Source organism: Pinus tabuliformis, chromosome X (assembly GCF_031772625.1).
Source record: "Pinus tabuliformis cultivar Carrire ecotype Pingquan chromosome X, CPIR1, whole genome shotgun sequence".
NCBI lineage: Eukaryota > Viridiplantae > Streptophyta > Pinopsida > Pinales > Pinaceae > Pinus > Pinus tabuliformis.
Window position 1 is genome coordinate 452,325,604 of NC_142308.1, and position 72,089 is coordinate 452,397,692.

General features: G+C 35.1%; 1 protein-coding gene across 2 annotated transcripts; it reads right to left on the reverse strand.

Annotated features, from left to right (window-relative positions):
* Positions 1–37,505: 37,505 nt before the first annotated feature.
* Positions 37,506–44,644, reverse strand: LOC149140543 (putative glycerol-3-phosphate transporter 1). 2 transcript variants are annotated; one of them, XM_089453183.1, is made up of 4 exons: positions 44,234–44,644; positions 42,015–43,250; positions 41,093–41,645; positions 37,506–37,957 (listed from the first exon to the last, which is right to left on the reverse strand). In XM_089453183.1, exons 2-3 carry the CDS (start codon positions 43,177–43,179, stop codon positions 41,101–41,103), a joined length of 1,710 nt encoding a protein of 569 aa, XP_089309309.1. In that variant the 5' UTR covers positions 43,180–43,250; positions 44,234–44,644; the 3' UTR covers positions 37,506–37,957; positions 41,093–41,100. The 2 variants fall into 2 exon arrangements, with proteins under 2 accessions (XP_089309309.1, XP_089309308.1); XM_089453182.1 differs by having other exon boundaries at positions 42,015–43,254.
* Positions 44,645–72,089: the final 27,445 nt, after the last annotated feature.

Consider the following 72,089-nt stretch of genomic DNA (forward strand, 5'->3'; position numbering starts at 1 on the left):
AACATCCCTAACGAATTTGTTAAAAAAAATGCTTTCAAATGGGATGACCAAACAGACAAGTGTTTTGAGAAATTAAAGGAAGTGATGTCAACCACACCAGTACTAGCAACTCCTGATTTCTCCAAACCGCTCGTGGTCGAATGTGATGCTTCTGGGTTTGGAATTGGAGCTGTATTGATGTAGGAAAACCACCCTATAGCATTTGAGAGAAGTAAACTTAATAAACAAGAAGGCTTAAAATCAACATACCAAAAGGAGATGCTCGCCATCATACACGCTTTGACGAAATGGTGCCAATATTTTCTTGGAAGTAAATTCTCAATCCAAACCGACCACAATAGTCTTCAATACTTATTTTAGCAAAAGACATTATCAACAGAACAACAAAAGTGGATGGAGAAGTTGTCAGCTTTTGATTTATAAATATTACACAAGAAGGGAGAGGAGAATGTCGTAGCTGATGCACTCTCACGTAAGGATGATGATCACACAACATGTGCTACCATGATAGTCATTTCGGAATGGTTAGACAAAATACGAGCCAAATATGCCAAGGATAAGGATTGTGATTCCATGATCAACAATATCAGTCAATATACCAACTTCGAGTGGAAAAATGACATCTTATGGTAGAAGGGGAGAATTTATTTGACACCTGCATCCAAATTTAAGGTAAAAATACTAAAGGAGTCCCACAATTCACCAACAGCGGGACATGTCGGATTCTACAAGACTTACTACAACGTTCAACAGTCATTCTATTGGAAGGGTATGAGCAAGGAAATTCAGAAATATGTTTCAAAATGTGACATTTGTCAAAGAAACAAGAGCGAAAATGTTCCAACTCTAGGGTTGCTACATCCACTACACATTCCAAATCAAAAGTGGGAAGAGATTTCGATGGATTTTATTGAAGGACTACCTGCATCTGATGGGAAGGATAAAATATTTGTAGTAGTCAACAAGCTCACTAAATATGCCCACTTTATGGCTATTAAAAAGACTAACACAACCAAACAAATCACTGATGTGTTTTGTAAAAACATTTACAAACTACACAGGTTCCCTAAGGTCATAGTTAGCGATAGAGATGTAAGGTTTAAAGGGAAATTTTGGAAAGAGTTCTGCCATCAAGTAGGAATATCACTTAATATGAGTTAGCCTATCACCCCCAAACTGATGGGTAAACTGAAATCGTTAATAACTGCTTGGAAACATATCTTCGTTGTTTCGTTACAGATAAACAAAATAGATGGACACAGTGTCTACACCTGGTCGAATGGTGGTATAATATCGCATACCATATGTCAGCTAAGATGACACCCTTCCAAGCCCTATATGGTTACGAACCACCCAAGTGGAAAGACTTTTCATTCCTTTATTCTAGGGTACCAGCTGTTAAAGACCACTTAGGAGAAAGTCAAAGAATCATCAACTTATTAAAAGAAAATCTAACCATGGCCCGTAATAGAATGAAACAACAAGCCGACCAACACCATTCTGAAAGAGATTTCAAGGAGGGAGATTGGGTCTTTATTAGACTCCAACCTTATAAGCAACTATCACTAAAACAACAAGGGAAGAATAAATTGTCATCTAAATATTATGGACCATACCAAATAATTTAAAAGATAAGTAGTGTAGCTTATGGGTTAAAGTTACTAGACAATTGTCGAATCCATAATACCTTTCACGTATCAAGTCTCAAAAAAGTATTAGGGAAAAATCAAACAGCACATACTGAAATACCAGAGACTGATGAAGAAGGAAGAATAATCCTTGAATTTGAGGGTATACTTGCTACTCGAGAAAAAGTTTTATGATATAAGACAATAAAGGAATACCTCATCAAGTGGAAGAGGTTACCAGAGGAAGATTCGTCTTGGGAATCAAAATGTTTCATGCATCAACACCCAGGCCTACCTATGCTTTGAGGACAGAGCATCTTAAGGGGAAGGCAATGTTATGAACTTAAAGTCATAACAAATTAAATAAGATATTAAAATATTAAAGTATTATTTAAATAAATAGATTATTAATTATAATCAGTTAATTAAAAAATAATTAGTTAAATGAAGAGACATCAGTCCCAAGGGACATGTCTCTCTGATCAAGCATGGCCAGTCAACTCCTATTTAAGGAGCATTGCCTCAGCCTTGTAATCATCATTCAATTTTTATCAAATATATATAAATAAATATTACATTCAGAACCATATTTGGTGTCTTGTTTACGGTTTACAACAATTTAATCATTTTATTGCTAACAAAGTCAAAACTATATAGAAAGAGATTATAATTACGGAGTTGTTGTACCCAATCCCTATGTTTAGCGCATCCTCTTAAGCATGTGGGTAACCACTAGATGCACCGTATTTCTCTCTGACTTGATTAGTGTTAGTGTCAGTGTCTTCACACTGCCATCAGTGATCAAAATTTACTCTTTTGCATTTCATACTAGGAGTCCCATTCTGATGAGTCGCATTCCATTAGGTCATGGGTCCACTGATGGTAGGGTTAATTTCAGTTTTTCCCTCATGATATATATCTGCTGACCTCATTTCATACCTTTCAGTCAATGACATAAGGTTTTAGTCTCATTAGGTCTTAGGGTTTTCACCATGGTCAAAATTCAGTGATTATTGCTAATAATGGTCAACAGACACATGAGGATGAAAATAATGATCAGAAGGCTATAATTTCTTAATTTGTAAGCTTAATAAAGTTCTCACCTCAAAGCTAGTTTTGAGGTGAAAATAGAGCATTTATATTTCATGTTTAAATTTGATGTAATTTTATTGTTCCCATATGTAATAAATGGTTCCATGCTGCTCCTGGTCACCCAATGATATTTCCAAGTACTTGCCACTGCAAAAAATCAAGTCATCATGAGCACCAATTCACCTACAAAAGCAAGAGATAAACAAGCACTAAAACCCTAAATTCCTCTCCCACTGAGCTAGGGTTGGCTATGGGATCAAAGATGTATGAGCAAAGGAGGCATAAGGGATATCAGAAGGTATGAGGCCATTTCATATCATCAAACATCAGGTCTCCATCATTTTTCGTGAAGTCATTCCAAGGAATAAGCCATTCACCACACATAAGGGACGATTTTTCTTCAAACTATGTTTCTAAGCAAGAAAAGATGAATTTGACAAAAGTGAGAGAGGTTTTTGTCCATCATTGATCCAAGAAGAAAAAATTCTTTCAGTTTTTACACAGGCTTCATGGTTTGGGAGAAATGTCGAAAACATCATTTGCCTCAGGAGGGTTGCTACACCTCTGGAGTGACCTTGGTAAAATCAATTTTTCTTCGAGATGGAATGACCAAATGACTTTCTTGATGAGTCAAATGATAAGTAGACACAAATATATTTCTAATTAGCTATCATGAGACCAATTTGGAGTTGAGGAAGACCTTCAAAAGTTGACTGCAACAACACTCTGCATTTGGGCAGCCTCATTCTGCACATTTTGACCAGTCTTGGGAGATTGGACTTTTGACAAGGAAAATGAACTCCAAATTGAAAAATTCAAGATGTTCTGGAAATTAAACTTAACAAGATTTTCAAAGAGCTACCCTGCGCCCAATTTTGACACTAGGAAGGCCTTCAAAAGTGTCCTACAAAAAGGCACTATGCACCTGGCAGGCGCTACGCACTTGGCAGACTTCCTCAGTGCAAGCCAAGCCGTCCTCACTTGGCAGGCGCTACGCACTTGGCAGACTTCCTCACACTTCTACGCACCTAACAGCCAAGCCCCAAAACGCTCCAAAATCACTCAATTTGCCTCAGAACTCTCAAGTTACCTCTTCGCAAGTAAGTACATTTATCTTTCTTGTTGAAAAGGGTTTTGCATCAAGTCTTGGTGACTCTTTCACTCATAAAATTAAAACCCTAGTTTTCATCATCCTCTCCATTGTTTACTTACCTCATCTTTTCCATTCTTCCCTAAGCCAAATCCCATTCCCCTCATACATTTTCCCCATCCCCACAGTCCCACTTACACTCTCCCCAAACCCTACAAGCCCTACTCACATCATCAAACCCTACCCACTCTCCCTAAAACCCTACTCATCCCTAAACTCTGTTCAACATACATTTTCACACTCCCTCTTTCATTCCCTCTGCCCATTTCATTCCTTCACCTTATTTCCACACTAGTGTCCATAAAACATCCATATACAACCACATTTTGCAAAACCAAAGGAAAATAATGGAAAGTGACAGTGAATATGACTATGAGGAAGAGACACTCAATGATGGTTCCATGGAGAGACATAAGCAGCAAAGAAAAGGCAAAGAGAATATGCATGAGGACGATATAGATGATGAACAAGAAAGAGAACAAACAGTTGGAGGATAAGCAAAGCCTAATGGAACTTAAAATGTTGAAACTGAAAAGGCAAAGTGACAAAAAGCATCCTGTCACTTTGACTCCCATTGAGCAAGAGATTGAACATGACCTGGAAACTTGGCTTGAGAGGGTCAACATGAATCTTGAAGGACTGATCAACAAGGCCAATAGGGACAATAGAATGCTCCGACACATGTCATATCATTATATGATTCGAAACAAAATTTTCAATATGAGAATTAGGAAGCTTAAGGCTAGGTTGAGGAAGGCCTTAAGGAGAAAAAAGGAGCAAGACAAGTTGAAGATCTTGGCTAAAGCCTCACTAGCCCATCAAAGCAACTAATGGTAGTGCCTTGTGCCAAATCTGGGCAAGTTTTGAAAAATTTTGGTCATTTTCAATTTTTGAAATTTTGTAACACGTAAATTTTCCCTCGGTGGCGCTACGCTTTTCACTGGAGGACTTTTTGAAGAAATGGCTTACATATCTAGATTCATCATGATTAGAACATCAAACCCAGAAAATCTTAGCAATTTTGGAGCAAAACTTGGTCACCAAAAGGGCAAAAAACTACCAAAAAATGACCTCTCTGCCTCTTTTTGGACACACAGAAGCAACCTTGGGAGATTTCACTTTTGAGGGGGAAAATGACCTCCAAATGAAAAAATTCAAGATGTTCCAGAAACTAGACAGGAATATCTTTCCAATGAGATATATTGGGCTCAATTTGGCTAAGGAAAAGGCCTCCAAAAGTGGCTATGAAATGGCACTATGCACCTGGCCAGTGGCGCTACACATAGAGCCAGTTTGCCCAAAAATCTAGTTTTCGCCCAGTTTCTCTACAAGTTGAATTTTTCTCTCTTCGTGGATGAATTTATTATTATAATTGATGCCATGGTGTGTAAATTTAATTGTAAAATGACCTTAGAGGGTAGATTCATCATTTTGAGGTGGTTTGGGGGTCAATGAATCAGTTTCCATGCTTATAGAGGCAAGTTGTTCCACTGCCTATATTCCTGCTCCTTGTTTGGAAATGGTTGTAACAATTCCTTATCTCTTGGATTCGACCCCTGATGGCTAGCATGGGTGGTTTTATGTCTATATTATGTATTTTTTCAGTCATTAGCAAAGGTTGGACTCTCTTGGATTCTCTGAGCTACATTATACACCTTTATCAGCAATTTGGCAAGGAAATAAACCACAATTTGTAGCTATTTTTATGGTATACTTGTGGTAAAGTGTTTTTGCATAGTTTCTTCTTCTGTTATTAGTTTTTCTCATGTGTTATGTGTGCCACAATCTGATTCATTCTTCTAGCTAAATGATATCAAGATAGATAGGTAGAATACATTGGTTACAGTGCTCTGCCTTGGGAAATCATTTAGTTTTTGATGTTTTCTACTATTTGAGAAGGATACATGATCTTTGCATGCCCTCCTCAACTCCTCACCAGTCTTAGACCTACCATCTCACTCAATTTCAAGTGCTAAAACACCTACCTACTTCGCACCATAGAACACCCTACATTCCTGACTTGATTTCCCGGACCCAAAGCTACTTGCTCCATTTGATCTGGCAACAAAACCAACAAAATCAACCAAAAAAAACCCTAGAGCCACTATACCTAGCCTAAAATCCATATTTGATCTAGTCATCTTGACTGGGAGTGACAAGGAGAGAGCCCTCTCCCGACTTGGTAGAGCTAGCTACCAGGTTAAGCTTGGTTTGTAGTTATCCTAGGATTACCTCCCTTCGGCCTAAGGTCAATCTAGGCTCTGATTCTAGGGTACCAGCCGTTAAATACCACTTACGAGAAAGTCAAAGAATCATCAACTTACTAAAAGAAAATTTAACCATGGCCCATAATAGAATTAAACAACAAGCCGACCAACACCATTCTGAAAGAGAGTTCGAGGAGGGAGATTGGGTCTTTGTTAGACTCCAACCTTATAAGAAACTATCACTAAAACAACAAGGGAAGAATAAATTGTCACCTCAATATTATGGACCATACCAAATAATTAAAAAGATAAGTAGTGTAGCTTATGGGTTAATGTTACCAGACAATTGTCGAATCCATAATACCTTTCACGTATCAAGTCTCAAAAAAGTATTAGGACAAAATCAAACATCACAAAATGAAATACCAGAGACCGATGAAGAAGGAAGAATAATCCTTGAACCTAAGGGTATACTTGCTACCCAAGAAAACGTTTTACGATATAAGACAATAAAGGAATACCTCATCAAGTGGAAGAGGTTACTAGAGGAAGATTTGTCTTGGGAATCAGAACGTTTCATGTGTCAACACCCAAGCCTACCTATGCTTTGAGGACAAAGCATCTTAAGGGGAAGGCAATGTTATGAACTTAAAGTCATAACAAATTAAATAAAATATTAAAATATTAAAGTATTATTTAAATAAATAAATTATTAATTATAATCAGTTAATTAACAAATAATTAGTTAAATGAAGAGACATCAGTCCCAAGGGACATGTCTCTCTGATCAGGCATGGCTAGTCAACTCCTATTTAAGGAGCATCGCCTCAGCCTTGTAATCATCATTCAATTTTTATCAAATATATATAAATAAATATTACATTCAAAATCATATCTGGTGTCTTGTTTACAGTTTACAGCAATTTAATCATTTTATTGCTAACAAAGTCAAAACTGTATAGAAAGAGATTATAATTACCGAGTTGTTGTACCCAATCCCTATGTTTAGCGCATCCTCTTCAGCATGTGGGTAACGACCAGATGCACCGTATTTCTCTCTGACTTGATTAGCAACCCAACTATTAGGGCATGTCATTGGCATATTTTCTTTTAAATGATCAGGATAAGGCACACTTCTACCATTCAACCATTTGAATTCTTTCCTGTCACTGTCCCATTTCCTCCTCTTCTGTTCATACAATGCAACCCACGGTTGTGTCACTTCCATATTGTAAAGAATGAATTTTTTGATGGCTTCAATTCCTGAAATCGCTGATGAAATCAAATCAACACACACACACACACATATAGTACGTATGAGATCAAAATATACATTAATATGAAGTCCAATGTGAATAGTTACTGCATAGTAATTTTACAAATGATAAGCCTACACTTACTCTTTATCATGCACCTCTTTCCATTCATTTCGAGAAGCTCCCCTTCTATTTTGTCTTCATCCCTTTTGTCATCCTAAATCGCCACACCTGGTGTGTTGTTGATCTTCTTGATGTAATCACTGGCATAATAGAAAGACTCATACAATATATACACCTCTGCCATAGAGCGCTTGGGCTTTGAATTAGAAGATGAACCTGCAATTCCATGAAACTCACCAACATTTCCTTATCAAAAATATAAACAATCTCAATTATATCTTGATGCCACTATGGAATGCTAGCCATATGAATCTCCTTTGATGTGATCCAATGTACAAATGCAGATAATTTAGATATGGCACATCATAGGTCTTGGGGGAAGTCATGGTTCACACACCCATGCACGAGTAGAGGATAATGACAGTACAAAGTAAATAGTACATTATACAAAAATTAATTATAAAATATCCCATTACATAAAAAAATTTAAAAATAATAAAATCATCTTTTTGACATACGTACTCTTAGAAGGTTCAAATGGTCATGCATTTTCAACCCCGACAAATAGTCTTCCACAATGAAGCAGTGTCATAGTGAAGACCCATATAACTTTAAAGGCACCCTCACACTCATTATAACTTCCTTTGCCAAAGAAAGATATTTAAATCCATGGGACATCACCTTCTTTGAAAGACCAAGAGGGATGAACCTCTCCTCTAGTTTCTTATCTTGGGCAATGTTTTTTTTTAGTTTTTGAAGAAACAAGATCTCTCCTAATAGTTAATGTGTCACTTTATTTTGATAATATGTGCCTCCATAAAGAAGATGAAACATTTTTAAATATATGCATGGGATCTAGTAAGTAGGCAATATTAAGATGCCCACAATATGGGAGCTCATAAAAACATAGATTTCCTTTTCGTCCCAATGGGAAATTTATCAACATAGGTGTTGAAGAATTATGGATCATCGAACATAGGCTCCCCATTTGAATCAAACATTTATGTAAACTCTTTCTCCTTCTCTCTCTCATATGATCTAAGCCATTCACTTGGTGTCATTATTGCAGGCCTTTGGGTTCTATTTGGTTTACCATTGAAAGCATATGTTGCTCTTTTGTAAGGGTTTTCTTCTTTTGGGAGGAATACCTTGGAGTCGTCACACACTGGCTTTCGTAGGTGGTAAGACCACCTAGCCTTCAGAGAAGGCCAACAACATTTACATCCATGATACACTTTTGTTACAAGACCTGTGAAATTATTGTATACAGGTTGGCACGATAGTGACCATTAATATCATAATAATTGCAACGAATTAAATTAATATGTGAAACAATATTATTACATATATAAACAAATCAATAAAAATGTAATTTACCAGAACAACTCCTAAGCCTAGATAATCATGTATGTTGTAAGCACATATTCCATACAATGTAAAACTCCTCTATGCTGTGATGGGTCTTGATACATTGTACATATGTATCCCTTCCCATAATTCCTTTAGTTCATCTACCAATATTTATAAGTATACATCCATATTCATCACTTGTATTCTACTAGGGAGTATGAGAGCCAACATAAGATGTTCATTCTTCATGGACAACCATGGAGGGATATTATTATTGATCACTACTATAGGCCAAATAGAATAGTTGGTGTTTTGGAGGGAATATGGGTTGACGCCATCCATGGCTATGCTGAGTCGTAGACTTCATACTTCATCCTTAAATTTTTAGGTCATGTATCCTCTATATGCTTCATGGCTATTGAATCTGTTGGGATTCGTATAACTCCTGACTCACTTTTGTGTGAGGCATGTCATCCCTGCAACATAGCTAATTCTTTGCAATGAAAGAGCCTTTGAATCCTTGGGATTATAAGCATGTGCCTCAATATCTTATGAGGAGGACCATGTGATTTACCCATTTTTTTTAATTACGGTACTTGTCATGCCCACATTTCAGACATATCTCTTTGTCTACATATTCTCCTCTATATATAATACAATCATTCAGACATGCATGATATGATATGTACTAAACATCTAACATTTTCAACAAATGCTTTACCTCTTCGCAGCTACCCAATAATGCATTATTACTCAAACTAACCTTATCTTTAAATAACCTACAGTTGGTGGGGAATATAATTGTACAATGTCGATATTTAACATTCGTAAAATCAACCATTTTTAATGTTAATTGTGTGACAAGATTTCTCAAAATATAAGGGACTTGACTGATCATGCAAGTGAATTACCTATATATTGCCAAGAAACATCCATTTGACATGCCAAACTTTGCTTTCAAGTTGTACAACAACATCATTGTCCCCAACCGAGTAGAGTTTGACTTGCCGTTAAGTCCAAAGAGAGGGCTGGTGGGAGAAGATTTCAGGCTTTCGAATAAGGTATCATTGATATGAGCATCATCCCCTAGCTATTTTTTTCTGGAATGCATCTAACAACATTACCTCCATGGCAGTCATATCCCATAAGTAATCATCCATAACAACCTCTATTTGATTCCTCCATTGCCAACTTGTGATGAAGAACTACTATTGTTGTAGTCATTGCTAATTGGTGAATCTGGATGTAGTGAGAATTAAATAGGTGGTTAATTCAACCATTCTTTCTATGCTTCCTCTTCAAGTCCTTCTCTTAATTCAACCTTCTCTCGAGTTGACATTGTACTGGGGTGCACTTGAAGATGGTAGGTGGGTCGTTCATCATCACTAGAATCCTAATTTCAAAAAATATTGAACGTCATTAGTACAATATCAATGATATTAGTAACCACGTAAATGCAATCGGTTTGTTGAATTACCAAACAATTATTACAATCGTTGATCCAGATTGCAGTTGAAAGATGCCCTGTTCCAATTGGCAGGGTGAAGAGGCTATCCATTTTCATCTACCCACTGCTTGCGATATGTTGCTCCTGATAAGAGCTTCCGATGTTTTTGAAATGTAGAAATATTTTCTACATCTGAACTTGATTTTGAATTAGGATCATATGAATTTGGATACATTTTTATTTAAATTGACATGGATTAAAAATAAATAAATTCAATTAGATAATCGAAATATAAATAAAATCTAAACTTACTGGAGATGGAAAGGGAGAACTCTGTGAAGGACTTTGATAAACAATATGGAATGAGATGGAATTTGAGGAATTGGTTATTTGATATTATTGAGATTTTGTCACCGCATTTGAGAAAAATGTGCATATCTAAAATTAATCTCAAGAACCATATAACCACAATGTGAATTTCAATATAGTTTTCAAACCATTTTTCAAGAATAAGGTGACTTTAAGCAGAAAATGTATACTATGAACTATCGTAATTCATGTGGATGCATCCTAAAAAATAATTTGAAATTAATATGCCATTTTATGTGAAAATAATTTTCAGATAGCTTTTAAACTTGACCAATGCATTTAAATAAAACCAACATTAGGGCATTTAAATAATACACACATCGGTTTCTAGCATTCAAAAAAAATATTATGTTATCATATCGGTGCTCTTGTACAAAAACGCATCGATGTGTTTCAAAAAGCAAACAACACTGGTATGCCCTTGTTTTTAGATTTTAGAAAATAAAAACGAATTCAACCATCTCGGTGCTCTTATAGAAACTACAACACCGATGCTTTTAAACACAAACTGCACCATTGAGTTAAAAATATTAATCACATCGTTTCGGGATTTCAAAAATTAAAAAAAGAATTGTATCATGTCAGTGCGTTGAAAACATTTGGTTCCCTGGAAATGTTGGTGTGATTTTCTTATAAACGCATCGGTGCATTTGACTATCGAACACACTAATGTTTAGATAAATTGAAAAATTAAAAATTAAAAAATAAGCGACAATTGATTTTTCGAAAGTTAATTTCATAAAGTCTTTTAAATAGTAAAAAATTATTCACTATTTCATTATTTTTCCTAAAATTTCAAGGGAGTGATTTGCAAGAGAGACATACTAGGAGCATTGTGCAATAGCAAAATACTTTTGAGTAGCAGAGTTATTCAAAAGATCAAAAGCTGCAAGGTATAGTGATTCACACAAAACCCTACATAGTAAAAATTTTAAATTTTAAATTTTATTTTACAACTAAATTTTTTTACAATTTTTGTTAGGGTTTAATTAAAAAGAGAGATCATTTGCTAGAGAGACATGCTTGTAGCACTGTGGAGCAACACAATATTTTGGAACCACAAAAAGATCAAAATTTGAAAGGTATGGTGATTCACTCAAAACCATGGATAAAAAAAACTTTAAATTTTACTGTTAATTTTTTTTACAATTTTTGTTACATTTATTCACAATTAAAAAAAATTAAAATTAAAAACCGTTTATAATAAAAAAAATTATTATTGATTTTACTAGTAATTTTTTTTTTATGATATCTATTCCTATTTAAATTTAATTAAAATGTCGAAAAAAACTATAAAATTCAATACTTACCTTAAAGCCTTGCTTCTTCCTGCAAAATTTCACCTTAGGGTTTAACTTCTTCTACCATTTCACAATTAGAGTTTTCCATTTTAGGCATTTTAGATTTAATGGGTTTGTGTACTTATTATATATAGGGCATTTGACATGTTAAGTAGGGAAATCACTTATTGCATTTGATCCAAACCTTGTCAGCCCTGTCTGTTTTAAAAAAAATGGATATATGTTCTGTGGTGTGCCCTATATAATGTAACGCACCAAAGCGCCCTTTATAATGAACACACTAGTATATTATAACAATGTCGGTTTTGTCTAGTTTATTTGTTGTTGCTCTTGGTGTAATATAATGCACCGACACGTCTCTTCCAAATAACACTAATAAATCATTGTGGTGCATTTAGCCTTACAAAACGCACCATCATAATTTAGAATTATTTAAAAAAAATAATTTTCCATGATGGTGTCGAACAATTAAAATCCTGTTGTGTCGTTTAATGGGATAAACACATAGGTGCGTTTATTTAAATAAACACACCAATTACCAAAGCTTGTTTGGGCTGAAAATTATTTGATTTATTTATAAAATATATTTAATGGCTTCTGTATTGAATGGTATAGGTTGTATATTGATAAAAAATGTCTGAGAAGGTGTCAAGTAACAAAAATACTGATCGACACAATGATAACACATAAAAAAAACAGAAAAGGCAAGTTCTTTGTAAATTCTTTACAAAATTAATATGTTTGAACTATATGTAAATTTAACTAATATGTATTGGTTGGTGTGTGTCATGCAGAGCCACAAAATGAAGAAAGTTGATAAGATTATTTATAATCTAAGTGCAGAAGAGCATAAAAGCCTAATAGAAAAATTGTAGAAGGATGAATCAGGTGAATGAAAAAAATACTATTCAATATGAGTTTTTTTTTTTTGAATTTTCATTAATAATATACTTAAGAATATTAGATAACATGTTTTAAATAATCTATTAATTCATATATGTTTAATGTTCTACAGGGAGAAACAACAAAGGAAAAGATCAATGTCGTTCTAAGAAAATAAAAATTATAGAACATGTAAATGATGATGAATTAGTCCTTAGCTCAGATGGACTAGTGCTGAAGGTTAATGAAAAAGGGAATTTTTCGACAAAACTATAAGGGATCTAGTAGAACAAATGTATAGACGTACTTTCCACTTACAATACAAAAATCAATCCAATGATTCTAAGAACCAAATTATATCTAAACTAAAGAAGTGTTTCCAGAGCAATCGTCAATGAGACACGTCAGACTTGTAATAGAAAAAACATACAACAACAACAAAAGAATCATTCAAAAGGTAATATTCCTAATTAAAATGATTTTCTAGAATTATATATATGTATTATTGTTAGCTTATAGGGGCCTGACCCAGGTTCGGAAGAGTTATTTAGCCAAAAAAATCCCGCAGCTACCGACCCTTTCGGCAACAGCTCGCGAAGTGCGGACTGAGGTCTCACCCGAGGTAGCAGGGGAGGGTGTTGGAACCAGGTTTCCACACCCTTGGGATGTCTTGATGTGGTTTGGAAGGTTTGCACACTGTTCTGTGGCTTCGCACCACTCTGATCTGCGTAAATCCGGACCCAGGAAAATCCTTAATACTTGTAAATGTGTTGTTATAGATTAGATCTACTTTTTATGGTCTTTAAGCAAACATTTAATAGCAATAACCAATTCCCGCACCCAGAAAATATATAGATTTGCATAAACTCATAACATAGCGTACGCGCATAGATCAAATATAAATTAACCAGATCCACAATAACTCAGATTTAACACAAATTTTCATAATCAACTTATCTTTATTCAATTCTTCCACCAATACATCCAGACCCGCCCTGCACACTCAGCTACAGGGGTCCACACACATAGCTGCAAACTCTACTAGGCCTCTGCACACATAGCTGTAGAGCCTCTATCTACCTACCAACACCCTTGACTCGAACTTGCAGACTCTCCAAAACTTCTTGCCTTACAAACCCATTACAATTCAGATCAACAAAACATATCCAAAGCTACCTTTTACTCTTAGAGCCTCGCTCCATTTATACATTCCCATGGTCCGCGAACCATGGGCAAGCTGACTTACTTCCTATTATTCTATATTAATTCATGGGCGAACAACCCTTTGACTCGATCTATTACATTCCGCACTCCGCATATTTCGAAGTTTTACAATATTTTCATCCTAATTTATAGGCTCTAAACCCCAAAACTATTACACGGGACCTCCGCTACCCAACAGGCCCCCAACACAATCATCGTGACTCGTACCAAGTTACTCGTCGGTGCGGTGAGATGTGTTGCCTAAGCTCCGCAGTTCACCTCCCTGTGAGTGACGTCCTTCATGCTTTTGCTCCTTCTTCATCTCCTGCAACGCTTCTTCCAGCTCTTTCTTCGTTGTTTCTACCAATTCTTGCAACCGATAATGCTCATTCTGCTCTGATTGGTTAACACAGAACACCCCCTCATAGGATTTTAGCTCTAGCTGGGGTGCCGCATACGGGACCTCCTTGTACCAACGCAACCAATTTCTAAGTTCGTATCTTCTCTTCGTACTATCTGGTGCAACTTGTGTTGCAATTTTGCAAGACCATTGTTGTTGTCCGCGAGATCCAAATCTTCAAGATACACCAGAGATAGTTTTTTAACTGCAATTCTACCATTTGTCTCCGTATTTATAGCTTTTCCCTTATCCTTTATGGTTCGCCGACCAGCCCATGGGTGAGGCCATGACATCCGAACTAGTTCTACTTCGTGTCTACAAATTTCCGGCACATCCCCTCTTGTCGATGTTGAACTTTGCATGGTGCTCGTAGCTGTCCACACCATAGTCTTCAGAAAGCCCTGCATCTTTTGCCATATCACAACGCCCGACCTTACTCCTTGAGCATAGATAATGAAGAGTTCCATAGTGAAGGGAAAGCACAATAACTTATGGTTCTCAAAAGCGCAGCTTGTTTAGTGGAGGCCCCCTTGTGATTTATAAGTGTTTCAAAATTCAAATTCGTTGGCTCCCGCCTTGTCTGGTGCCTTCATGTTAAGCCTGCGGCAGATCGTTTCAGATCCGGCTTGTACCTTGTCTCTTAATTGCCCATCACCCACTCCTTTTTGCCATAACTCAGATATCTTGTCATGACTAGTGACAGCAATGGTCACCTCTCTGCTGGTCAATGCAGCAGTGCAGCCCCGTCCGCACAACCGCGAGCCTTGTGACAGACCAAATTTACGCACACCCTGGGTGTCACGCAGCTTCCCGCCAGACTTCTTTATTGTCCCCCGCTCTCTTTCAACTAGCTGGAGCGGTGAGACTATCCTTCAGTCGGTTAGTCAAGCGGTCAACCCACCCGTGTAGAGCTTCAAGCGACTGCCATTTACTCTTCTCGGGAAGGGGTCTCAATTGAGCTTAGCAAGCTAGACCACGCCTCCATCTATAACTTCTTTGACTACATAGGGACCCAACCAATGCATTTGGAGCTTGTCAGGGAATTTCTCGAACTTGCTATCATATAGTAATACTAGATCATTCTCCTTGAAAATGCACACCTTGATATGGTGATCATGCCACGCTTTCTCGCACCGTTTCTATACTTGTTGATGGAATCCGGCCAAAAACCATTCCTCCTCAAGTTCCTCTAGTTGCGCGAGCCGTTCCTCCAAAGCCTCGTGGTTAGCCATGCCTATTATTGTCACGATTTGCAAGCTAGGTACGATGTATTCCATGGGCATGATGGCTTCCTTACCATAGACTAACTAGAAAGGTGTCTGACCCGTCAACTTCTGCACGTGGTTTGGTAGGCCCATAGCACAGCAGGAATGCGCAAGTCCCAATCGTTTCGTTGTGCATTACAGACCTTAGTCAACCCAGTCTCCAAAATTTTGTTGAACGCTTCGACGGTCCCATTCGCTTGCGGATGGTACGGCGTGCTCTGTTGATGATATATCTGGAATTCCTCAGTGAGCGCGCTAATCGTTCCATTCAGAAAGTGTGTTCCTCGGTTGCTCATTAGAATTCTGGGACAACCAAACCGTGTCAACATGTTCTCGAACAAAAATTTCACCGCTGTAGCAGCCGTGCAGTCCTTAACCGGCTGCGCTTCTGCCCACTGGGTCAAATATTTTGTCGTCGTGATGATATAACGCGTACCCATCTTCCCTTGAGGTGCAATAGGTCCCACGAAGTCGGTTTCCCACTTTTCGAATGGTTGCAGCGTCATCTGTGGATTGAGCTGCATTTCATCCCTTCGGGATGGTTTCCCAGTTCGTTGACATAATTCGCAAGCCCGACAATATGCTTTTGAGTCTTGATGTAGAGTTGGCCACCATAGTCCTGCGCGAAGAATATTTTGTGCTATGGCGTGACCCGCATAATGTCCTCCAGCAAGCCCCCCATGTGCTTCAGCCAGGATCTGTCCTCGCTCGAATTCAGGTACACATCTACGAAATATTTCATCGTTGCCCATTTTGTAGAGGTGTCCTGCAATCACAGTAAAGTCTGTTGTGCGTACCACCGATTCTTTCTTTTGTTGAATGGAATATCCCTGCGGCATGGTTCCTGTGGTTAAGAAGTGGATTATATCCTCAAAATGGCCATCCGCAACGCACACTGCATACAGTTGTGCATCCGGTAGTCCTTCCTCCAAGTTTGTGGGCTTTTCGCCATTCTCAATTCGAAATAGGTGGTTTGGGCCTATGTTCAGATGTCTTGGCTTTATGATGACTTCGAAGTCATATTCTTGAAATATTAGCAACCACCTACAAATGCGCCCCCCCCAACACAAGCTTATTCACTAGGTATTTTAGCGTAGAGTGGTCAGTATACATAAGTGTCCTTCGAGCAGATAGTGGAAATATTTCTAGAGCGCGTATACCATTGCCAATCCTTCTCACTCAGTAGTGGAGTAGTTCTTCTTAGCTTTTGACAATCATCGACTTGTGAACGTGATCGGATGATCAACACCTTCCGCTCCTTGAGTGAGTACCACACCCAACGCGATACACGACACGTCAACGTGCACATGAAATTCGATGTCCCATTTCGGAAAGACCAATATAGGGGTTGATGCCATCTTTTCCTTAAATGTTTCCAGACTTTTGTTGCATTCCTCGTTCCAGTAATAAGTAGCATCCTTCTTCAACAACTATTCCATTAGTGTCGTGATCTGCGCATAACTTTTTATGAACTTTTGATAGTAACAAGTGTGTCCCAGTGTGGCGCACAGTTGTTTGACACATCTTGGCGCTTGCAGATTGAGAATGACAACGATCTTCATCGGATCCACCATCAGACCTTGCTTGCAAACCACATGGACGAGCAGGTTCCCGAAGGGGATGAGGAAAGTACACTTCTTCAGATTTAGTGCAATCTGGTGCCGTCAGCAAGTATCCAGCATTTCGTAAGCTCACGGTATGCTTCTTAACTAGCCCAAATACAGTCCAATCATGAAGATATACCTTTAAGAACTTGTGTATAAATTCCTTTAATGCAGCTACCACAACACGGGAGAATATCGTTGGTGCGTTCTTTAGTCCAAAGGGCATCACTGTATACTGAAAACAACCCCATTCGATGGAAAAATTTGTCTTACTCCTATCCTCTGGTGCGATCTTGATCTGGTGGTAACTCGAGAAACCATCCATGAAGGAGTAGGCTTCCTATCCTCCCACATTTTCCAATACCTCATCCGTAAATGGCGTCGGAAAGGGATCGTTGGCACATGCATCATTGAGCTTTCTGAGATTGACACAAATGTAAATTTCACCCTTTTGTTTCTTCTCCTACACAACCATAGGACTTACCCAGTCGGACTCCTCTACCAGTTCAATTATTCCTGCTGCAAGTATCTTGTCCAACTCTTCACAGACCTTCGCTTTGTCTTTTGGATTCAACTGGTAAGGTCGTTGCTTAACTGGCTTTGCATCCAGCTTCATTGTTATCTTCATCATTCCCAAGTCACCGAGGATCCCTTTTAACTCCATGATTTTTGTGGGGAATAAATCTTGATATTCTCGAAGCAACTCGACCACCTTTTCCACCGTGGCATCGTCCCAATAGTCTCCCAACGTTGCATACTTCGACTCTTCCTCTATTCCGATGTTTACTTGTTTCGTTTTCAGTGGCACGGTGATGTCTGGATCCTTGATTGCTGGTCCACACACCTCGCGACTCCCCTTTGTTTCTAGAATATTGATGTTTCTAGGGTCGTCCTCATCATCTTCTACCTGCACATTGTAACATTCCAGGGCTTGGCTCAACTGTCGCGACTAGTCTGGCTGCACGATTTCTTCTGGTTCTGATGGTATTTTGAAAATAATAGCCTTTACCACCTGCAACGTGTTGTCCACAATATCCATCCATTGATCCTCAAAGAGGAAAGTTGACAGAAACCCTTCGCGCAAGATATCCCATTCGCCTGTGCCATGTTGGAGCTCTGTTTCAGTATACCAGTTCCTTGGAATGACGTCCAGGATATGATAAAATAAGTGTACCCACTCTGGTTGAGGTTCTTCTCCATAGGCTTGGGCCCATCTGGTCAGGTGGATGCACGGATCATCACGTCCATCATATTTCTCCGTTATGCATAGTTCCGAAGATCTATATCATGCGCCTACAGTCGTGCCAATTTTCGAAGGTTCCTTCATGTGTGCCCCACCAACGAGCAAGCGTCGCGCGAAGGCCCATTTCAACGCATCAAACCATTGGTGCTCTGGTACCATACTTTCAAATTTGATCAAGAATTCATCTACTACTATTAGCCCATAATATATCGATAGTTCATGATCCTGAGCTCTAACGCAACACAACGATTTAGTCACCATATTGCAGTTTAACGCGGTTACCCCATTCAGCCGGTTATGCCGTTGCTCATCTTCTTCATCTGAATCTTCGGTGCAGGATTCTGCATACGATATTCTTCCTTCTGCTGTCATATTGTCCCACACTTGATGTAGTGCAGTGATTTTGTAAATACAATCTAATCCATCATCACTTCCTTCGTCGCACACAGTTCAGTGTAACGTGGTCCTTCAGCTGGGTCTAGCAGAATGATTCTCAAATATCATTTTCCACTTCTTTAAATTAATAACTCCATTCATGTCAGAGGCCCAATCGATTCCTAATAACGCATGGTAAGGGCTACTTTCATCCATAATTTCGATTACCTCGAAGTCCATTCGGGTGCTCGCACCTTCTATATCTACCATAATCCCTTGCAGTCTTCCCATGGGCAGGATCTTCTGTTGATTCACCATCCTTAATTGAATAGGAGACCATTGCAGTGTGGGCTTACCCATGCGCTCCCACGTCTGTTTAGGTAGTACATTTGCATCTGAGCCCAAGTCCAGAATGATCTGATCCATCTCATAGTCACCAATGTACGCTGTTAACTGCATTTCCCGCCCAGTTCGTGATGCATGTTTTCCCAAATTTCGAACCACGCGAGATTCACTTGACCATGCGCACCTATTTATCAAGTCTTGCAAGCCCTTAACCGCTCTATTATCGCAAAGCAATTTCATTCATGTCTCTAAAAAGGTAGTCAACATCGACAGATCCCTTTTTGGCTCAGATTGATCCCTACTACCTAGGGTAGAGACCTCCGCGAAGCTCTCCCTAGCTTCCAGACCTGTCTCCTTATGAACTCCTGCATCCTCCTTGGTTGGTTTACCCTTATCCTCTCCTGTGATCATGCCACTTCTGAGCACCATATTTATGTTGGGATCTTCTTCGCACGGTTCAGACCTCATCATCTGGACGTTTTGCATCCTCATAGGTTGTGCTGCCTTTTTCTCACGAATCTGTGTTATCAGTGTGGGGTAATCTATCAGTTCATGATCGAATTATTTGCAGTAAGGGCACAATATTCTGGTCGGGCTGGTACAGTCTCGTGCGTAGTGACCTGGTCTTCCGCAGTTGTAATAGATGAGCTGCCTGCGACCCCTTCCTGGCCCCATTCCTCCCTGTCCTCGTCCACGTCCCTGGAACCCACCGCACGCTATCGTCGCGACTGGATCCTGACCTCATGCTTCAGTCTGCATTTTGTAAGCAGGTGACTGGTCCATCAATAATTGATAACTACGGTAGTGTCATTCCTTGTGGCCCACCGATCTACAAAAGTTGCAAAATAGTCGCTGGGGGGGGTTGTCTCATGTTCTGTAATAGATGAAATTTGTTCGTGGCATGATTTCCTCCCTCCTGACATATCGCGCACCAGCGCTTGGCCCTGCCTGTGCCTTTGGTCGCAATGGCATTGGTCCCCCCCGCTGCCACATAGTTCGCAAAGACTAGACAATGATCTTTATCATGACCCTAGCTTCTACACTTTATACACCATACTTCCTCCCGAGCTCAGGGTGCCTGTTCTTATTTTAACTTATGCATTTCTAAACACAGGTTTTGTATTTGCACGTGGATTTGCTGAACTCCCAACCCCGGATCCTGTATTGGAGTTTCATGCAACCTCATCGCTGTCTCTAATGCTTCAGCTTGGGTTGAGATCTTTTGTTGTGACAGAGTCGTCCTCAGATGTGGCATCAGTGACGCCACAAACCACACGCAGTGTTGCGCATCCAACAACGTCATGTTCGCCTCACGGATTGTACTTTTCAATCTCTGATCTAGATCCCATGGAGTTTCACCAGGCATCATCGCGATTTCCTTGAACCCTATGATCGACTGCGTTTCTGATTTCGGCCGGCTAATTTTTTTTTTTAATTCGATCTGGATCTTCGCTGTTCCTGCATTTGGGTTATCGCTTGAGTACTTTATATACCATGTCAGCACTCGGTCTTGCAGCGCACTAACTGAGGTAGCCTTTTTGATGTTATCATCCGTAACTCCGTGCGCTTCCCATACCGCTGTTACCACGAACCAAAATTGTTTTGGATCTTCGCTTCCCGCTCCTTTGAATACCGGTAGCTGGATCACACTCGTCATTCTTAACCTTTGGCTTGCGTGTCGGTGTTCTATAAACTCGTACTACTCCTAACCCAATCAATCTTCAAGCTCTTTCTTTGTAGGATTCTAGTGTTCCGACATCAGACATCCCTTAGGCAGATCCCAGTCCTGGCAACGAAACCATTTGTTGGCTTATAGGGGCCTGACCCAGGTTCGGAAGAGTTATTTAGCCAAACAAATCCCGTAGCTACCGGCCCTTTCGGCAACAGCCCATGAAGCGCGGACTGAGGTCTCACCCGAGGTAGCAGGGGAGGGTGCTGGAACCAGGTTTCCGCACCCTTGGGATGTCTTGATGTGGTCTGGAAGGTTCACACACCGTTCTGTGGCTTCGCACCACTCTGATCTGCATAGATCCAGACCCAAGATAATCCTTAATACTTGTTAATGTGCTGTTAGAGATTAGATCTACTTTTTATGGTCTTTAAGCAAACATTTAATAGTAATAACCAGTTCGCGCACCTAGAAAATATATAGATTTTCATAAACTCATAACATAGCATACGCATAGATCAAACATAGATTAGCCAGATCCACAATGACTCAGATTTAACACAGGATTTTAGAATCAACTTATCTTTATTCAATTCTTCCACCAATACATCCAGACCCGCCCTGCGCACTTAGCTGCAGGGGTCCATGCACACAGCTGCAGACTCTACTAGGCCTTTGTGCACACAGCTGCAGAGCCTCTATCTAGCTACCAACACCCTTGACTCGGACTTACAGACACTTCAAAACTTTTTGCCTTACAAACCCATTACAATTCAGATCAACAAAACATATCCAAAGCTACCTTTTACCCTTAAAGCCTTGTTGTATTTATACATTCCCACGGTCCACGGACCATGGGCAAGCTGACTTAATTCTTATTATTCTATATTATTTCTTGGGCGGACAACCCTTTGACTCGATCTATTACATTCCGCGCTCTGCATATTTTGGAGTTTTACAATATTTTCATCCTAATTTATAGGTTCTAAACCCCAAAACTGTTGTGCGGGACCTCCGCTACCCAACAATTACTACAAATTGTTCATTTATTAATATTGATTTTGTTATATTTAGTTTTCATATATCAATATAAAAATACTTTATTTTTTTTTCAAAAAGATTATGAAAATCCCAAATGATCTACGAGTTAATATGTGAAACATGCCAGTATGAATGTCCAAAAAAGTGTACAAAGAGATAGTCAAAGAAATGGACATAATTGCATCACAAGAGGAGCCATTTCAACAACGATGTGCTTTAAATGTATGTAATCATGATCGAATTTGTACATATAAAAAAATAATTTATCATTATATATTAATTTTCAAGTATTTTCTTGTAGAAAATAAAACAAAATGGAACTCATTCAGCACATAAAGAAAGATGACAAGGAAGAAAATGGTCGATTTCAAAGTTTTTGAGTAATTGTTAATATTTCCTTATAGCTACTCAAGGTTTCATTTTTGTATATTTTAAGTTGTTTTTACAGCAACCATGCTTGAATGTCTTCAAATAGGTGCTAACAAACAAACACGAGTCATCAGAAGAATTGATTGACATTGGGTTAAATAAAAGTTGTGAGAATATGTTGGCATGTCAAAAAACAATTGTGTAATTTATAAGTATCTATTTTGCTTTTCTTCTCCGAGTTTATAATTAAAAGAACAAAAAAATCCTTTATATTAAATCTATGATTTATAATAGGGTTTAAATCATGCAGGAAACAAAGTATGGAACTATGCCAACATAAGAATTGTTGCAACGAGGCATGAGACTTGGTTTTGAAACCATGTGCATAGTTTATGGTCACTTCTTGCTATGGTACATAGTTATTCGATTTACATTGATGTATATTATTTATTTCAATTTTCATTATTCTCACCAATGTAGATACACTCATTACACATTATTTTTATGTTTGCAAATGGAACTTGAAGAAGACAAAAACAATCGATGCAATCAACAAAACATTCCTCCAAATAACCCAGGTCATAGAAGTAGCTCAAACACCGACATTAGTTCCAACGAAGAATGATGATCTATTTGGATATCAATGCAACCTGTTGTATTTTTTGAAATAATTGTTTGTGAAAACCAGACATTTTGTTTAATGTAATGGACATAGTGTCCCGATTGAAAGACAAGGGATTACAAAAAACAATCCTATTTTATATGACAAAGAGCCTTTTATTGATATATAATAAAATGCATTTTAATTTATTTTATTGTGTTATCCAATGTCACTGTGAAATCTTACACCACTAGTTAAATATATTGATGATTAAATATTATAATGAAGAGATGTGAAATATGATAATATAATAAATTAATCCAAACATCATATACAAATGCACTAATTAAATTTTAATTTGTATGAATACTGTCATAAGACATATGTCGATTTTTCGATGAATAACGAATTTAAAAAATTACAATAATTGCACTATCAAAGGTCGTTGTTTCCAAAAAAGAGAAAATCTCATACAAAAAATTGGTGCGCCCATAACATAAAAACGCACCGGTGCATTATGTTATATAAAAGCATCGTGACAACATCTTTCTGCATGACCGATGGATGAAAGCATGAAGTTGTGTTACACTTTTTGGCGAGAGAGGGTGCATTTGGGTGGAAAAAACAATGGCTCGATCGAGCCTTTTTTAAGCATTCGATCAAGCTGTTTGAGGGCTTAAACAGTGTCACCCAAGGTTAGCCAAGGGCTCGATCAAGCCATGTTTTTGAACTTTCCCGCCAATACAGCCTAGGCATGGAATTAAAAAAATTGGCTCGATTGAGCCTTAAAGCTAGATCTAGGCTAGATCTAGCCTTCAAGCTAGATCCAACCTTAAAGCAAGATCAAGCTATAGGCTAGATTGAGCTTTAAAGCTAGATTAAGGCTTTATTTAATCACGGTAAGGGATTGATCAAGGGTTTTTTAAACCCTCGATCGAGCTATTTGACTTTCAAAATCAAGCATTCCATTGAGTGTTTTAAGTGCTCGATCGAGCTTCTTAAGCTTTAAAATCCATAATTTCAGCACCCCTTCTGCAAAATTTCCTACAACATCGTTTTGTACCCTAGTAGACTTAGGGATAAATTTGTCCTTAGGTGGCAGAGTCGATAATGTTGATTTATGAAGGAATCCTCTATCCAATGGCATATGAATTTGACATTTTCAAATTCATATGATATTTTTCATCTAATTTCTTTTAAACATAATGGTTAAAAAAAATTGAACTATTTTAAATAGGTTAAATAAAAAATCAATATCATAAAATATACACAAAAAAATACCACTATCTTCATTTACGAGTCCTCTTCAAAAGGATACTTTTGTTTTTTCAGTTTATTTAAATGATTGAAAAAAACATTGCGTGAACACGTGTCTGCTAAATCAAATTGAAATATTACTTCATCAACTTCAAAAAATAATAAAAAATATATTTTTGCATAAGAAAATAATTTTTTAATATGAAACACTTAGCTCCCTTTGTGAAATTACACATTTTAGTCTAAGTTATGCTATGTGAACACACACATACCTCTTCAGATGTGTGGAAATTTTAAAGGACAAGCATTTCATTTAATGAAAAATTATATTATAAGACATGAAATATTTTTGTAAAAAATATCATTAGGACAACAACATAATTCTCCACAATTTGTCTTTTTACTCTGAATAAAAATTCACAATGCTTATATGAATTTTGAGGGCTTCAATTCAATAAAAGAGGAAAAACTTGAAATTTCATCACCACATTTGGCCCAAAAGTGTAACCCGTCTTCATGCTTTCACCTCAGTTCCTTTTTGGAAAACGACAACATCAGGGAGTTTATTTCTCCAAGCACTGGTATTGTTTGCAATTAATGCCTTAGTGCATTGTAATTCTTAACGCATCAGTGCTTTCATAGAACTAACACCCTCGTCCTACAAAATATTATTTCCAGGCCCGATGCATTATGACTAATAACACAGGTCCTTTTATATAACTAATAGACCAATGTGTTTATACAAACGACACACATCGACACAGAAAAATTAAACAAAAGCATTGACACAACAATTTTTTTTGCATGCCTCGATATCGTTCCTTACAAGAACACCCTAGGGCTTTTTTTCTATTAGCACCGGCGTGGTTGTATTACACACCGATGTTCTTTGCATTCAACGCCTCAGTGCTTTTAGTTATGTATGAAAAATAGTACGTTTATATATGTAGCACATCAGTGCTACTTGTTCCAAAAGTGCACCACAAAAAAAACATTTGCTAAAACATCTAGTCGCCCATATTTTTCAGTTGTGATGAAGCTTGGTTATAATATCCACTAAAACATTCGCTATCACAAACATATGTTTTTGCGGATGTTTTTTTAACAAAATTTTCCAATTTTATAACACTAAAAACCTCGGTTATAACCTCTGCTAGAAGGTATTTTCCTTATAATGAGCATCAATGGTCTTTTCAACATTCCATTGATGTGCAGATTGGCTGGAACATTGAATATAGGTCATTAGATCTAGCAGAGTTGCGAGTTCCAACCCCTCCTCCCCCCAACCCATTTTATATTACAAACAAAATATATATTAAATGACCGTTACAAATTGTTTATATTCGTAAAATTTGGTTCAAAATGCCCAAACCATTTAAACTTTAATCATTTTCATGGGTCGGTTGTGGCCCATTTGGATGCCCATTGGGTGCCATGTGTGCCATTTGACTGGCCCACATGGCCCCATGTCATTGGACCAACAAACCTACCACCAATTTTAGTGGGATGTCGCTAGATTTAGTGGTTCCACCAACTGTACTGGTGTCGCTACATTTATTTGGAGCTTTGCTAACTTTAGCCCCCAAGTTGCCAAACTGCAAATTTTGGCACTGGTCCAAATTTATCTGGTGCAAACTAAAATTTGCCAAGTTTGACTATAAAACATAACTTTTGCATATGAACTTGGATTGAGGTGCCATTTGCATCGTTGGATTCCTTGTGACAATATCTTCAATTTTGTTCAAGTTTCACTAAGATTTAAGGAATTTGATTTTAGAGCCTTTAGGGATCCTCCTGGATCAGATATAAATCAACTCGAATAGTCTCAAGAAAATATGAATTAGCTATTGGAAAAGATATTTGAGGCAGTGGAAAAAATGTTGACTATTATGAGAGAAAACGCGAGCATGGTCGATAGGGAAAGGAAGCCACACTTAAAATTGTTAAACAAGAAGTATGAATTGATGCAAAGAGAGATAGAATGAATTTGAGCAATCACTGAATCAGAACTGGTTGTCCTAGAAGATAAAATAAACAAGATTGAGGAAGACATCTGCAGATATATTAAGGAAAGAAAGAACAATTGGACACCAATGACGAATCACCGATGAAAAAAAATCAGGAACACACCAACTGAAGAAATGCAAACTAAGGACAGAGTTGCTGGACATTCAAAAGAAAATTAGGATACAGGGCTTTCAACCTTTAGTTAATCAAGAATATTCCATTTTTGTTTATGTACTGTAAATATAATAAATATTTAGGAGTTTTCTATAGGGTTTTTGGTAGAAAACAATATAGGCTAGTTGGTGAAAAAGGTCACAATATAGAAAGAAAACATCGCAGACATGTAAAAATTGTGTAGTTTTAGAACTGGGTGTATCATGTAAAGGTTTTGGCCTCAATTCTAGATTTTGTTTATAATATAAATCAACTACCCATTTAAAAAAAAAAAAAAAAAGATTTTTTATTTTTTTTAATAATAATGTAATTTATTTTGATTTTAAATAATTTTGTTATAATTTTATACATTTTATTTTATTTTCAATTAAATTTTAATCCTCCTAAAAGAAATTATATCATTTTACATCTTCCAAATTCTTTTTTTACATAGAAAAATATTTGTAATTTCATTCATAATAAAATGATGAAGATACATTTTGCACATACATTACAAGAGCATATTATGAAATATCCCAACAACATCTTTACATTTTAGTTCGCCAAAGGAGAAATAAAATAGAGCATATGCCATCCAAAATACCTGTGCTCAGAGGGAGAAAAATTACACCCCTAAAACAATAGGCATATATCAGGAAAACATAAAAACCAAAAAAACAAAAAAAAACAAAAGAAAACAAAACCATTTTAGCCTTAAAAACATCATACAAAGCCTAAAAATCGACTTACATTCAACAAGACAACCCTAAAGTCCACATAGCGAGCTCAGATCAAGCATTCAAAACAAGGTGGTGGTGTCTTAACCTCAACTTTTGAAAACAAACACTTAACAACAACATGGAAGACAACAACAAAAACCACACCCATTGATGTCCACTAAGAACTGCTCACAGGCAACACAAAAGGCGATGGCAATGTTGAACACACAACAACGAAATTTGGCAAACTAAAAAAAACCTAGGTACAAACGAGGCGATAGTGGCGGAAATGGATCAAGACTCCACCAAAACCCCCTCAAACGACCCAAACTGGCAGGTCAACGAGAGGCGCACTTGTAGGTAATGGTAGTAGAGGCATCTAGTCATTCTAACATTTTTTTTAATTCATAAAAATATTAATGATGAAATGTGTTTTTGAGTGACAAACTGATAAGAACGAGATAGAAAAAAATATTGCTTGAACTTTGTTCCATATCTCTCCATATGAGTTTTCACGTTGTTCCTAACCATCATAAAAGATTGATAACGTTATAAACAATATCGTAAGATTAAAAAAATATAATTTTTTATCACAATACCAAAATTCCACATCTTTACATATATTTTAAGTAATAATATTCCTTCCATTCAAAAAAATCATTTTTCAAATTAAAATTTCAATTAAATATATAATTGAAATTTACTTTTAATTGTTTATGCATTTATTATAACAACATGTAAAATATAAAGTAATAATAAATATTATATATAATCATAAATGTAATATAATAATTACAATTACAATTATAGTGCAGTAAGATAACTAATTTAAATATAATAAAGAATATAATTAACTTTTAATATATAAAATAATGAATTATAATAATAATTTAATTTTAAGGGTACTGTTAAATTAAATAACATCAAAATTTATATAATTTTTTGTTTTTGTTTTTATATATATATTTTATTATAAAATATCATATATATATAGATATATATATAATTATGAAATAACGAATCAACTCAAAAAATTTATTACTAAAATATATGGAGGTGTATACTCTGCCTCTTTTTAAAAGGAAGCACATGTTTATACTTATTAAGCTCACTCAAACTATGTGTAATAACAAATCTATATATTTATATATATCAATCAACTAATATTATAATTGTATATATTACTATACCATTTGTGATAAATAAAAATTTATTATATAACAATGAATATAACAAATTTAAACATAAAAAAAAAGAACATAGTAATATTACATATTAGAGACATTAATTTGTCAATTGGGTTGATTTTAGGTAGTGTAGATAAAATGATCATTCCTCCCAATCATCCAAGTTAAACCTAGAGAGAGAGAGCACATGTAAATTAACCTTCACTAGATAACATCTTTAACTTAAGAGTGACATGGTATATTTTTTATTATTTTAATATTTTCCTTAAGAGACCCATTTTAAACCCCAAACTGATAAAGCTTAAATTTGATGACGCGTTTATAATAATATAATTATTTTACTCTTTTTATTAATCTAAAAACATCCATATTTTACATTATAGATAAATAACATGTACAAAAAGTTTGTTTTCAGATGAATGCAACCCAACTTAATGTTTAATAGCTTGATCATCATTAAGAGTGGAATAACATAAAGTAGGTTTATAGGTACAAACAATTTGTTGTCATATTACTACCTCAAAAGAAACCATTCAACCCCCAACTTAATGTTTAATAGCTTGATCATTATCAAGAGTGGAATGGCATAACATAAGTTCATAAAGGTTTGCAGAAAAACAAGCTATGTGCCTATATCTATCTACATTCTTTAATAATCATCTCGAAAAATGATAACGATAATGATAATAGGGGGAGATTGAAATTGCTCCTCTTCCACCTCCTCCTCAACTTATTTTTCAAGTTCATATTGCTCTCACTATGGTCCTAGGAGATGGTTCTCATCCTCAAGGATGATGGGATTGGATGGTGTGCCACCTTCTTACTCTTCCCGTGGCTAGTTTCTTCTCCCTCTAATACTAGAGCTATCGAAAACCTAATACAAAAGACTCCTTCACACATCAATTCAAACTTTCATTCAAAAATTCTAAATGCAAAGAGGGTGTCTTCTTGTGTTGCTCATATTTTATTAAATGTCTAAACCACTATAGTCTTTAACAACCAATAGGTCTTGTTAACTATGAATAATTTTGTTTCCCTTATTTAAAAATGGAATAGTTAGAAATTATAATTTTAAAATTACTTATTTAAACCAATGAAGATAAAAATGGTGATTTTTCGTTGATTTCTTGAAGAATTGCAATATTTACTGCTACCTGAAAAAACACCACCGAAAAAGTGTGGCTTTCTTCCACTTTGAAAAATCACACATTTTTTGTTGATTTCTCATGCCACGATAGAAAAATCATCGGAATGGCAAGCCTGCAGGGTTTTAAGGAAATTTTTAGGTTTTTTTTTTTTTTTTTTGTTGCTATTGGAGAAGGAAGGAGGAGAGCTTGTGGTCATCTTCAAGGAGATATTGAGGGCCAAACAACAATCATCATCACCAACAAAGTTTTTTTAGTGGATTAAAGGTTCAAATATCATTTTCCAAATCAAACAAATATACTTCTCATCTTCCATTCACGTGGATGTGCTTGCATAACCCCATGTTAATGATTTTTTCCGTACATTTAGGCATGCTTGCTTGCCTCTTTGCCTACCTACATTTTCCTTCTTCCTTTTTTTGTCATTTTGATATGAATTTCATGCCCATAAAACAATGTAATGAGTTTTTCCATAATGGGGTAGGGAGCTTGATTTTACTTTTTAACATTTTTATGCACCTTCTTAATGCCATTTTTCATTGCAAATAATCCAATTTAAATTTATAAAAATTAGATCTTTTAAATGAGGACGCTGTTATTTTTTGTGTATTGGGGTTTAATGCCATTTTTTGTGTTTTTGGTGCTCTAGGATTGAATTTTTGAAGTTATCCATTTCCACCACAAGTATTCCAATGGCCTTGGACCCATTTTGGCAGTACAGGGAACCTAAATATGGGACGAACCAACAATGACTAAATTGCAAATTGCATTGCCAACATATGATAGGAGGGGTTAGCCAGTTGAAAAACCATTTGGCTAAAATCCTCGGGCAAGATGTTGGGATTTGTAAGTCATCTAGCCCAAAGGTTATGAGAGTTGCACATGGTGTAATTTATGTAAAGGATAAAAAGAAAGAATAGGCAATTGCAAATAGGGTCAAACATGCAGGTAGATCTTTAGGGCTATCTACCTCTTAAGATAAGGGTAGTAGGAGGGGTTCCATAGCTTCACCTACTAAGAGGTCATCATTTTTTGTTCTAGAAACCAGATTTGGAGCACAACCTTCAATCAATTCAGTGTTAAAAAAGGGAGAAGCAAGAGGCAATTCGGGTTATGGGGAGATGTCATTTCTAGAGTGACTTACCTCTCAATATCACCAAAAACAATCCATTTTGGCATCCAATGTATGATGGAATTGTTGTTGTGGGCATAGGGTACCAAAGCACTACATAGGAGAAGCTGTGGGGGCCAATCCTTCAAGCATAAAAGAAGGACATCAACTCTAGATTGGCGGAGTTGAAGTAGTCATGTGAAGTATTTGGATGCACAACGATGTCTGATGGTTGGACATATAGAAAGAGAAGGACCCTTCTAAATTTCTTGGCACTGTAATAGAGGTATCATGTTTATTAAATTAGTGGATGCATCAAAACATGTAAAAGATACAACATTGGTATGTGGTTTGTTAGATGGGTTCCTCTAGGAGACTGGTTTGCATAATGTGGTGCAAATTGTAACAGTTAATGCAACTAATTATGTGCCTACTAGTAGGATGCTTATGGACAAGCACTACTCATTAATCTAGACTCCATGTACTGCACATTGTATCGATTTGATGCTTGAGGATATGGGGAAACTCTCCTTTATAAAAAAGGTGATTGATATGCTTAAGAGCATCCCCAAGTTCATATATAACCATGTTTTTTCTTAGTCTCATGAGGAGATACACCAGAAACAAGGGGTTGTAGTGTCTTGCAATCACATGTTTTTCCACCAACTTCATTACTCTTCAGTCTTTGCTTCAATGTCAGTTTGAGTTGAAGAAAATATTTATTTTTGATGCGTGGAGTGATTGTAAATATAGAAAGAGAGAGGATGGGAGAGCCATTACTAAATTGGTGCACACTGTCTCCTTTTGGAAAGGAGTAGACATGTGCTTAGTTAGTGAACCTTTAGCAAAGGTCCTAATATTGGAAAATAGTAATAAGCCTGTAATGGATTATTTGTATGAGGTCATGGATAGGGCTAAGGAAACTATTCAAGCTTATTATGTAGACAAGGGTACCCCTAGGTTTAATAAACACATGATGTTATGGGATGCGATTGATAGTCAGTGGGTAGGTATGCTCCCGTCGACCCATTCATGCAGCGACACTTTTCCTCAACCTCACATTTTCCTATAAATGCAACTATGATTTTGATGGCGAGGCAATGGAAGGGCTCCATACTTGTCTTCATAGGATGGTACTTGATCCCGAGATTTACAACACAATCAATCGTGAGATAAAGAGGTATCGGGATGGTACTGGATTATTTGGCTTTGATGATGCTCTTTGGTACGAAAGGGCCACATTGATGCCACGTAAGTGACAAGTCATGACTCATTAGAATTTAGAACTCTAGATTTTTTAAATTCAATTATGTTTTATTTGAAAGTTTAATTATGTTTTCTTTATTTTGTTGTAGGTGTTTGGTGGTGAAACTTAGTGCAAGGGCACAAAATTTATAGAAATTAGCCATCAAAATCCTCATTCAAATTTGTAGCGCTACATGATGTAAGCGTAATTGGAGTGTATTTGAGGAAATACACTCAAAGAAGTGTAACGGGTTATAACTTTGAACTTCATCTAAGAAATTACATTTATTGTAATTTATGACCATCAAGAGTTAAGACTCATTAATTTTTTAGGATACTCTTACAGGTTAGAGTTCTCATGTCTTAATGACTTCGTGTATGTCAATTACAATTTACGACTATGGATGAAGCAAATGGAGAGAACACTAGGTGTGGATGTCATTTCCTTAAACAATATTGATGTATTGTCTTAAGTAGGGGGTGGATTCTAAGGTTCCTATAATGGAGGAGTCACCTGCATGGTTAGAGGAGGCATTCGTACAATAGCAAGAGGAGCAAGAAGAGGAGGAGGAGGAGGAGGAGGATGTGCCAACATCAACACCACCTGCAAATATCGATGAGCACATTTCTATACCCATCAATCATGATCTAACATTTGGTGCAAGGCCATGTGCTTTTGCTAATAGGGGCAGGCTTGGCAAACAACCCATCATCTTTTCCCATAAAAAAGGAAGAGGGCATTGATTTTAAATAACTAGTTGCTAGTTTTTTTTTTCTTTTGCCATTATACATTTTTTTTTTCACAAATACAATGTTATATATTTCATATGAGGAATATACATATACTATCAATATTTTCAACATTCACCACATCAATTGTGGGAATTTCTTTTCAAAAAAGTTTATGTATTGTTTTTGCTCAATAATTTATGTGAATAATTCTTAGTTTATTGAATTGCTTTTTCAGTGAAAATAAAAAAATAATCAAACTTAAAATTAATATTTTTTTTTATAATAACTTATTTTTATTTAATTTTTAATATTTTTTATAATAACATAAATTTATTTTAGTTTATAGTTTCATTACGTTATAAAATTTATTTTTATTTTCAACCAAGTTTTAATCTATCATAAAATATAATATCATTTTGTATAAAGGATTTTAAGCGAAATGATGGGATGGAAAATCCAAACTTAGACAAGTTTATTTAATGTTATTGGGAGTTGCATTCAATGAGGGACATACAACTTCCCGATTAGAACGAGACAAGGAGAAAATCTAATGAATAGATTAGGTTTGTTCCAATGCATGTCTTTTTATAAAATAAATATTCTAGGGATTCTCATTCGATGAGGGAAATATCGATAGGAATTGTAATGAATTGTTCAACAAATGTTCTTAGTCTTTTCGGTGTATGCTTTTACCTCACATTTAACAATCTTAGTCTTTCGGTATATGTTTTTATCTCAAATTTAACAATGATCTCTATCAGATAGATATATTTATTTTTAAGTTATAATGTTAAACTTTTATATTTTTATAAAGTGTATGGAATTAAGGTAATTTCGTATTTGTATGATATGGAGTTGATTTTAACTATTAATATTTAACGTGAATTGTATATAGTTATGGGTAAGCAATTAAGGATTTGATTATGAAATTTTTGCACTCATATTTATTTTAGATTTTTACAAGTTTGTTAAATAAAATTTCCAAAAAAAACTTTATTTCAAATAATAATATTATTTTTATTTTAAAAAATCCCAAATTTAAAATTTCATCAATATATAATTGAGATTAACTCCTCATTATTTATGCATTCATTGTAAGACATGTAAAATATAAATACAATAATAAAATATATGTAAATTTTTTTAATATGGTTTATTGTTGGAAATATAAAATATAATTTTATTTAATTCTTAAGTTGAATTATTTTTAACGATGATGAGGATTATTTTCAGTGATGATAACTTTACTTACTCTAATTTATATGTTAAATAAGTTTTGTTTTTAATAATTAAATAATTTCGAAAGGAAATTTTTGTTTTCAAGGGTTTATAAAGTTTAAAAGTTATAGTGTAAATCTTCATTATCTATGTTTTGAAAATTAGATTTAATGATTTTATAGTTAGAGTATTTTAAGAGAGTGTTTTTTTATTCTTTAAACAAATAATTTTAGTATATTTGTATTGTAAATTTTTATATTAAAATAATTTAGATCCTGTTTACTATTTTTATTCACTATAAAGTTTATGGAGATTTATTTTTATCTTTTTAATGTTATATTTGTTTTTTTAAATTAATAATAATAAAAAGATCAGCTTAATTTTTAATTTAAATTAATAATCTCTTTGTAATAGTGCTGATTAAATTGATCTCAAATAGTTGTTGGAAATGATTGTTAGATTTATCCCAAATAGTTGGAGGAAATGATTGTTAGATATGTTCCACAATAATTCTCCAACAATTTAACTAAACACATCTTTAATCCAAATAGCCCCATTATACCCTAATAGTTTAACTAAAACACAACATCTTTAATCTAAATAACCTTATTGAAAAATTTGAATAACTTCTAACCCCATTGAAATTTTAAATAACTTCTATTAATATTTGATACTTCAAAAAAAAAAAAAAAAAACTTTTCAATTTTATATTATTTAACTTATAAGCAAATTCTTTATCATAATCTTATCTTTAAATGGATATTAACTTTAATCTGAATAAATAAAAGCTCCTAATTTAAAATATGTAAATATAAATTATATTATACTCACTGAATCAATTGATCAATTAAAAATATAAATATAAATATATTAAATGGTTTCTCAATTTTTATCTAAAATTACCAAAATTCAAATCTCATAATTATAAAAAGCATTTTAGTAATAAGAATATCAAAAGGAGGTGAAAATAAACTTTTATTTTTCTACTTGTTCTTAAGTGAAAATCATGTTAACAATTCTTTTAAAATAAACAAAATACTAAAAGTTATTTTTTAATCATGGTAAATGGATAATTCATTAGAGTAATATAGGTAAGACTTAAGATTACACCTAAGGGTTGCTACTATAACACCAAGAGTATATCTAATAGCGTGTAAGCCAAATATACCAAGAATTTTTGACTTAGCAAGAGCCAAGACTCCACTAGGGTGGGTAAGCCTACTCCTTAAGCCTTATCACATTGAGCGAAATATATTCTCCTGTGGGATTAGAAACCAAATATACCAAGAATTTTTGACTTAGCAAGAGCCAAGACTCCACTAGGGTGGGTAAGCCTACTCCTTAAGCCTTATCACATTGAGCGAAATATATTCCCCTGTGGGATTAGAAACCGACTCCACTAGGGTGGGTAAGCCTACTCCTTGAGCCTTATCACATTAAGCCAAAGATATTCCCCTGTGGGATTAGAAACCAGGTGGAGGGGGTAACATCCCATAATGTCAACCACTCGATCATCCCATGAGAAGACAAATTATTAAAAGATATTCATTATTATTATTAAGGTCTCACCCAAGTCAGGTGTATAACACTTGTTTGTGGAATAAGGGGTCTACCTTTGCACTTCAAAAGTTTAAGGTGTACATGAATACTCTACCCCTTTGGATTTGAACATGTAACCTCTTATTATAGTTATTATTATCATCATAGAAAATCTTCAATTATAATTTTGAAAAAAAAAATTGATTATCTAAAATAAAATATTAGCTTTAAAAATTAATTTATTTTTTTATTTTTTCAAATTTCAAAACGAGGAACTAATTTTATTTCTCATAATTTATTGATTTATTGATTTATATAATTTATATAATAATTCAATATTTACATTTTAATTATATTTAAATATATCCCCCGCTCCAGGTGTTAATACAGGGTGTCAAAACATTAATGTTGGTCAAGAGGAGAGGGGATTTTGGGGAGGGGGCAAGGGGGAGGCGTGCATCGTTGTTAACCCAAGCCTTAGCAAGGGGAGGCGTGTCAACCCTACCTCACCCTTGTCCAGAATTTGCAACCAAGATTGTGCTACATTGCCCAACTCACATCATGCAATCAATATGATCTTAACTATGATGGGAATCAAGAAACACAAGATTAACTAGGGTAATTCCCCTGAGCTTCCAAGCCATTTGCATTATAAGCTATTGGAGCAATGGAAACCTACTAATTTGGTCCTCCTTGTGCCAAGTCTTATCGATGATTTTTCCTTGCTACCAAGGGAAGGTACATGTGCTCCTGACCTCACCTCACCCTATCATCCTCTAGAATTGCTCTACCACGCTTAGTCTCAACACATTGCGTTGGGCCAGTCACAGGAAAGGGTCACGCTGATTGAAGCTCATCAACCATGCCAAAACCAAAAGAAAGGAAGCTCTAGGGATGCAGCTCAGTAGGTCGCCTCTCGCCTTTAGTTTTCTTAGATAATTGCAAGGCTCATGGTAACTCATTCTAACCATCTACTCAACTCTCAACATTTTCGTTGAATGTTGTCAAGAACATTGGCTTGGATTGGAATTGGGCCTTTGTTTTCCTCCTAAGGCACTCTCCATCACTCTAGCACTCTGGGTTTATCTTTAGTGGGTGTGTCATTACTCATAGTCCCTTGTCTACCTCTAGTACACACTTCTCATTCATCTCTAGTGGGTATGTCCCTACTTCGTCGTGGGTGTATTCTTAGCTACTCAATACTTCATGTCTTGTCTATGCACCTACATTATCTCTATGTTTTTGCTTTTCACAACACTACTCACTCAATCTAACCCACACCGCTTGATTCCATATTGTTTCTCTGCTTCTGAACACAATGCCCTGACAACAAGCTAGGTGCTTCAGAACACAATGCCCTAACAATAGGCTAGGTGCTTTAGAACACAATGCCCTAACAACAGGCTAGGTGTTGATGAGGCTCCTCCTCTTAGAGGGAAGGTAGCTCATGTGGTCTCTAGCAAGCTCATCAAAATTCCTAATGATATCCCGACTCCTCTCCAAACTGAATCCAATTAGAAATTCATAAAGGCTCTTCGTATGCACAAACAAAAAGGGAGGAACACTCTAATTCACAAGTTTTGGAATTTGCGACTGATTGGCTTCCCGATCCAAGGCATACCTATGAGAGGCAGAACCTTTACATATGCACAGTAGAGCTCCACTGGCATATGAAGATTTTAATATGAAAAGTTATATTGAAATGGAATGAAGCCAAGTGAGATTTGTCTCCCCAAATGGACCAAATACCGAAGGAGCATATAGCCATGTTTCTGGAACACCCTGACATGGCACTCAAACTCGCAAGAATCATAGCATCGTTAACTAAACTAAAGGGACCAACCTACCCTAGCACTCTTACACCCATATATATCTCAACCTCGACCTAATGGCTTTCACAATTTTAGTTTTTTATCGTAATCGTTGAACCATGAGCTTTTATATGTTATTTGTTATGTTTTATGTCTCTTTGTTTAAACAACAATATAAACATTGCATAATGTTTGTAAAATTTTGGACAAAAACTTTGCTCTTGCGCCATTGGTCTAGTTTCCCCACTGACAAACCACAACAAAAGAGCTCTTAACATAACTATACATAATATAATTTCTTAACTTAGTAATAGAATCTAAAACTTACTATATATATAAACTAATAATTACAAACTCATAATTAAGTGCTAACACAAACACAAGATATAATAAATAAAACACCTGTCAAATGACATATCGCAACATGATGAACTCCATCAAATGAAGATTTCACTAGTCAATACAGAAAGTTAGAGTTGAATTAGTAATTAGTCCCGTTACAAAGCCCACAAGTGCCAACACCTTACCCTCAAGGTATGGACACCAAAAATAGCATCGCCACTCTTTGGTTGCCCAGTGGGGCGCCCCTAATATTGCAAATAATAACATCACTACAATGGTTACCATATACGTAACCCTGATCAAATTTCAAATATTCCCCTGCATCAATTTTCAAATTTTCCAAGATGGGTGCTAGCAATGTATAATGTACAATGAAAATATCGCTAAAATTTTGACAATAACAAGGGAGCAACAACCTCCCAATGCACAATTGGTTATCCACTATATACAATTTTTCCTACCTCAACAAACTTTGTTTATGGCGTATGACCTCCCTCAACGAGAGGTATAAGTTCCTTAGACCAGAACAATTGCTGCAACTAAGATACCTCAGAGCCTTAAACGTGGCAACCTGCGTGTCACAAACATTAATTGTCAGTGTAAAATCTTTAAAATAGATGTTACGATTCACATGAATTTGTTTTGGTGTTGATATTGATTTATTGTAGAGAAAAATAAACAAATAATCTTCCTCTTCTATATTTAAAAAAAACAAGAGGTCTTTCCACATTTAAAAAAAAACAAAGTTTAAAATTAAATTTAGTTAAAATAAATTCACATCAACATCTGAATTTAAAAATTTATTTACAGTTTCATTATAATAATATGTGAATCTCACTAAAAATAAATAACATAACATAGATAGTAATCACAATCTCCATAACAACATTGTATATTTAAAAGATGTTAATACCGAAATAAAGGTGGAAGTTATCACATCAAACTTGCACCTCTAACCTCACCTTTGAACTGGGAAAGTGTTTCATAATTATCATGTATAAAGAATATTCACAATACACACAATAATGACCAAATGATGTTATAACAAACACAAAATTTAGAGAGAATATTACTATAGAAAAATTCCAACATTGGATATTCCATTTCTAATAGTAGGTACCATCACATTGAAAACAACTAGAAGGCATGGCATTAAAACAAGCAACAATATTGTCAATGTTAAAATTAGATTCCAATCTGGTGTTGATAATGTTAGTATCAAACTGAGGGAGGATGTTATGCAAGTGATAAAGGGAGGATATTATCACCAATTGTAGATAGTATGTCACATCACATAGATAAGAAGCACAAATCAAAGACACTCCACCAAATCATTAATAATTGAGGAATATTGATGCTTGAGAAAATACAACCAATGCAAGATATGCCATCGTAAATAGCATGTAACATCACATAGACAACAAGCACAAGCCAAAGACAAACCACAAGGCATGATACTAAAATTGTTAGTGATGTTAATGACACCTTGACATGCCACAAATCAAAGACACTCCACCAAATCATTAATAATTGAGGAATATTGATGCTTGAGAAAATACAACCAATGCAAGATATGCTATCGTAAATAGCATGTAACATCACATAGACAACAAGCACAAGCCAAAGACAAACCACAAGGCATGATACTAAAATTGTTAGTGATGTTAATGACACCTTGACATGCCATTGGAGATAGCATGTGACATCACATAGAGAACAACCACATGCCAAATACTACATCCAGGCATAATAGTGAGATCGCTAAAGATGTTGGTCAAAATTAATATCAAATTGAAGGAGGATGTTGGAGATGATTGGTATTGGATTGACGAACGATACTATGCTAATGATGTCTCGCTGAATTGAGGGAGGACAAGATCACCTACTGTAGATAACATATAACATTGCATAAATAAAAACCATAAACCAAAGACAATCGAAAAAACTATTGGCCAAGTCGGAGGAGGATATAAACACCCATTGTAAATAACATGGAACATCACATATATAACAAGCATGGGTCAAAGTTAATCCATTACATTGTTAGTGATGTTCATATTCGATTGATGGATCGATGATATCACCCATTCTATAGTATATGGTGTTACATAGATAACAATCACAAGCCAAAAACAACTCATAATATCACTCTTTTATAGTTATCACCCATTGTAGATGGTATGCAACATAGCATAAATAATAACAAACAGCCAAAAACACAAACAAAACATCGATGGAACATTGGATTGGGGGGAGATGTTATGCTAGCAATTTTAGATAATTATAAGCCAAAACAACCCACAAAACTATTGGCAATATTGATATTAAATATTGGACTAAGGATAATAGATTAAGGGAGGATGCTCTCATATCAACTCAAGGAAGTAAAATCAAAATGTAGAATGAAATCACAAAAAAATGCACTTAAATGGAATGAAATCCCAATGGGATTTTCCCCTAAACTGAAATGAAATCCCAACACAGGGATATGCCAACAATGTTAATATCAAAGTAGGGGGGGATTCACAACACACATGCAATCTATAAGAGGTAACCACCACAAGCCAAAGATGGTGCACAAAGCATAACTCTAGAACCATTAGCGATGTAGAGACTCTTATTGAGGATGCCATAATATCAATCCACAAACAATTGTTGCAATGTAGAGACCCTCATTAAGGATGCTAGAACATCAACCCACCAACCATCAATATTGGAGGAACTTGCATGGAGGATGTTATAACATCTATCAATCCACAAACAATTGTTGCAATGTAGAGACTCTCATTAAGGATGCTAGAACAACAACCCACCAACCATCAATATTGGAGGAATTTGCATGGAGGATGTTATAACATCAATCTAACCCCAAATCCAACTTTTAGTGTAAGGACTTGAATCAATGATGTTATCACATCAACCTTGTACCCCAAAGCCAATTCCCAAATTAGCAAACTAGGGGATTTACACTTACACCCTAAAGTCTACATCTCTACATTGCCAAAGCTTTTCGTGCAATGACTTGTACCAATGATATTATCAAATTAACTTTACCACCCAAAGTTTTTGGTGCAAAGACTTGCACCAATATTCCTATCACATCAACCTTGTAGCTTTGGGTGCAAGGTTGCTATCACATCAACTTTGCAACCCAAAACTTTTAGTGCCAAGACTTACATCAAAGATGTGATCATATTAATTTAAGAATTTACGCCCCTAAAACCAACTATTAAACTTACACCAAAATTGTTATCATATCAACATGGGTACTTGCATTCCAAAACCAACATAAAGAAAAGACCAATCACCAACCATACTCACAACACACCCAATCAACCAATTGATATAAATTTTAAACATGTTCAATTTACTAATAAATGTTTTTTAAAATGACATGTAAAAACACAAAAACAGATAAATCGGGTTAATAAAAAGTTATTTAATTTTTACATCCAAAAAAACAAAAAAACAGCCACCAAAAAATACAAAAGACAACATGCACATTCAATGAGAAACCACTCCCTCATAACTACCTATTAGCATAAATACTTGCAACCAAAAATTATTAACAAAAACTTGTTTGGGAAAACATAATCATTCTCAACCATCTCTCACAATATGCATGTGAAATTACTAGCAATTTTAGGGAAAAGAAAAACCTGCACAGTATTTCAGTAACAGTAAACATAGAAGAACAGTGTAGTACCTGAAATATCATGATATGTAACTTTCTTGGGAATGTTCCCTTGCTCTCTGAACTTTGTCCATGATTTCTGCAACAACCAGGCGTGTGAGAAGAAGCCCGGCAATGAATGCCGCAAGCATAAGCATATTGAACACTCCATTCCACCCTTGGGCTGAAATAAACCCTGTCAGCAATGGACCCAATGCTGCTCCCACTGAGCCAGTTCCATCAATTATAGCTGTCACTGTAGCCAAAGCCCGTGAGTTCCCTTTGAGTGAACTGTGTGTGCCAAGATCAGCAGATACTGCTGTTGTAATAAGGGCGTAGGGTCCATTCACAAGCATTCCCGCTAGCATCATCAATGCAATGTTTACACGCATTGAAACACTACCATAAATCCTGTATAAGAACAGTGCCGGAATGGAACAGTACATAAAGCTGGCTGCAGTAATAGCCCTGGCATTAAGCCTATCAGAGATATGCCCTGCCAGAACTCCACCGACCACTCCACCCAAATCAAACAGTGTCGATAAGTTTCCCGCAGTCTTATTTGATAAATATTCACCGTCAATGGCTGAAAAATTCAACACAAACCAAAAATCAGAAATAGTTGTTATTATCCATCTTCATCCTGATCAAGAAAAGTTAGGTTGCATTGTCCATCTCCATTAAAACCCACATATAATCAAGAAAAACTGGGTGATATTCTGCAAATCAATTACAACATTAAGGCCATCCATTGTAAATGTATATGTCCGTGTTAAAGATTGAATTTTAAAGTGGTATTGACTCTTGAGAGCCTTGAAAACCCATATAAACCAGGCTTGATATGCAACTAGGTGTATATCAATACTAGGTTTCTCAGGGTTTGTGCTAGTTATGCTGGTTAGAAATATATAGAATTTCAAACTTCAGACATGGATAATCCGAATGAGAACTGTACCTGTGTGACTGATGTAGAATGGCAACCAGTAAAGAAACGTATACGCAACAAGCTTGGAGAAAAAGAGGCATAATGCAAAAGGGGCTACTCCAGGGATCTTCCAGGCCTCAATGAACCCAATAGCCTCACAATCTGTTTTGGTGGATGAACTTCCCAAAGATCGAAGAAGAGGGATTTCAAGAGATACTCCCCCCTCGTTCTTTCTATTGATATAATCACAGGTAGGCTCCGAATCGACAACAACAACTACCTTTCGGGGTGACTCTGATAGTCCATCTTCCACATCTCCTAATAACGTTTTATTTCCAGTTCTAGCTGAAATGTCCTCTGTACTCTGATCATAAGTAGATGAAAACCCAACATCCTCAGGACTGACCACCAAGAACATGAAGACTGTCACTCCTATAAAGGCTACCAAAACTCCAGGAAGAACAAAAGACCAACCCCAACCATACTGCAAAACACTGGCAGCAATAAGCGAGCCACATATATTACCGACAGAGGTATGGGCATTCCAAATACCCATTATCAATCCCCGCTTGCTCTTCCCAAACCAATTGCCAACTACTGCAACTACGGAAGGCCAGCCAGTTGCTTGAAATAGTCCCCCCATCATCTGAACGACTAGGTAGTAAGAGAAATGATGTATATTCCACCAGTAGCCTAGCCCAAACAAGGCCACACAGGCTCCGCTGCCAATCATACCAAATGTTAATAACATACGCAGATCAAGGCGGTCACCGAGATGTCCTGCAAAATACATACCCATTGAATAAACAGCCAAGAACGCCAGGTCAATCTCTCCCAGAATAGCCGTTCCATCAGTTCCATTAAAGGGAGCCCATCCATCCTTCACGTTTGCTGGGCTAACAGATTGATTTCCCCCAATTTGGAGAGGGTTTGGATAAGAGCGTTCGATGAAGATACGATTCACAAGCCACGGATAGCTATTAGTCAACGGACCAGTAGTTGTCGCTGGCAAAGACTTAGTATTTTGAGGATCCAAGACACTTTTAACAATAGAGGAAGGCTTTCTCGAAGCGTGATAGGATGCATATGCGATGAAGGTTAATATCAGTACAGAAGTTCTGTAGGCGCTGCGGCTCGGTTTTCCGGACTGCAGTCTTGTAATGAGCCTGACACCAGGAGGAATTCTCGAGCCCATATTTTCTTCTTCAAATCTAGGAATCGATACTTCTACAGAGTTCTTGCAGGATACCAGCGGTATTACGTTATCTGCCTGTAACCGACATAAAGGTAGATACATACCATTATTAACCCTGATTAATATGGAAGTGATTGAAAACACTATAACCGATCACAAAAACTACTCCCTTGAATTTTTTTTTTTTTAGAAAATCCTGCAAACTCCATTTACAAGCATAAAACAGAGCATCTGAGGAAAGAGTACTAAATATTAATCTGCCCCGTTTACACAAAAGGATGCGATTCAGTCCATTTATAAACATAAATCAGAACATCCAAGGAAAGAGTGCGATGTATTATGGATAAGGACTATTTTGCCTTAAAGGGCATTCACTCGAAAGATTGAGTCTCGGTCATTTTATATGAATAAAATAGAACCTAAGGAGTCCTGAGGATGGTTCTTCTTTAGAAAGCATTTGCACAAAAAGGATGCAAAATCGCAGGCAGGTGACGTGCTAACGGCCGATTATTCGAAGATTAACATTAACTGTTTCCCTAAAACTAGAAAACAGAACAGAAGTGTTTAAAATCAAGAAAACTCCCAGCCAGTACTGACACTTTCTTTGCTTTAAGCGACGCAATCCTACTGGTCGCACAGGCTCAAGGACAAGATTCAGTTATGAAATATAAATAAAAAATCTCAAAATATAACAGAGAACGGGAAGATTTGAAGCAAAGAATTGAAGCACTTAATCCGCAAAATGTAAATGCCCGATAAGCTGCCGGTTTCAAGCCTAGTCAGTTAAAATAAAATATAAACGATCCTGTGATGAAATTTGTATGAATATTAAAGATATATATCATCACTTAAAATCTTTAATATTTAATAATAAGGAAAAGGGGCAAACTCCGAGTTTCACCAAATCCACAATAATCGGACTTGGAATCGATTCTTCTCGTAAAAAGATTCATATCTCTCTCGGATTTCAAACAAAATAACACTCCAAACTCATAAAACCAAGGCAAATGAACCGGAAAACTTACAGACAAAGTAATTAAACAAACAAACTCACCGAATCCGAGTCAAGAGAAGATTTCTCTTCAAATTCTTCCCCAGATCGGTTTATAGAGCGCCAAACTGCGAGAAAAAACCTGCATAAACCTCATTCCGCAGTAGCATTTCTCACTGCAACACAATGTTTCTGGATGAAGATCTCCGCCCATTAAAGCACCAAATCTGCTTGTTCTGGCGAATTTGATTATCTAATTGTGTCGGAGAATCCGTGAATTTAAACTAAAATGGCAACGAGAGCAAAGAATCGAAGGAAACGTTTCCCTTGAAATTGCAGGAGACACTTGACTTTCTCCTCTGCCTCTCTCCGATCGATGAGAATCATTCAATCGAAACGACAATAAATAACCCTCAAGCCAACGGAAGCACGGACAATCCACCTTTTCTTTGATGCTTGTTTTTGCGTTGAGTCTGGACTCTGGAATTATTTTTTTATGCGCGGAAATTTCTGTGAGGCGGGATATTCGCATGGCACATTCTGATGCCAGGTATATTCCCGTTGATTCCACACTCCCTGCCACAAACCCCTCTTTACAAGGTGCGGAAGCTTCACTTTCAGCGCGGTAAGTGGTCAGCATAGCGGTTACACTTTTTTATTCCACGTTGGCCCAGTTCAGTTAAACATTTTGTTCCAGGTGTCAACATGATTGATTACGTCATTCTTTATTATCCGTGTAGTAGGACACACATTAATTAAAAATATTAAGTAGATTCCTCGTCGCATGGGGTCCTTTGTTTTGTGCACACGTTGGACGAGAGGAAACTTCTAGGAGGGGACAATACAAAGGATTTTATCTAGCCATATGTATTTTAAGAGATCGAAGGTTAAATTTCTAATATATCAGCTTTTTAAAATGGTATATAAATATTTAGATGTTATAAATGGCTAGTAATTGCAATTGAAGGTGTGAATATAAAACCAATTTCATTATTATTATTTTTTTTTGTTGTTTTTGTGTGAATACACAAAATTATAAATAATTAAATTTTTTTATAGAAATAGTATCACAAGTATTTTATTTATTATTTATTGATTTTTTATGATATAAAAATATTAAGCAAAGGTTTTTGGTAGAAATGGCATGAGAAATTTTTGGCCGATGCGTTTTAAACCAAAGTGTGGCTCATTGTAAGGTTCACATGAAGAAACAGATCAAAAGATGTAATCTGTACCGAAAGACTTTGCTTAAGTTTTTAATACAAAAAAAATATTAAAAAAATTAAATTGAAATGTTTTATATTTTTGTTTTTTAATTGAAATTTTGTAACACAATTTTTTGGTAAAATTATCTTTATTTATTAATTAAAATGTCAAATCTATAAATAAATTGTATATAGGGACATTTTACTTGTACAAATAAGCAACTCAAATTTATAATTCTAAAAATTTATAATTCCATTTTAAATAAAATTAATTGGAAAATATGGTTTGGAAAAGGTAAAAAAGAGAAAGACAAAATGTTTAGATTAAACTAAAAAAGATAATTAATCTTTGAATTCAAGCTTCTGTGATCCATAACTTGTTAATTCATGAAATTTTTCAGAAAAAATCACATAGAGAGTATTAGGTGGACCCGTTTCGAACCAGCTAGTGTGGTTCATCTTCAGGACAAGATGAAGAGACAGATCTCGGAGGAAAGGTTAAACAAGAAGGTAGGTCAACCTAACAGTTAGAGGAAAATGACTACATTTGACCAGGGAGGGAAGTAATATTATGAACCCTGACCTAACTGTTAGAGGAAAATGACTACATTTGACCGGGGAGGGAAGTAATATTATGAACCCTGACCTAACCGTTAGAGGAAAACTACTACATTTGAACGGGAGGGAAGTAATATTATGAACCAACTAAACGGCTATATACTCTAAATTGCTTAAATAATTAATAAATAAATTTTTTTAATATATTAGTTAACTTATTCAAACTTTATTTATTAATGTATTTATTTATTTTATTATCCGATTAGAAAAAAAATGAGTAAAATAAACCACAATGAAAATATATAAATAACTAACTAAATAAAATATAAAATAAATAAATAATAAAAAGGATAAATAAATATATAAAAATCACAGGTGAGGGAGTTCTTAAAATAAAAATATAAATAATTAACTAAAATAGAATCATCTGAAATAAAAATAACCAAAAAATAAATAAATAAACAAATAATAAAAGGGGATAAATGAACAATAATACAATGAAAATTGAGCGGAAGGGTTACGAGCTACGAACCTCCCATGGCATCCGCGTCTGCACACAAACAATGGCTCAGGCCCGAAGTCTCCCGTGAGGACCTCATCACCAAGTATGTTCAGACACTCGAAATAGTTACGGGCAACAATGAAGAAGCCAAGAAGGCTATTTACTCTGTGTCCACCAGGCTTTACCTCGCATTTGGATGGAAAATCCCTGAGGAGCTCTCTGAGAAGCTGAAGCCTCTACCTAGAGTGTGTTTTGTCTGGCCAGATTTGTACTTACAGCCGCAAATAAAACCTTATGGAGCGGAGCACGAGATGGAGATGGCGATAGCGAGGGTTTCTATACATAGTGCCTGCGATGGAGCTTTTATCTTTCCCAGCGATCTGGGACACAATAAAGGCGATAGGGAGGAATCTAGAAGCCGCCACAACAGGCTAGAAGAGGGAGCTGCAACCGATGACGAACTGCAAGCCTACCGAAAATATCACCAGATCGACTCTGCTTCAGATCAAATTTATAGCTATGAAGAAGGTCAAATATCATCAGACGAGTTCATCCAACACACAGATCAAATGCCGCATTGGTCAGATCTGGAAGCTTTCACTATTTTTGGGCTTACTCTCTGCAAATCCGCGGATCTAGAGATAAAATACAAATCTGGGCTTTCCGGAAAACCTGACGAATGGAGGAAGTTGGGGCAGAGGAAATATGCAATGGAGATCTAGGCTGAGACCCTCGCCGCTGCTCTGGACACGAGGAGGACTGGTCAGACAACACGCTTGCAGGGTTTTCCTCAGCCTAAGGATTGGCGTTATCCACAGTATGCAAAATGGGGCGCTAGGACGAAGTTTTGCGACATCAACGGAGCAGAGGCAGCCATGATATATTGTTTGAGGGCAGAAAGGTACATAAAGCCATGGGATATGGCTTACCTTTGGCATGCATATGGCGATTACTGGTGGGTACCGCGAGCCTGCAAACAAATTGGCCCAGATCTACAACAAGCTTTGGCGATTGAACATGAACGACAGGAAGCAGTGATCAGCTCACCACTGGATCTTGAAGCCCTAGTAGCAGAGCCGCTCGAAGGTAAACAAATTACCCTTTTTATCAGATCCATAGAAGGAAACACAATATGCTTAAAAATAGGGAGTTGGGAGAAGATCAAAACCCTCAAACAGAGGATACAAGAAAGGATGGGCATTCCACCTTGCAAACAACTCTTGACCCACGCAGGAAAAGTATTGCAAGAGGAATACAAGCTAAAAGAATACGACATAGGCAGAGACTCAACTATCTACCTCAATACAAGACTTCGTGGTGGCTGCTCTGGTACAAGCTCCAAAGGACCTGTTTCTTTCAAAGATGCAGTAAAAGGGAAAATGGGGCCTCAAATACAATCAGAACAGCAAGCCATGACTCCTGGTGCCTACATCATCAAGCAGACAACTCAGAACCCTGCTCTATCGATCGTTATACCTGAGGTAAATGAAATACATGATGATTATTTATCAAAAGCAGTGATATGCAAATTTAACAGGTTTTGGCCCAAACCGGAAGCCCTAAGTCAATGGATTTACTCCATATGGATAGAAAACTATGATATACACCTATGCTCAAAAGGTTTCTTCATTGTCAAATTCTACACAGTCAATGACAAGGAATATGCATTGAATGAGGGACCATGGTTTTGGGGTAATGCTGGCCTTTTCTTGACATCATGGTTTCTGGAATTTGATCCAAACACCATGGTGGTCTCCAAAATGCCTGTGTGGGTAAAACTATATAACCTACCTCTGCATTTTTGGCACATCAAGGTATTAGTAGGCATTGGCAATGCTCTTGGGAAATTTTTAAAAGTAGATAGTGAGCATCTTACCAAGGATATCTACACTTTCGCCAGAATCTGCGTGGAGGTTGATCTCAATCAAGGATTACCAGACCGCATCCTCTTATTCCACAACGAAAAGCAATGGTCCCAGTCTCTTGATTATGAAAACACTACCTTCAGATGTCGCATTTGTCATCAAACTGGTCATCTACAAAGTGCTTGTCCACAAAATAGAAAAGACGGGAAAAGAAGACAACCACCAAAGCCTAAAGAATGACAGTTTTCAGTCTCTTCGGTAGATGATATAGAAGAGGAAGGAAATGAAGAAACTACCACAAACACCACATTCCAAGAAGCAGAACACCCAGGAAATATCTCAGCTTTCAATGAACAAAGCACCCAACTCAACTCACAAAATGATGAGAACCAGAACTGCTCCGCTTTAGTTCCAATGATAACCGACCCACAACAGAAAAATGAGCAACTCATCCCAAGGAAGGAAATTGGTGGCAACAAGCGAATACACTCAATAGAAAGCTCAGATTCTGACAAAGAAACCCCAACTACTACCAAAGAGGTAGAAATGTCCATTGTAACATCCACTCCCAACACTGGAGGTTGGCGGAAAGTGGAAAAAAAGAAAGGTAGGAAAGCATAGATAGTTCATAATTTATTGTCTTATTTAGATCTTGTGCATCAGGACAACATATGCTAATATAACATCTACAACATGTAATTTTGCTCAATATGAATAAAATTACGAATTTTCTTTTGAAAAAAATAATAATACAATGAATATTATTTTAAAATATAAAAAGACGGTGTTCTAAAAATACAATAATAATAGTAATAAATAGTGTTAATAGTAATAAATGAAATTGATCCCAAATACATAATATTACTTAAAAACAATAAATAAAAAGAGGAGGAGTCCTCCCATGTTTGATATCAGCAGTATCTTCTTTAATCCTTTGGTTAATAGACTGACCCGTTTCTTCGTTGTATGAGGTCCCACATGAACATGGGATGACATAAACACCTTTTAAATCCATAGGGTTCACCTAGTCTTTAACCGACTTTAGGGAGCTTCTAATGGTGTTGAGGGGTCTAAAGGTTGAGGGAACATTATGTTTCTTCAGGATTCTCGCAATCTTGTCTGTCGTCCCTTGGGTGAAAGGGGGGTGAACTCTTGAATGTCAATCAAATGTGTCAGTCTTAACCTTAGGACCCTTATCGGCTTTGAGGAAAGCTTTAACACCTTGCTGCCTACTATAACCATTCTAGACAAAAACATTAAGGAGATGGGATTTTTCTTTAGAAAGGTGGTCTTTATCAGAAATCCTTAAAGCCCGGGTGGCTAACGTGCTGAGAAGCTCCCTAAAGTTGGTTAAAGACCAAGTGAGCCCTATGGATTTGAAAGGTGTTTATGTCATCCCATGTTTGTGTGGGACCTCATACATCGGAGAAACGGGTCGGTCTATTAACCAAAGGATTAAAGAACATGCTGCTGATATCAAACATGGGAGGACCAAATCCTCGACTTTAGTGGAACATGCAGTGAAGACCAAGCATCACATATGCATTGAGGAGGCCAAGGTCGTCGCAAGAATTTCTCATTTTCATCACCGCAAGTTTAGGGAAGCCATTGAAATTGAGCGGTCCTCTAATAACATTAATAGGGATGATGGCTGGAAAATTAGTAGCTGTTGGATTCCCGCCCTCTCCTCTTAGTCTTTCTCCTTCTTCTTCTTTTTTTCATTTATTTCTATAGAGGACTCCCCCTTTTTTTATTTTTTATTTTTATTTTTAAGTAATATTATGTATTTGGGATCAATTTAATTTATTACTATTAACTATATATATATATATATATATATATAATTTTTAGAACACCCTCGTTTTTATATTTTTAAATAATTTTCATTGTATTATTGTTTATTTATCTCCTTTTATTATTTATTTATTTATTTTTATTTTTATTTCATTTTATTCTATTTTATTTAATTATTTACATTTTTATTTTAAAAACTCCCTCACTTGTGATTTTTATTTATTTATTTATATTTTATTTAGTTAGCTATTTATATATTTTTATTGTGGTTTATTTTACTCATTTTTTCTAATTGGATAATAAAATAAATAAATACATTAATAAATAAAGATTGAATAAGTTAACTAATATATTAAATAATAATTATTTATTAATTATTTAAGCAATTTAGAGTCTATAGCCGTTTAGTTGGTTCATAATATTACTTCCCTCCCCGGTCAAATGTAGTCGTTTTCCTCTAACCGTTAGGTTGACCTACCTTCTTAGGTGAACCTTCTATTTAACCTTCCTCTGATGAACCACACTGGCTGGTTCGAAACCCGTGGACCTAATACTCTCTATGTGATTTTTTCGGAAAAAATTCATGAATTAATAATTAATCTTTTAAATAACGCTTTAATAATTACATTGATCAACGTGTCTATTTTGAGATAGAAATTTCAGAATTTTAATATAATTATCAACTACTATAACTATATAAATTAAATGGCTAGCAAATGTCAATAGGGATGAAAATACTTATCTCATCATACATATCAACCGTGAAGATGGTGAAGGGTTCACAAGAAATGTTGGGCAAACACTTCTCCAGAATTCCTCAACATCAACAATGACTCTGGAAATATAGATGCTAAAGTAAAAAATGTGGAAATATACATGCTAAAAGTCAAAAGTATTAACTAATTTATACCTTTAATTTAAATTATTATTATTGTTAATTATGTCGATAGGCATGTCTATTTTGAAATAGGGCTTCCTGAATTTTAATTTAATTATCAATAATTGTTAGGGGATGGTAGGAATTTAACCTCCATGGAATATTCCAAATATTCTTAGTAATTTACATAAATCAAAGATTGAAATTTATCTCCAAATTAGTTATATATATTCACCCAAATTGATTAATTAAATAAAGTCATATGAAGTGAAGTGAATTATGGTTTTTTGGCATATGGTATTGATAAGCCATGGTATTGGCCCATAATATTGTAACAAAACATATCTACAAATTAAAAATCTCCATAATAAGGCTAGGGTAAATCTCCATGGTGAAGAATCTTGTTTCATATTTTTTATATGTATATATGTTTAACTTTTATATTAGTTCTTTTTATAATTAATAATAATATTAATTAAAAATAAAATTATAATTTAGTTAATTTTTATGTTTTTTTTAAGCAACATGAGACATGTTTTGATGTTTATTGTGGATTGATGCTTACCAACTTTTGGTATTTTTTTAGTTAATCAATCTAATTAAAAGGAGTTGTCTTTAGTGTGACTTTTTGGACTTTTGGGTGCCAGTGGAAAATTTTGAGTGAAATCTTATTAAAACTGGTTTTTTATAGTATATATGAGTTCAGCACCTGAAAAACCTCTAAGGCACTTCTATTGTGCAGGGGTTACCCATCAAACTTCCAATAGTCACACTAAAGACAACTTGTAATTAAAAAGATAGAAATGACATAACTACCGTTGATTTGCCACTATTATTAAAGATATTCTAAAATATTATATAGAAATTAAATCTATTCATCTTATCAATAAATCTTTAAATTTCTAAAAATAATAAAATTATTAAATACTAAAATCTATATAAAAACATTATTACATGCTAAAAAAATTAAATTTCTAAAAATAACAAAATTATTAAATACCAAAATCTATATGAAAAACACTCTTATATGCTAAGAAAATCGAGTTTCAAGTTTCATCACTATTTCTAGGTTAAAAAGGTTGATATGTTTTTAGTTTGTAATTACAAGTGAGTTGATATAATCTTAAATCAAATTAATTTGAAAATATTATTATAAAATTAAATTTATATCCAAAGAAATATTTAAATATATTATTATAAAATTAAATTTATATCTAAATAAATATTTAAATATATTATTATAAAATTAAAATTATATATATTATTATAAAATTAAATTTATATCTAAATAAATATTTAAATATATTATTATAAAATTAAATTTATATGTAAATAAATATTTAAATAAATTATTTAAATATTTATTGTTAATTTCATTATTATGTTTTTTGTTTTATAAATTAAAATATTTTTTTAAAAATATTTCTATGTCAAAAAATTGATATGCTTTTAACCATATTTGTTATTACAATTTAATTAATAAATCTTATCTCAAATTAAATTTGAATATATTATTATAAATTTATATTTATATCTAAATAAAAAATTTAATTTAATTTTATCATTATTATTATTATTTTATTTATAAATTAAAATAATATTTAAAAATAAAATAAATACATTATTATTATTATTATCGAATTTTTCAAAAATAATTTTAAACATAATCATCTTTATATTATTGCACCCCTTCAACTCTTTACCCACATCCAAACAACGTCATATCATTATTATAATCACTATTTTGAAAAATAATTAAAAAAAAAACATCATTATCATTATTATAATCACTATTTTGAAAAATAATTTAAAAACAACATCATCATTATAATCCAATAATATTTACACCTTCAAGTCTATGCCAACAGCCAACTTTTTGGTTAAAAAAAAAAAAAAACACCTATCTACCAACACCTAACCATATAAATATTAAAGCAATAACTTTTGACCGCTCATGATATCCACCCCACTGCGACGTGTTTATGATTTACAATAAAAGAACAATTCCTCTCCTCACATAGAGCAATATTCCCAATTTTCATTTTAATATAAACTGGTTTCGTGGACTTTATTTGTTATATATATATAAAATATCAAAAAGTTGTGCAACTCTCCCCAATTCCAGTTGATTGGAAATTTACATGCTCATTCACGAAATTTTATTTTGTTGGGCATTATTATTCTACACAAGTGTTCTAAATATTCACTTAAAATATTTCATAATTATTACCAAATTAAAAATCTCCTCTTACAATAATTAAGCAAAACATGTTTTTTAAAAAACAAAAACGGACGCTCTTCCTCCAACGAAATATAACCCTTCAAATCTTGAGGCTATTTGTTAATATAAATTCAAATAAGGTATCAAATTATATCTAAATATATATATGGATGGGATAAGTTTGGTATACATTTGACTAACTTACCTCTTAGACGATATCAATAATTTTTTTCAGAGAAAAAAACCGATATAGATTTATATTAAGAAAATATAAAAGTCTTCAAAATACATATGGCAGATTTTGAGCTTGATGAAAAGCCCCACAAGATTACAGAAAATGCATACAGATAGTCCTAATCATCCATATCTGAAACATAATAGACCTATACATTATATCAACAATATATGAGTTCAAATTCAGAGGTGGAGTATGTATATTTTTGGAGACTTTAAAAGTTAAATTGTTGGGTATATGTTGGTTTTTTGTTTCCCAAATTTTATACACTAATTTGGTTTTTGTTTTGACAGTCGCTCACAGAAAATTCTAGGGGTGAAATTTAGCAAATGGCTTAATTTTTAGATATTTTTTTGGCAAAAAAACCTATTATTTTTTGCATATATATGATTAAATGGATGATATTTGCAACAACAAAAAAATTATAATAAATTACACTATTTTTATTGAATATTCACCTACATTCTATACATAAGAATCTTCAAGCCTACAATACTATAGGAAAAATAGTAAATCCTCAAAAAATACCTTGAGCCTTTCGAAATACATCATCATTAATATTATATTATTAAGATAAATCATCGCTATAAAGAAGCATATGTTTGACTCAAATTCAAATTAATGGACCTCTTTCTTCTTTGCCAGTGGGAACTTGAAGTACTTGAAAATACTCTTCTATATAGGTTGAGTGATCCTAATGGTTAAGAACATGTGTTTCCTTGTAAGAAGTCATAAGTTCAAATGCATACGGGGTAGAGTATGTACACCTCTGTAATGGAAGCGAGTACCTTGTCCTTGATTAGAAGCACTTGGATGTATATAAAATATATATATATATATATATATATATATATATATATATATATATATATATATACACGCTTTAAGAGAAACATTTTTAAATAATGAATGAGTTAGAAGGTTATAAAGATTTGTATATAAGGAATATTTTTCAATTGTGATTTAATTTCCATGTATAAGTACTTGGATGTATATAAAAGATTTGTTATAGAGGTTTATATAATACTATATGGTTACTTTGTTACTCACATTAAATTTGGTTTTTAAACCTTAAGAAAAGTAAGGAATTAATTACTTTGTTTTGAAATTGCATTTTTGTGCTTGTAAAGTTTTAAAAGAAACATTCCTAAATCACCATAGTTTTGATGAATTAGAAGGTTATAAAGGTCGATATGTAACAAATATTTTGAAATTTTGATTTAATGTAGGTGTAAGTAAGACATTCTAAGGGAAAGTGCTTTTAGTATTAAAGTCTCTTAGTGCCATAAAAATATATAACCTTTTTCAAATCATAATATTTTAGGAATTATTCAATGTCTAGTTTCACTTTAGAGCTTATGAGGGTTGGTTTATTTAACCCTAAAAAAAGTAAGGAATTAATTATTTATTTTAATATTTTTTTTTTTTTGAGTTTGGAAAGTTTAAGAGAAACATTCTTAAATCAGCATAGCTTTAATAAGCTAGAAAGTTATAAATGTCATTATGTAATAGATATTTTGAAATTGTGATTTAATATGGATGTATAAGCACTTCATGTATATAAAAGATTTGTTATTGAGGTTATACAATACTATATGGTTACTTAGTTAAAGTAAACCTTGTTTTATTAAACCTTAAGAAAAATAAGGAATTAATTACTTTGACATTTTATTTTTGTGCTTGGAAAATTTTGAAAGAAACATTCATAAATCACAATAGTTTTGATGAATTAGAAGGTTATAAATGTTGGTATGTAACACATATTTTTAAATTTTGATTTAATGTAGGTGTAACTTTAGGAGATTTTAAGAGAGAACATTTTTAATATTATAGTCTCTTAGTGTTACACAAAATGATATTTTTTTCAAATCAGGGAATTTTCGGAATTGTTCAATATCGAGTTTCACTATAAAGCATGTGAGAGTTGGTTAATGAGTTAGAAGGTTTTAAATGTCAATATGTAACAAATATTTTGAAATTGTGATTTAATGTGGATGTATAAACACTTGGATGATAAAATATTTGGTATTGAACTTTACACAATATTATATGGTTAGTAAGTTACCTAGACTAAATTTGGTTTATTGAACTTTAAGAAAAGTAAGGAATTAATTAATTGTTTTAATATTTTATTTTTGTGCTTATAAAGCTTAAAAAAAAACTTTTCTAAATCACCATAGTTTTCATGAATTAGGATGTTATAAATTTTGATATGTAACAAATGTTTTGAAATTTTAATTTAATGTGGGTGTAAGTTGGACATTCTAAGAGAAAGTGTTTTCAATGGTCTTTTAGTGTCAAAAAAATGATAAATTCTTTCAAATCACAACATTTTAGGAATTGTTTTTCCACTTTGGAGCTTGTGAGAGTTTGTTGGTATTTTAATGATGTTGATTTTATTCTTAGGTTACACATATATTTGTTCTTCTAAATTGGTGTTGATAACCTCCTTAAAACATCTTTTAAGACAGGGGCATCGACGTAGGCTTACTCTAGTTACAAAAATTAAACCTTGTTATAGTATCTTAATTTTTCTTTTATTCTCTAATTATGTATCATACCACAAATTGTCATTATTCTATAAATTGACTTCTTCATTTATTCCAAAATGATTTGGCTAAAACTCAACATCTTTATGCCACCCCCACTTGAGGAAAGTGATTTTCGCTAGAGTTTGAATTAACTTTGGGAAATTTCTTCTTGTCATTATTCTATAAATTGACTTCTTCATTTATTCCAAAATGATTTGGCTAAAACTCAACATCTTTATGCCACCCCCACTTGAGGAAAGTGATTTTCACTAGAGTTTGAATTAACTTTGGGAAATTTCTTCTTGTCCATGTTATTTTCTTATTCTTGTACATTAAATATATACTCATTGTCTTATTTTCAATGGGAAAAGACTTGCTTATGAGAAAGATAGAGGAAAATAAGATAAAGTACATGACCTTTAATTATGAAGATTTTTAAATTTTCTCAATCTTATTTTGTGATTCTCTAAAATATTATAGTCCCAAATTCATGATTATATAAAATAATAAAAATACAAAATTTCAAATAAAATTAATTTAAATTTAATTTTATATTCATAATAAACTTTCCACCTCTAATTATTTTTTTCTTCCCAGGTTTATCCTTTTCCTAGTACTCTAATTCCTATTAAGCTTAAAATCTCCAACAACTTCAATCCCAATTTGGTTATCTAATTTTGTTGCAGAATCCGTGAATTTAAACTTAAATGGCAACAATTGCCCTAAATCTTACCATTTTTTTTTTTAAATCTAGGATAATCGGTAACTGGTGAGAGTTATCCTGAAGAGACCCAGGATCAAATCTAATTGGCTACCACTATAAATCTAGGCTAGGTGCAACCGCCTGCAAGCCGCACAATAGCAGGAAACTTATGCCTCAACAAGAGCCGAGAGTCCGCTATGGAATCGTCTACTCTTCTAACCAAGACACAACAGATCATATATATATTCAATGAGATTTGAACCCTCATCTCGTGAGTTTCACCCAACGAAACTTACTGTTAAACCCCATACCATTATCCATAATAATGATCGAAGTGAAAGGACAATAAATGTAAGCCTGAAGCCGACGGAAGTACGCCAAAACCTTTTATATGCGCGGAATTTCGTGTGGGGACTGGATAATCCTTTGCCGCATTCTGATGCCACGTATAGTCCCGTTGATTCGGCCTTCCCTTCCACAAAGCCTCAGTAGTACAAGGTGCAGAAACTTCACCTGCACCACGGAAAGTGATCACCACAGTTGTAACACTTTTGGCCCATTTTCAGTTAAAGATTCGTTCCAGGTGTTAACATGGTTGATTACGTCATTCTTTATTATCCACGTAGGTGTACATATTAATTCGAAATATCAAGGAGGTTCCTCTTCTCATTGGCTCGTCTCTTTTGTGCAGAGGTTGATGTTCAATACTTTATCCAACTTTACTCTCTAAACATATTCCAAAAAACAAAAAATTTATCAGAAAAGAGCGTATAATTTCGTGTGGTTTTTTGGAAGTTTTTCTGATGGGTTTTTCCAATTTAATTTTTCTAAAATCCAGCAAGAATTTATTGAAATCAAAATTTGATTGGTAAGCCTACACAATTGAAGTGCCTTAGAAAAACAAGTTTAAATAACTCAAATCAAGATTTAATCTCAAAATTTTCCACCGGATTTTGGCACTAGAAAGTCCAAAAAGTCACACTAAAGACAACTCCCATAAGAAGTGGTGGTCAAGCCTAGAGTATGTTCTAAAACTGTTCTTATTTAGTTAAGAGCTCGTCTTTCTCAGACATAAGGAAACAGGTTAACCACCTAAGAACCCGAGGCATCAGGCAGGGGTAAAACCCTCCCCTTAGCCTGCCCCTTACAGACCACCAATAAATTATTCCATTAATGTGGTTTTCTTTAAATAACATGATGAGTCAACGTACATTCACTAATAGCAACTAGAAATAACTACTTTGACTATTAGATTGACCATAAATTATGATAAATTTACTTACCTTACAAAAAGAGAAATCTGACCATCTTAAAAATTTAATGAAATTTTTAAGTTTTAAATTTATTAATCACTTTATGTCTATTTAAATAAGTGAGGTGTAGCAAGTTTTTGCCTTTAGGGTAGGGACTAAATATGAGTGTTCAACATCATCTAAAGTCTTTTAGAGTGAGTAATAGAGTTGAGTAGACGAGGTCGAGTTTCACAACCAAGTTAAAAATTAATTAGATTAATTGCTATTACAATATTTGTCACGAATTGTTATTTGACACCATGTGGCCGGCTTCTGCCACTTGTGGGACATGTGAAAAGGTCGTTCAATGGAGGTAAATACTTTAAACAAAGGGTATATCACGAGTGGTGTGACCTTGAAGCACATATACGGGTGGTTATGAAATTGGGCGTGGTCAATCGTATATTATGAAATTGATGCGTCTCATATTTATGTCGTTTATATTGATGTCATTAGTGATGTTACACTCGTATATTATGAAATTGATGCGTGTCTCATCTTTATGTCGTTTATATTGATGTCATTAGTGATGTTATTATTGAATTAATCATGGATGTAATTATTGATGTAATTATTGACTTTGGTTAATTGTATTATGACTAAATTAATGTAGATTTATTTTAAATATAAATTTAATATGAGTTGACAGGGATTAAATTTTATTATGCGTAAATTTTTTTAAAGCACAAATAAAATATGTAATTTTTTATATTGTAAATTATATTTTTGAATGTTATATAGATCATAAAAAATTATTTTTTTCATTAATTATACATAATTTTTTTATTATAGCTGATATTATTATTATTATTATTATTATTATTATTATTGGAGTAAAGACTAATTCTATTAGAAGGAAAGAAGAATAAAATTACAAAGAGGCAGAAGCCTCAGCCGAGAGCAACTGGGTGCCTTCAGGACACCAAAACTGTCCCAAAATTGGGAAAACCAGTTAAACATCGACAAGACCAGAATTACATAGGAGAGAGAATACATCGACAGAACCAAAATTACAGAAAAGTTGTACCCACCAGCAGAAAAAACCACAGACTGCCAATCCACGAAAATTAACCAGAACCATCAGACCAAGAACAGCCGAAACTAACCAGCGAGCAGTGAACAAAACACTCTGAGAAGTCGCGAGGGGGTCCAGGTGGCATCACATGAGGATGTCCGGGTCCAGAGGCTCCTCAACAACAGGGCAAGCATTACCATACCAGATTTCACCATCTCGCGCCACGTCACCAGCTCCGCTGCCTCCTGGAGAAACCATCGTAGGGCGGGTGCCGCTTGAGCTGCCCGCAATGTCCACTGCAACAGTGGCGCCATGAGAACTGCCACCAGGTGGTCGCGTGTCGTCTGGAATGTCCCCCTCCTCATGCTGACCGCCACGCTCATCCGCCTTACCTTCTTCAGCTAGGTTCTGCACTGAGCCATGCCTTCCTTCAACTCTATGAGCGCCCTGAGAGAGCTCAGCCGAGATATGTGCATGAGCATGAGGCTGGGCCTCTTCTTCTGAGAAAATGATGGTGATATTTGCCGTAATAATAGGCCTATTCAAGTTACTCTGAAACCGAAAATGAGTCGACTGGAAAGCATTGTGCGGGAAGGGTCTGCGAAGCGGACTGGACGGGGGAGAATTGGTGCTGGATGAAGGCGGAGAAGCAGGGAGGGGAGGCTGCTCAACGGACTGAGGAGCTTGAGAACACGCGTGGCCACCACGACTCCCACCATGGCGGCTTCTCATGCGGTGTCGAACCATGGCAAGGCTACGCAGGGGATGCTCAGAGAAATGGGATTCTTTGACGGGAGGATGAGAGAGCACAGAGGGAGCCTGATCAGGCTTCAGCGAGCAAGGCTGGGGAGGGGAAGAAGGAGACCCAATTTCACATTCCAGAGCCAACAGGATCGAGCAGCGGGTGCCAAAAACCATTCTGCTGCAAGGGATTCCAGAAAAGGGCGGACGAAAGCTAGAGGACGGGATGCGAACAATGTAGTTGATGGCCGAATGCTCCATGCTTAAACCAGAAGCGGCCTTGTCTCGGCCAGTGTGTGCATTTACTTCATACTGCAGGCGTACCTGCTCTCGCCTAAGGCGAGCCATCCAGTGCCGAGTCATGACAGTGAAAAACGAGCAAGCCAATAGCTGGCAGGACCAAGCGTTGCCGTTCCCTAATGACACCATTAATGAACCCGATGGTCACCCGCATCCGGGTTAGCTGATATTATTTTTCTCTTTAAAGCATAATTTATTTTTATTTTAAAGAGACACTTATCAACACGAACAAGACAAACAAAGTTACACATCTTCTTCATAGTAGGTTAGATTTATACATCTTCCTCATATTAGGCTTTAGAATGAGCCTCTCGGCTTAACAAAGTGGATAAACAAACTTACACATCTTCCTCATATTACACTGTAGAACAAGCCTCTTGATTCAAGGATTAGGTAATAAAGTAGAAGCTAACATTTACTTAGAAAATTTAATAATTAATTTTTTTGTTTTTATATGAATATTTATAATTAATTTGTGAGAATCTATACATATAATTAGCTTATTGATATAAAAAAAACTTTTATAGGAAATTCTTTTTCTAATTTGCATGTTTTTTCTTTTTAAATGTTAAAAATTGAAGCAATTATTTGATGTATTTTTGTTATGAATCATGTTACAACATTTTTACTAATGTAAGTATAACCCAACATAAACCACTCTTTTGGCTAAAGCTTAAAATTAAAAACAAAATGCTCAATTTTTTAAAAGCTACCAAAATATGAAAGACAAAAACAAATCACGTAAAAAATCCCCAAATTCCAAATTTGATCACCCTTTCTATGTTAAGAAGATTGCAAATCTTAAGGAAAAAATTGCTAACCTAAAAAGTTACTCTACATGATTTGTATAGCCAAATTGATAAATAGGCTCCTTAATATATATATATTATTTTTTTTTATTTTTTTTATATAATAATATTAAATTTACTTTCAGCCATAACAAACATTACAATTAATTTGATTGATGAAATTTTAAATCAAATTTAAAAAAAAATTAAAAAATAATTAAATTTACATTAAACAAATATCTAAATAAATAAGTTGATTTTTTTTTAATTTTTTTTATTCATTCTTTTCTCTAAATTCTATAAACCCTTATGATCATAATAATATAGTAATAATAATAATAATAATTTAGAAATATCTATTTCCACTAATACTTCTCATGCACCATTAATTCTCAGTTAACACAAAACCACATAAATATAAATATTACAACAATAACTTTTAATCCCTAAGGATATCTTCCACCACTATTAGAGAGACGTATTTGTCATTAGAATAAACTAGCATTTTCTTCAAAAGGTGCAAAGAGATGCCGATAGGATTTTTAAATTGAAGAAGTTGTACTTTGGTTTCCATATAATTTAAGCTTTTTTTTAATGTATTTTTGTAATGTTTTTAAAATTATATGTTTGAGAATTTTTGTTTTGGCATTTATATCTAATGCCAAGGGGTCTAGAGTTAAATCCATTATATAGTAACTTATGTCTTGACTTGTTGTTTATGAGTTTGAATGTGTTAACTTTCCTAAGAATGGACTAAACAAATTGATTGAAGAGTAAAACATCTATTATCCAACAACTACTTATGGACCAATGCTAATGTTATCCATCCCAAAGTGTAGGGCACTTAAGAATCAAGAATTAGGGCAATGGAGTGGAAATCTAGGTCAAGATTACCTATAAAAAGAAACATGGAAGGAGCTTTGGTTTCAATTGAGGTAATATAATCACACTCTTAGCTACAAAAATGAGTTTAATATGGCCTTTGATCCTTGTGAAAAATACATGAAAATTATTAGAGTGGGATTGAATATTTTTCTTCATTTTCTCTCAATATTGAGTGAGATGTGATTGCGTGGGGGTACTTCAATAACTAAATTTACATAAGGAAATTATGTTGGTTGCCAATTCATGAAATTGAGTAATGTTTTCCTTCATTTTCTTTGGATTTTGGAGTGTGATGTATTTGTGTGATGGTCTTTTAGTAACTAAAGTTTGAGGAAGAATTAATGATTATTGTCAAAGTAAAATTTCCTCAATGTGTGCTATGATCTACTGAAGATTAGTGTAAAAACCAAGGAAGCTTTGAATACAAGGAAAGATCATGAATGAACTTCACTCACAACACTTGGTAAATCCTAAGTTAAGATGGATCTATGCTAGTTTAATTTCCTCTTTTAAATAGGCTATATTCCACATGAATACCATGGGTTCTCATAAACTTGGAGCTCAAAAACCACGACTAACTTGATCAAGTCAAGTTTACCTTATTATTTTAGTTTAAAGTTATTTTTGTTTTAAGGTAGAGTTATTTTTAATTTTCTTTATTTTATTTTTGACCAAGTAAAAATGTTTAAGGTAGAGTTATTTTTATTTTTATTAATAAATATAATTATTAATTGTATTATTTTATTTTCTTTTTATTTTTATTTTATTTGACAAAGTAAAATGTTTACATAACATGACCACACCTCTTCCATATTGGGCTAGAGCACATCACGGCCCAATAATTAATTCGAACTATACCCTTTAAATACAGACTTTGTAAACAATAATAAAGTTCCTATAAAATATTTAATAAATGACTATTGAATATTCTATTTTTACATGAAAAGTTTAATTAAAGTGATTTTTTTTATATAAATAATTAGAAAATTTTGAACGATTATATACTTTTTAAGCAAACCTTAATGAATAATACAAAATTTCCCATAAATATCTAATAAATGTGATTAATGCATTCAAAAACCAAATATGGTAAGTGTGTTATTTCAATTTTGCTTTATGGTGGAGATAGTGATGTTGTAAATCCATTACATAGTAAGTTATGTCTTGACTTGTTGTTTATGAGTTTGAATGAGTTAACTTTCCTAAGAATGGACCAAACAAATTGATTGAAGAGTAAAACATCTATTATCCAACAACTACTTATGGACCAATGCTAATGTTATCCATCCCAAAGTGTAGGGCACTTAAGAATCAAGAATTAGGGCAATGGAGTGGAAATCTAGGTCAAGATTACCTATAGAAAGAAACATGGAAGGAGCCTTGGTTTCAATTGAGGCAATATAATGACACTCAAAGCTACAAACATGGGTTTAATCTAGCCTTTGATCCTTGTGAAAAATATATGAAAATTATTAGAGTGGGTTTGAATGTTTTTCTTCATTTTCTCTAGATATTGAGTGAGATGTGTTTGTGTGGGGGTACTTCAATAACTAAATCTACATAAGGAAATTATGTTGGTTGCTAATTTATGAAACTGAGTAATGCTTTCTTTCATTTTCTTTGGATTTTGGAGTGTGATGTATCTATGTGATGGGATTTAGTAACTAAAGTTTCAGGAAGAATTAATGATTATTGTCAAAGTCATATTTCCTCAATGTATGTTATGATCTATGTAAGATTACTTTAGAAACAAGAAAATTTTAAGGATGGAAATTTATTTTAAACTTTAGAAACCTTAGCGAATCTAACTAGTCTATAATATGCAATCTAAAAATTTTGGGATTATTTTTGTGAAAACATTCAAATTTCTAATAATTTTATGTAGTATCTATATAAAATTTTGATGAATTTTAAGGTAAAGCAATTTTATACTATCAAATTTGGGTGAATAATTTTTAGAAAAAATGGAAATTAGCGAATCTTTTTTTTTGGAATAAGCATCGAAAATTAGACCCTAAAATGTTCCCTACTTCAGAAATGAAAGAACCTTCCAATACAAGGCTATATTCTACATGAATACCATGGGTTCTCATGAACCTGGAGCTTAATCAAGTCAAGTTGACCTTATTATTTTAGTTTAAAGTTATTTTTGTTTTGATGTAGAGTTGTTTTTAATTTTCTTTATTTTATTTTTTACCAAGTAAAAATATTTAAGGTAGAATTATTTTTATTTTTATTTTATTTGACAAAGTAAAATGTTTACATAACATAACATGAGAAGACAACACCTCTTCCATATTAGGCTAGAGCATCTCGGGATACAATAATTAATTCGAACTATACCCTTTAAATAAAGACTTTATAAACAACTTATTATTGAATAAAGCAAAATATCCTATAAAATATTTAATAAATGACTATTGAATATTTTATTTTTACATGTTTTAAATGAAAAGTTTAATTAAAGTGAAATTATTTTTACATTCTTAAAAAATAATTAGAAATTTTTGAATGATTGTATACTTTTTAAAGAGAACCTCTATAAACTTTTAGTATACAAAATATTATTGAATAATACAATATTTTTCAAAAGTATCTAATAAATGCGATTAATGCATTAAAAAACCAAATATGGTAAGTGTGTTATTTCAGTTTTGCTTTATGGTGGGGATAGTGATGTTGTATACACGTGGTGCTCGTGTTATAATTTACCTTTTTCTTTCTCGAAAATGATAAGTGTGTTATTTCAGTTTTTTCTTTATGGTAAATCCTGAGGTTGTATCTTTGTTTTATCGTGGATGATGATGTATGTATCTAGAAAATATTATACAACTTGACACATGCCAAATGACACATGGAATGTGGAGTGGTTTTAGCTGCTAATGTCCCATGGACCACCAACATTACAAAACTTAGGTCAGTATAATAATGAATCTTCCACGATGTAACAAATCATGAAACTTCCGACAGATTCTTCAAAGCAGCTCCGGACAAAACAAATTCGAATTCATTATTGCTTTTGCTTGTAAGCCATCATGAAACTTCACAAAGTCACATGTGTCTTTATGGTATAAACAATCACAAAAACTATAGAGATTCATTTAAAAAAAAAACTTTAAGACTTCTTACTAAGTTACCCACGTTAACACTCTTAACATTATCATTTCACATTTTTTAACAGCTTCTTGCTAAATTACCCACATTAACACTCCTAACATTATCATTTCACCCTTCAATTTCAGGGCAACTAACCTTACCACATTAACACTCCTAGCATTATCATTTTACCTTTCAATTTCGGGCCAACTACCCTTACCCACCATTTGAAATGGAAAAAAAGGAAAAGAAAAAAAAATGAAAATGTTGAAAATTGAAAGGCAGGCCCACAACTACGGCAACGCCTAACCAGCCATCTATAGGGTATTTAATGCCCGGGGATATGCACGCAGCTTAGCCCGATAACACGCGAAAGCCCAAATATTATTTAATGCCGAAACTCCCCGCTCCCGTGTTATCGCGTTAAGCTGTGTGCATATCCCCGGACATTAAATACCCTATAGATGGCTAGTTAGGTGTTTCCCACAACTACAACTATGCGTTCATGAAAGTCACGATTAAAGGAAAATTGGTTCACAAATGTCACAATTAAAGAGAAAGTCTGACATATCTTTGTTATGGTTTACAAAAGTGCACACCAATCTCAGCGAGTCAAACATGCAGAAGATATTTAACACACTGCAACTATACAAGAGAGACCCGTAGCAGAGAACTTTGTGTCTGTTTTTTTAAAATAAATCATAAGAACTTTACAAACAAAGAACGAAGGGGAAATAACATTGAATTGGAAGGAACTGAATATTGGCCTTCGCCAATTGATCTGACGAATTATCATCAGTCAAATTTTCAACCGTCGTGTCCACAAATTTGAAAATGGGCATTAAATGGGATCACCATGCCAAAGCCCAAACAATGTCTTTGAGGCCAGGTCTGAGCTTTTCTTCATAAAATTTCTCATAGTCTAGTGTGTCGCCACCGACTTTTTTCAACTCCACCACAAATAGAGGAGTAGTTACCTCAAATATCTCAGCAACAATAGATAATTGCCATTTCTTGCCATAAACCCCTCGAACTTTGAGATAATATTGGCCATGGGCTAAGTAGAAAGAGGAATATCTATCAATATAAAAATGATTTCCTCTCCTCACATCGTTGTTAGGAAAGAGGAATATCCCCAATTTACGCTATATAAACAATGTGTGAAGTTTAATTTTTTAAGTAATCTTGTCTAGAATAAACATTGTTGATAAAAGAGAGAATTCCACGTGGGAAATTTAATGGATTTCCTACTAAAGTTGGCAGCCCCTAAAAGTATATATATTTATTTATGAAATTTGAATTGGTTCGGATTTTATTATTTTATGGAGACGTTCGAAATATATTTAATTTAAACTTATTAACGTAAAACATGTTTTATCTAGAACAAAAACTATCCCTATCCTTTCCAAGCCAAATATAGACATTCAAAACTTGTGGGTATTTGTTTGGGTTGATGGAAGTAGAAATATAATTAAAAAGTAGAATTAAATATAATTATGTATTTGTGGATGTGATAAGTTTTATATATATTTGGCTAAATCTGTCTCTGTATGTAGATAAGATAAGATAAGATAATTTTATTAATGTCCAACAAATGACCATAAAAGGCCAACAAGATTGTCAGTTACAATGATTATATCCTGCCAAGCCGGTGGACCAAACGGTCCCCTTTAACATTTCTATTTAAAGAGTAGAAAATACATCTATAATCTAAGTAAATGTAAATGTAGGAGCTAGAAGCTCTTGGCTTCGGAACAAAGCTCTGCGATGAAGCAGAGAAGGAGAAGGAGAGAAAAAGTCTCCTATCCAGTCCCTACTCCTAACATCCGAGGTCGAGAGAAGAAAACTGAGAAAAGCTTGTCAAACTCTGTTGTCCTGTGGGCATGCTAGGCTATCGCTGCAGCCCCCTGGAGGTTCTAGGGCGCCTCCCAGGGGTGGATCCAATCCTAGAGCGCTGGTGCAGTCTGGTGGGTCGGCTCCCCCAGGACCTCACCGATCTGGTTTCAGTGGCTGTGGGTCGATCAATGGTTCTTTTGGCACCCCGCGCTGATGGTAGCGCCCTAAAGAAGTTCGTGATCTTTTGCGTGGTTTTTGATCTGGTGGGGGGTTGAAGAAAACGGGCCCGAAATCTGAAGGCCTCCTGGAGATAACGTGCAAGGAATCTCGGATCAACATATCTGAGGAAGCTGGACAAAGTCTGAGAAGACCTGAAGAGACAATGGAAACGACCTCGAATCTCGTAGTAAGCAAGGCATCTGAAGATGAAGTGTGTCTCTGTCTCTATCTCCTGTAAGTGGCAGAGCTGGCAAATCCTATCTGCCCTGTCGATGTGGTGATCTGTCTCCACCTGGAGTCTATGAGACCCAACTCTGAGCTGCCCGAGGGGGATTCTAAGGGCATGCATCCAATGCTGGAACGTGTACAGGGGTCTGATGATGAGCCCATCCCTGATCTCTAGGCAATGTTCCACGTAGAAGGCCATTTTTGGACGCAACCCATTGGGAGGATTGGTCCATGTAGTCTGAATGTATCGTCTGTAAATATCCTCCTTAATGATTTTAGTCAGCTCTTGTTGATTGGGAAGGAGGTGGCCTGGAGCATTCAGAGAGTATTGAAAGGGAGGGAGATGGTCAATCTGGATTCCTGAAGCCTCCAGAAGCTCTGTCACATTGGTGTACCAACATTTGAATTGGCTTGTCTGCATATGGGTGATGTTCTCCGAGGAGAAATAGGCGAAATATGGGTATATATCTCGACCCTTCCTCGCGTCTGCCAGGCCCCGGATCCTGTGCAAGAGCGACACTAATCTAAAAATCACCTTTACGCGGAAAGGTTGAGCCCCGAACTCTGCTAGAATGATGTGCTGAGGAACTGTCTGCTTACACCTAATGAAATGACGCAAAAGAAGGGTCTGAACCCGCTCTGCTGAAGCCCAATCTAACTCTAGGAGAGAGGGACCTCAAATCTCTGAGCCGTAAAGTACTGTGGGGCGAACCAAAGTGTTCATGATGCTCATCTTGGACAAAATGTCCTGGAAATGATGCCGGAAACATTGCCTCTCTAGAAGGGCTAGGGAGCCATACCCTTTGTTAATCCGAGGCTAAAGGGCTGGCTGCAGGCTGAAGTGAGGCCCTGAAAATTGAACTCCCAAATAAGTATAGGTGCTGACGATATCGATCTCTTCTCCTTTAAATAGGAAGTGGAAGTTTGAGGTTTTCTTGACTCCATTAAAGATAATCACTTTGGTTTTACCCAAGTTCACAGTTAGATGCCTCCGGTCACAAAAAGCTGCGAGAGCATCTAGCTATCTTTGAAGGCCTTATTGGGAGGATGCAATAAGGGCAATATCATCTGCAAAGAGGAGGATGGAAATTAGGACCTGGTGAAGAAGACACCCATCTGTCTCCCGGATATGTTCCCGGAGGAAGGAATCAAGCTCATCGATATAGATCCCGAATAAGGTCAGAGAAAGGGGGCATCCTTGCTTGACTCCAATGGTGCTTCGGATGAAATCTGACATTCCTCTGACTGTGCGGAGACGGCCAAGGACGGCCTCATAGAGGCGCATGATAGCTGTCAGGAGAGTCGAGGAGATGCCAATCTCTCTTAGTCTCTGGAAAAGATCTTCCCTCAGGACTGAGTCAAAGGCCTTCCGGAAGTCTACAAAACAGCAGTACACTTTAGAGGATCGATGCCTAGCCTCCTCGATCACCGCACAAAGAGTAAGGATGTGGTCGATCGTCTGGTGGTCTGGGCGGAATCCTGCTTATTAAATATATACTTAGAAACCATGAGATCTTTGAATTGTGTAATGTACGTGTAAAGCAACACACAAATTATTTAAATACATGCTTGGAGACTGAAGCATTTAAATTATGCCATGTATGTGTAAGATAAAGCACATGCAAATCATTTATAGACTAAACTAATAGATGCGACAGGTATTTAATTGATTTTTTTTATAATATATATAATAATGATAAAATAATGTAGGTATTTAATTGATAAAGTAAAGTTAGATATTAAAATGGTGTATAAGATTTGTTTGTTTGCGTGACAAGGTACTTATTCTATTGTTAAAATTTATGGAGGTGTAATCTTATGGGTTTAGTTTAAGTAGTTAGGAAAATTGTTTCTTATTTTCTCCACATTGTTTCAATCCCTGTAGAAGGACATATCGGCCTATTCCTGGGTTATTGTTTGTCTAGGCTCTTCTAAGTCATAAGTTATTGATATATGTAGGTTGCAAACTCTTAGATATACTTTTGATGCCATAGTGGTAACCAAGAAATTTAATCTTGTACATTATCTAAATTACTTCAACAAATTACCTATTCAACATTCTCTAGAAATAATAATGATGATGTACATATAAAAAAATATAATATAATATGCATTAGAGTGGAAGATGATATCTAGAAAAACATATAGTGGGCTCAAATTTGGTTTAGACATCTAAGCTCTTTTTAAGTCATAAATTATTATTATATGTGATTTGTAAGCTCTGAAATATATTTATGACGTTATAGTGGTAGTTGAAAAATTAAATCATAAGTTATTGGTATATGTGGCTTGTAAACTCTTAAATATAGTTTCGATGTCATAGTGATAATTGAGAAATTTGATCTTATACATTATCTAAATTATTTTAGCAAATTATTTATTCACGAAAGTTAAAAAAATAAAAAAATATATACATATAAAAAAATATCATATAATATGAATTAAAGTGGAAGATGATATCCAAAAAAACATAAATGGGCTCAAATATATTTGTTGCTTATGAAAGGAGACTTAAGCATATAAGAGTATTTCCCCATAGCCTAAAATATTTCTTTCTAGAAATTTGTAATTTCAAGTGTTTTGACTTGTTAGGGTGGTTCGAGTAAACTTGAATCGGTCAAGTTACCAACTATTTTTAGGCTCCAAGTTTGTGAGAACCCATGGTTTTACCCATGATATTCATATCTAATATAGCCTATTTAAAGGTGAAAAGGCTCCAATTAAATTTGTACTGATGACTGGTGGGATCTCATTAACAATATCTTTAGACCCCAACACTTCTCTCATGTTTCGTGATCCTAACAATTGATATCAAAGCCCGATGAATATTAGAGCTAGAGTTGATAATGAAGCTAGGATGGCCTAGTAGAGTATGTGTACAAAAGGTCATAGAGAAGTTGCTGGGAAAATATTGTGTATATACAACAAAAGGTTACGGTGGTCACGCCAAAGGAGAATGATTCCCATTAAAATGGATGTGAATTAGGTTGATGATAGATCACATGGATCTGACAAGTATGGATTAGCATGGGTTGGAGATATAAGGAAAGACAAGCCAAGTAGTGAGAAAGGTTAGGTCAAGGTATGGATCAACAAAGTTAGAGATGTAACAAGAGAGTGGTCATATGGATGAGAAAACATAGATGGAATCAATGGTTTGAAGGTAGTGAGGGAGCCAACGTGTGATGAGAGCCATAATGGTATGATAACATTAGTGGTGTGTGAACTGTTGGGTTGTGTTATATTCTTTCCACGACTAACCTACGTAGTGAAACGGGGGGCGGAAGCCCCCCTTCGTTGCGCCGATTGCGCAGCAGGGGGGTCACAGGGGGGGCGGCAGCCCCCCCTGTCCGGGGGGTTTGAGGGGGGCGGGTAGCCTCCCTGGGAAATTTTTTTTTGGACCCTATATTAGGTTGGGCGAACCTACCTATGGTTTTGTGCATGATTTTCGCACATGGTATTGGACGCGATGGTTTTTCGGTCCATGGTATTGGATGCTTCGGCATGTATAAATATGTATTGTAACATTGAAAGGAACATAATGGAAAATCAAGCTGGTAGTCCCGGTTTTGGGATCCAGGGAAAAATCTCTGTGCATATGTGTTTTATGGGTTATGCTCTCGCATTGTTTATTTTCTTTGTTTAAGAATTCGTATGCAGGTAATTTCTGTACAGGGTTAAAACCTACATTTGGTATCAGAGCTGTTTTGGCTTCAAGGGGACGCCTTTGTTGCTGAGGGGTTTCGCTTGGGCTTGTGGTAGACCCTGTTCAGTGGGAGATCTGCGAGATCGATTCTGGTGGTGAAAGTAGATGGCGAGCAGTGGAAAGATCGAGATTGAGAAGTTCAATGGTCAGAGTTTTGAGTTGTGGAAACTCAAGATGGAGGATTTGTTGGTCGATAAAGATCAGTGGATCGCGGTAGATCCGGGTACTAAACCATCGGGAGTGACCGATGAAGAATGGAAGAAATTGGATCGGAAGGCAAAGAGCACAATACGATTGTGTGTCTCAGATTCAGTATTGCTGAATGTATCAGGGGAAGCTACGGCAAAGGCTTTGTGGGTCAAGTTAGGGACTTTGTACCAATCTAAGTCTCTAGTGAATAAACTGTTCCTGCGGAAAAAGCTGTATAACCTGAGGATGAAAGATGGAGACTCGGTGACAGAGCATCTGAATGCGTTTAATACTGTGGTAAGTCAATTATTATCTGTTGATATTAAAATTTCAGATGAAGATAAGTGCATCAGTCTATTGTGTTCTCTACCAGATTCGTGGGATAGTCTGGTTATTGCAATAGGTAGCAATGCAACTGCTTTGCAGTTTGATGAAATAGTCTCAGCCTTGCTGACGGAGGAGATGAGACGGAAGAATATGGACAACCAGAATGGTGATGCTTTGTCTGTACGAGGACGGTCCCAGAACAGAAACAAAAATAAGTCATCGAGTGGGAGATCTAAATCTAGAGGGAGATCTAAATCTCCAGGAAAACCTACAAAGGTGGTGTGCTGGAAATGCGGAAAGGAAGGACACTTCAGAAGGGATTGTAAATCTAAAGCCCCTGATAAAGGAAAGGGATCTGATGATGCTCCTTCTGCAGAGGCGAAAACCACCTCAGATGAAGGTGGGGATGTGTACTTGGCTTCTTCAAGTACACATGTAGATCATGAGGCATGGTTGATTGACTCAGGTGCATCCTTTCACTTCACTCCCCATAGAGAGTGGTTCTGTGAGTATGAGAAATACAATGGTGGTGATGTCTTCTTAGGAGATGATAGGAAGGCTAAAATCATTGGTCGGGGAAAAGTAAAGTTGAAGTTGCAAGGTGGAAGGGTTAGAACACTTCCGGGTGTTCTACATATTCCTGCATTGGCCAGAAATCTGATTTCTGTAAGCAAGTTGGATGATGCAGGTGTAAAGACGGTGTTCGAGAAAGATACCTGCAAGATGGTTCGAGGAGCACTGATATTGATGCGGGGAGTTCGGATTGGAACTCTGTACAAGCTGCAAGGTAGCACTGTTGTTGATGA

Bases quoted from the DNA above. Each gene is read 5' to 3' on its own strand.
- LOC149140543 (XM_089453183.1), bottom strand. From the start codon at position 43,179: ATGGGCTCGAGAATTCCTCCTGGTGTCAGGCTCATTACAAGACTGCAG. The intron at 41,646-42,014 runs GTACAGTTCTCA...TGAATTTTTCAG, and splicing joins ATTCTACATCAGTCACACAG to CCATTGACGGTGAATATTTA.